Source organism: Triticum dicoccoides, chromosome 2B (assembly GCF_002162155.2).
Source record: "Triticum dicoccoides isolate Atlit2015 ecotype Zavitan chromosome 2B, WEW_v2.0, whole genome shotgun sequence".
NCBI lineage: Eukaryota > Viridiplantae > Streptophyta > Magnoliopsida > Poales > Poaceae > Triticum > Triticum dicoccoides.
In genome coordinates this window covers 399883554-399955642 of record NC_041383.1, presented here as the reverse complement: position 1 = coordinate 399955642, position 72089 = coordinate 399883554, and positions in this window count along the sequence as shown.

The window sequence follows — 72089 nt, the reverse complement described above, 5'->3', positions numbered from 1 at the left end:
ATATTATTTTGAGAGTCTTTTAGAACAACATGGTATTTTCTATGGTCATAAATTTGGTCCTAGAATGGTAGGCATCCAAGTTGGGTATAATAAAAACTATCATAGAAAGTGAATTGGATGCTATGATCAATTTGATACTTGATAATTGTTTTGAGATATTAGAGGTGGTAATATTAAAGTCATGCTAGTTGTGTGATTATGAATTTAAAGAATGCTTGTGTTGAAGTTTGTGATTCCCGTAGCATGCACGTATGGTGAACCGCTTTGTGATGAAGTTGGAGCACAATTTTATTTATTGATTGTCTTCCTTATGAGTGGCGGTCGGGGACGAGCGATGGTCTTTTCCTACCAATCTATCCCCCTAGGAGCATGCGCGTAGTACTTTGTTTTTGATGACTTGTAGATTTTTTGCAATAAGTATATGAGTTCTTATGACTAATGTTGAGTCCATGGATTATAAGCACTCTCACCTTCCACCATTGCTAGCCTCTCTTGTGCCGCGCAACTTTCGCCGGTACCATACACCCACCATATACGTTCCTCAAAACAGCCACCATACCTACCTATTATGGCATTTTCATAGCCATTCCGAGATATATTGCCATGCAACTTTTCATCGTTCCGTTTATATGACACGCATCATTATTGTCATATTGCTCTTTGCATGATCATGTAGTTGACATCGTATTTGTGGCAAGGCCACCTTCATACTTTTCATACATGTCGCTCTTGATTCATTGCATATCCCGGTACACCGCCGGAGGCATTCATAGAGAGTCATATCTTGTTGAGTTGTAAGTAAATAAAAGTGTGATGATCTTCATTAGTAGAGCATTGTCCCAGTGAGGAAAGGATGATTAAGACTATGATTTCCCCAGAAGTCGGGATGAGACTTCGGACTTTATGAAAAAAATAGAAAAAAAGAGAAAAAAAGAGAAAGGCCAAAAAGAAAAAAAAGAAAAAGGCCCCAAAAAAGGGAGAAAAAGAAAAAGGGAAAAAAAGAAAAAAAGAAAAAAAAAGAAAAATGAGAGGAAAAGAGAGAAGGGACAATGCTACTATCCTCATTACCACACTTGTGCTTCAAAGTAGCACCATGATCTTCATGATAGAGAGTCTCTTATGTTGTCACTTTCACATACTAGTGGGAATTTTTCATTATAGAACTTGGCTTGTATATTCCAATGATGGGCTTCCTCAAAATGCCCTAGGTCTTCGTGAGCAAGCGAGTTGGATGCACACCCACTTAGTTTCTTTTGTTGAGCTTTCTTACATTTATAGCTCTAGTGCATCCGTTGCATGGCAATCCCTACTCACTCACATTGATATCTATTAATGGGCATCTCCATAGCCCGTTGATACGCCTAGTTGATGTGAGACTATCTTCTCCTTTTTGTCTTCTCCACAACCACCATTCTATTCCACATATAGTGCCATGTCCATGGCTCACGCTCATGTATTGCGTGAAAGTTGAAAAAGTTTGAGATTACTAAAGTATGAAACAATTGCTTGACTTGTCATCGGGGTTGTGCATGATTAAATACTTTGTGTGATAAAGATAGAGCAACAGCCAGACTATATGATTTTGTAGGGATAACTTTCTTTAGCCATGCTATTTTGAGAAGACATGATTGCTTTGATTAGTGTGCATGAAGTATTAATATTTCTTATGTCAATATGAACTTTTATTTTGAATCATTTGGATCTGAACACTCATGCCACAATAAAGAAAATTACATTGAGAATTATGCTAGGTAGCATTCGACATCGAAAATTCTGTTTTTATCATTTACCTACTCGAGGACGAGCATGAATTAAGCTTGGGAATGCTTGATACGTCTCCAACGTATCTATAATTTTTGATTGTTCCATGCTATTATATTACCTGTTTTGGATGTTTATGGGCTTTACTTTACACTTTTATATCATTTTTGGGACTAACCTATTAAGCGGAGGCCCAGCCCATATTGCTGTTTTCTTGCCTATTTCAGTGTTTCGAAGAAAACGAATATCAAACGGAGTCCAAACGGAATGAAACCTTCGGAAAAGTTATTTTTGGAATAGAAGCAATCCTGGGAACTTGGAGTGCAAGCCAGGGAAGCGTCGAGGAGGCCACGAGATAGGGGGCGCACCCACCCCCTGGGTGCGCCCTCCACCCTCGTGGCCCCCTCGAGGCTCCCCCGACCGACTTATTTCGCCTATATATTCCGATATACCCTAAAAACATCGAAGCGAACAATAGATCGGGAGTTCCACCGCCGCAAGCCTCTGTAGCCACCAAAAACCTCTCGGGAGCCTGTTCCGGCACCCTGCCAGAGGGGGAATCCATCACCGGTGGCCATCTTCATCATCCCAGCGCTCTCCATGACGAGGAGGGAGTAGTTCACCCTTGGGGCTGAGGGCATGTACCAGTAGCTATGTGTTTAATCTCTCTCTCTCTCGTGTTCTCTCTATGGAACGATCTTGATGTATCACGAGCTTTGCTATTATAGTTGGATCTTATGATGTTTCTCCCCCTCTACTCTCTTGTGATGAATTGAGTTTTCCCTTTGAAGTTATCTTGTCGGATTGAGTCTTTAAGGATTTGAGAACACTTGATGTATGTATTGCCGTGCTTATCTGTGGTGACAATGGGATATCACGTGATCCACTTGATGTATGTTTTGGTGATCAACTTGCGGGTTCCGCCCATGAACCTATGCATAGGGGTTGGCACACGTTTTCGTCTTGACTCTCCGGTAGAAACTTTGGGGCACTCTTTGAAGTACTTTGTGTTGGTTGATTAGATGAATCTGAGATTGTGTGATGCATATCATATAATCATGCCCACAGATACTTGAGGTGACAATGGAGTATCTAGGTGACATTAGGGTTTTGGTTGATTTGTGTCTTAAGGTGTTATTCTAGTATGAACTTTGTGATAGATAGAACGGAAAGAATAGCTTCGTGTTATTTTACTACGGACTCTTGAATAGATTGAGCAGAAAGGATAACTTTGAGGTGGTGTCATACCCTACCATAATCTCTTTGTTTGTTCTCCGCTATTAGTGACTTTGGAGTGACTCTTTGTTGCATGTTGAGGGATAGCTATATGACCCAATTATGTTATTATTGTTGAGAGAACTTGCACTAGTGAAAGTATGAACCTTAGGCCTTGTTTCCTACCATTGCAATACCATTTATGCTCACTTTTATCATTAGTTACCTTGCTGTTTTTATATTTTCAGATTACAAAAACCTATATCTACCATTCATATTGCACTTGTATCACCATCTCTTTGTCGAACTAGTGCACCTATACAATTTACCATTGTATTGGGTGTGTTGGGGACACAAGAGACTCTTTGTTATTTGGTTGCAGGGTTGTTTGAGAGAGACCATCTTCATCCTACGCCTCCTATGGATTGATAAACCTTAGGTCATCCACTTGAGGGAAATTTGCTACTATCCTACAAACCTCTGCACTTGGAGGCCCAACAACGTCTACAAGAAGAAGGTTGTGTAGTAGACATGACGCCTCTACGTCGACCAGTATGTATATACATGTTCGCGACCAGAATGACAACACTACGTTTGCTTTGACCAGGTGGGTCCGAACTGTCAGGCACTTCCTTGCGTGCGAAGATGTAGCTGGTGGGTCCCAGCAGTCTGGGGGGCGAATCATTTTTTTGCCCGTAATATGGACGCACTTCCTTGCATGCGAAGATGTAGCTGGTGGGTCCCAACAGTCTGGGGGGAACGTTTTTTTCATGAAATACGGTGGCCCGTCCGGTGGGTCCCTGATGTCAGGTGGAGGAATAATTATTTTGCGCGTAATAAGGAGGCACTTCCTTGCGGCCGCCGTGGACCCAACTGTCAGCCTATCCATGTATAGTACTCTTCTAATGGAAGTCATTCCTTAACAATGTTGACCACGCCGCGCCGAGAGAACCAGGGCGGTGGACGACGGAGAGGCCTAGGAAGGGGACGACACGGAGCCGAGGAAGACGCGGCAGTGGAAGCCCACGCGTAGAGGAGTATGAGGGTTCACTGGTTTGGCTGTGGTGTGAGGCTGCCAGCGCCGCAGAATAACATGGGGTGTGGGTGAGTAGAGGGATGCCCTGGCCAGCGGTGGGAGTAGTAGGGGCAGTGAGGCCTGTGCGGCAGCACAGGCGGCCACGGGAGGTGGGAGCAGGCGGTCCCGCCGGCGCTGGATTTGGCAGCTAGAGCAAGAAGATCAGAGACTGAAGAAACACGCGGCTGTTGGATTGACATCCAACGGTTACGTCTGCTAGAATCGTTTGTTGACATATATAATAACTAAAAAAATCTTGCATACGCGTCAACTTAATAGGCCCACAAGTCAGACCATTCCCTATTTTTTTAATAATTTATATATAGCTCATTGCAACTTCTTATGCAATTTATTGCAGTCCGTTTTTTTGTTGGCCAGGGCCAGGGTTACAAATTTAAACGAAATTTCACATATTTCTGTGGGTTCCAAACTATTTTTAATACTGAAATGTCGAGCCAGATTTAAAGTACTTTGAAGATATATTTAAATTAGGTTAAAGCCCAGTGAAATAGGAATCTGAAAATGTGAAAAAATTCAGAAATTATAAAATAACTGCCAATTTGTCATTTGTTTTTATATTTACTACCCATTTCATATTACTTTCAAGATTTGCTGGCGTCTTGAAAGAGTTGCAGCCCATCAGGGCGTAGAAAAATAAGTAGGCCTAGATTGGGTATTCTCCAAAAAAAATAAATTGGGCTCATTTTCACAAAGAAAAAAAATAGTTGGGCTGGTCATATGGTGAACATAAAATATAAGCCTAGGCTAGACGGGCCAACCCAATTGAAACCCTGCTCTGTCTCAACAATAACAAAAAAAATACTGCTCGAGCAACTACGTCCCAGGTGTCAGCCGATCTCGTGTTGTTCTCTTGTCTATTGACTATATACGCTCACAATGTCGTGGGTCTCAGATGTCAGGAAACCACCAGGAGGAAGCATTTTCTTTTTCCATACGCTGACATGGTGGGCCCCTACTGTCATCCTCTCCACGTACTTCTGCCGATTCCTGTTGTTTGTTGACCATGTTGACAACATGAGAGGGCGACACCGCGGCGAGTGCGCGGAGGACGACGGCGAGGCCTCGGACGTCGGGCAGCGATGCATGCGCTGAGGTGTAGCCAGCCGTGGGAGGCGGAAGTAGGCGGCCCCGCCGGCGCTGGTTTGGTTTTGGCGGCTGGAGGAAGACAGGACTGAAGAAACACGACAGACTGTAAAAGCAGCAGGAGTACTTAACAACCTTAACTGAAATCAGTAGGGGCACTTAACAACCATAGCTGAAAGCAGTATGAGTACTTATACAGATTCAACCGTACAAAGCACGCCTCGAACAGTGCTACTTTGCCTACAGTTAACCAAGGGTGAGGCCGCCAAGCCCCATGACAAGGCCCAAGCGCCACCCCGCGCATCCACAACCTTCTAAAAGCGGCTTCATCTCGCAATGTGGTCAATAAATAGGATATTCGCTTTAGAGCCATGGAAAGGCAGGAACATAATCTTCTGTCCTATTCTCCAAGATGGATGGGCCTTCATTATTTAAGACCACCCATGAATAAGTATCTGTTCACCTCCAAGGGGAATGGAGTAGGTCGACATAAACATCATGTTGTGACCAAGCGCAAGTCTGACCCGACCATGGTCAGGCATCTGTATAGGAACAATAGAACTAGGCAGTTTATGTTTCAAGAAGATCACATCTGTAAAATTGTGTATAAGCAATAGTTTATGAACAACATATATAATAGAAAACAACTCATACCATAAGTTTCTCGACACAGTTGGACCTGTTCAACGAGTGCAGCAGTGGTACACATATCCCATGTGGCCTTCCACCATTGAAACGCCCCACAAGGACCTCAAGACGATCAATAAAGTGTAGGAACTTGTGGATGTCGTCCCAGTCAACTTTAGTGCCATCAGTAACAGTCGAGTTCTTACAGAATAACAAACAAGCAGCCTGTTTAACTCTGAAAAAACCTACACGTGCCACCAATTATAAGAAAATATTAGTTAGAAGTAGCATCTTTGTGAGAGATTCGTTGCTACTTCTAAAGTTGAATTGTGATTAGTTAGACAGAATACGTGGATTAAGAAGTAATCGAGGCAACAAGCAAGAACCAGATACAAAACTAACATGGATGAACAATTGGAACAACGTCGGGGTGGAAGATCACAGTGAAGATGAGACCAGGTTCTGCTATTTCCATCAACATTCGTGCGCAAACTTTCAGTCTGTAACACTTGGGAAAGGTTATCCAAGTTCGGCCATAAAAAAAGCAGCGATCTTCTTGGTTCATGAACCCAACTCGGAACTTATATCCATAGCTTGTCTTCACTGTGACCATTAAAATGGTGTATTCAGTTATGGCAAGGCCGAGCATCTTGAGTACATGTGTTCTGGCAGAGCAAATAATGCACTGCAGGGAAAATAATATGAGAACACAATGTATTCCCACTCCAAATCGAGAAATAATTTCCTCCTTCATGTTAGTGTTGACCATCGTACTAGTACCTTTTATCCAAATATAGCAATCCAAATTTCCAAATTAGTCGACAACATGTTCAAAAAACCCCACCCTCCCGGATAGAAAAGAGGATTTTAGGAACATACTGTGCATGTTTTAAAATCCTGTGTTAGGATGAGAAGGAATAAGTGTGGCGTCTCGCCGAGGGTGCAGAAACCTGTAGGGTCCTCGCACTTTGGGCACTGCAAATGAAACACACTAGATTCAGTAGGAAGAAAAATGCATCAACGGCGGTGACTGCCATCCTAGGATTACCCGCGACCAAGGGACTTGGATTTATCGGGGATGGATGAAGAATTCGTACCTGGTTCTCCAACAGAAAACCCTATGCAACCGCCTGAGGGGGTTTTCTCTGAACAAGCAGACGAGGGAGAAGGGGATTCAGGCCCAGTGAAATATTGTCGTTTTGTCCGTCCAGCTTACTACTAAAGCTGAAAAGGTGGGGTTTTTTGTGATTTGACGGCTCATTGGGCATCACTGCGGTGCTACGACCGGGGTGTGTCTATCGTGCAGTTGTGCACTCTAATTTGGTGCATATGGCACGTGGACCCCGTTGCCGGATTCCCCACATATCAGCTAAAGGAATTAGAAAGACATGAGTAACTAGTTACACATAAATATATTTTTGACAGAGAGACACTCCCTCTATAAAGGAATATAAAAATCTTTTGTATCACAACTTTATACATAAGAAAAATCAAGGGGAATATATATAACATATATAATTATAAAAAGCAGAGTTTTTTTAACACAGTATAGACGAGTTGGTGATGATGGTGTGCCTGCCATCCTGCAATATAGGCCGTCCGATTTATATCTGACGGATAGGAAGGAAACTATGGCAATTTTGCAAAAAGGTACCCACACACCTATCCACATTTGCAAATAATGCCTTCCCTCGTTCATCCTTTTCTCTCACAAGATAAAATACTCATACAAATGCATGTTGATGTTACGTGCAACGCACGGGCATTACGGGGGTTCAGCTGAGAATATAATACTTAGACAGGCTCACGGTTCTGGACTTTGGGCCACAGTCCAGTGGGCCTGCATGTTTGGGGGCCCATGTGTTCTACCCCAACGCTTTTCATATTGCAAGCGATCGGTACGGTGATGGTTTTAGATGCTATCGCAAGGTGAATACACAAAATTGAATAAAGCACGACAACTGTTGGAATGAAATCAAAGGACAGTTCCTAACCAGCAATCAGAGTTGCAATTCTATCAATGATATACCATGTGATAAATAATACTGTCGTACTACTTATACACACAGGACACTTGTTTCACCATGCCAGATTATTACATCAAAATCTCTCGGAGGATAGATCAGTTCGGCAATTGCGTGCTGCTACTGAAGGATTTCAAAGTTGATTTGGACCAACTCTCCTTGCCGAGAAAGTTCGATTTTGACATCATCCCCTACCGCAATGTATGATTTAGATTTGAACCTTGACCATCCTTTAGCATCAATCATCATGCAACCATCCTTTGTACTTATGGTATATTGAGCAGTTTTATTCACACCAAAGCTGCGCATGGTAAGAGAAACTTGGCCACGATCGCCCGGATTGTTGAACGACTCCCTCCTTGCTCTAGGAATTCTCTGTTTCCAAACAAGAAGACATACACAAACAGTTAGATCAACACAGTGAATCATGTGAAACATATGGAAAGAAAAAAGAACGAAGCACTTGGGCGGCCAATGCTTACCAAGAAGGTGGACATGTCGGTTTTTGTAAGGACTTTGGTATATGAAGTGCGAACTGCAGCCCAGTCTATTGCCGGTGCAACTGCTCGTTCGGTTGCCGCTGCACGGGCCGGAGCAGATGCAAGTGCAACTGTTGGTGCAGGTGCTGAAGCCGTTGCTGGTGCTCGTACCAGTGCGACTCGTAGTGCCGCCGCTGCTGCCGGAGATGGTGCTCCTTGTAGAGCTGGTGCCGGTGTCGGAGCAGGTGCCGGTGTCGATGCCTGATCCTCCGGTAGATCAACCTGATCCACTGACGCGGTCGGTGCCCAATCCTCAGCTGGATCAGACTGAGTTGCTGCCGCTATCAGTGCTAGAGCAACTGTCGGTGCTCGATCCATTGTTGAAGGTGGTACCGATGTGCGAGACAGCGATTATCGTGTCTGATCTGCTATGATGAGCTTTCTAACTTGACTAGGCTCCGTGACCGTGATCCAGTTTTTTTCTTCATTTCTTTTAAAAGCAAGAAGGACTAATTGTGGCGTTTTTGTTAAACCAAACTGCAGTTCATCATAGGGATTCAGCTTGTACTCAGACAACAGATTGATCCAAAATTTTCCAATAATATAAGTGATGGACAGTGCCTTAGTTACTGACACGACATAAGAAGTGAAACCTACAAAAATAGCCATCGTAGAGCAAACTAAACGGTTTATTCTGTGATGAATGTCACATGGCAAAACCTGCATCGTAAAATTGCAGAAAAATAAAGAAAACATGACATTAAATCAATAAGATTTAGATAGTAAATCAATAAGATTTACTTGATGTGACACGAGGGAATCCTTACCAGGAAATCACTATGTTGAAGTACTAAACAGAAGATTGATCGTCCAACTACGGGTGGCATACAGGGCCCCCGCCTACTCCCACAAGCAGGACAGTCCAAAGGTCGTGACAAATCGTATGGATTGAACATCCATGGGACTAGAAATCCCGGTGGGTGCGATAAACCCTGCAATGCATACAGATATTGGAGTGTAACCATAATTGATAAACGTCCTCACAAAAAAGATGATCTGGATACTTCAAAATATACAGACTGAATTGAGTGGACAAACATTAACATAGACTATTCTCAGGACTCACAACACACCAAAAGTGGCAGTACTAAAGAATTGCAGGGTTCACAAACACAAATCAAGTACTGAACAATAGTACTTACTACAGACAAGCAAAGTTGCACTAATTAAACTCTGCAGACTATTTCTTGCCACCGACCTACGGGATGAACCCCGCATAACTGACTAGGCCATGGACTTCGTGAGAGATGTCTACCTGCACCATCACCATCTTGTCAACCTTGGAGAACCTAACAGAGTGGTCTTTCCACTCATAAACATGATGATGAAGATAGATCGCATCAGATTTGTCGGGAAACTTTACAAGAACCACACCCTTCGTAATCGAAGGCACAACCAGGAAATTGTTGTGGTCAAGCACAACCTCGAGAACATGCCTGACAACAATGCTACAGGAAAACACTAGTTCAGGACACGTGGCAACAAGGACACAACAGCTGGATAGTTTAGCAGTAGAACTCATCCTCAGGTCTTCCAGTTCACACGGCATGACTTTGAGAACTTCATCTCCACCGCGGACCTGGTTCTAATTCAAACAGAAACCATATTTTATTACTACCCCCGTTCAGAAATATAAGATGATTTTTGATATTATACTCCGTATATGACTACATATACGCACATAAATGAGTGAACAAAGACACTAGAACATGTCTTCAAAGGCATGAGAGCAGAGGGATTACTTGCAATATCCATAACACAAGTTACTGAGGCAAATATACCCTCTTCAAAGGTAGCATTGATGTTCATAAAGTACTCCCTCCGTCCCAAAATTCTTGTCTTAGATTTGTCTAGATACAGATGTATCAAGTCACATTTTAGTATTACATACATCTGTATCTAAACAAATCTAAGACAAGAATTTTGGGACGGAGGGAGTAACTGAAAGTAATCTATAAGAAATCAGTGTCAACCTCTCGCATGTTTTGGTCAAAAGAGGAGTTTAGAACAGTCATTTGGCACACAAAAATCACATGCAAGATCACCTAGAAAGTTGTACTACTAGTACTAGTACTGCATGTTAGATGAGAAAACATGATCAAGATTGAGAAAAAGATAATCAAGAAGAGATATTACCTGGACTTGCTTAATGAGGGATCCCGGAGAGGGGGGGCTTGGACAGGGTGATGGCTTTGAGCTTGTCTGCAGTAGTCTCGGCGGGGTGCTTGCGCTTCTTCGTACCATGAGCCTGGACGGTTTTGGCCAGAGCCATAGACATCATGTCGGCCGGTGCTCCAGCGTCCATCCAAGAGAGGAAGCTGAGAGAGAAGAGTGAAATGAGGAACGAGATGAGGGAGAAGCGAAGTGAGTGGGGGTTTTCTTCAAGAGAGGAAGCTGAGAGAGAAGAGTGAAATGATGGTTGCTTCATCCGTCCAACTTACTGCTGGAAAGGAGGGGGTTTTGTGATTTGATGGCTCATTGGACATTACTGTGGTGCTTCGATCGGGATATTCTACCGTCACTCTACTACGGAGTAATTTAGTGCATGGCTGGTGCACCCCGATGCTGGATGTCCCACACGTCGGCGAAAGTGAGTAATTTAGTGCATGGCTGGAGGAGGATCCGCACGGTAGAGCATGTCCACTATTTTTCTGAAGAAAAAATGATTACAGCAAGTGTTTCCACTCTTACGACGGAGGAGTGCGAAACACGGCAGCCATTTGAACATACACAGTGCTCCTACTACTAGGCATGTGCAGTGGTTCATACGTCTGTACTATGTAATCTTGTTGCTAGTGTAGTAAGATATGACGATAACAAATGATGTTGTGCGCATGTCAACTATATGAATAGTAATGTAGTAACATAGTACCGCTTTTTCGACTGTCCGGTCGAGAATGAACGGTGAGATCAATGTTAACAGAACTAGGTCTACAACGCACGGAGAGTACGGTGCTACAGTACTACATGAAACATGAACCATATGAAGCACAAATCAATGTTAGGCAGGGTGTATGAAGGGTGCACGGGATGGGAGCAAAAGTTCCCTTCTCGACCCACTTTTGGGTGTTTGGCAGAGTGCATGAAGGGTGCATGAGTCCATGATATGTCCATTTTGCATCATGCTTTTATATCGATATTTATTGCATTAGGGGCTGTTATTTCACGTCATGTCACAATACTTATGGCTATTCTCTCTTATTTTACAATGTTTACATGAAGAGGGAGAATGCCGGCAGCTGGGATTCTGGGCTGGAAAAGGAGCAAATATTAGAGACCTATTCTGCACAGCTCCAAAAGTCCTAAAACTCCACGAAAGTCATTTTGGGAATTAATAAAAAATATGCAGCGGAAGAAATACCCGAGGGGGGCCACCCACCACCCACGAGGGTGGGGGCGCCCCCTACCCCCTGGGCGCGCCCCCTGCCTCGTGGGCCACCTGGCAGCCCTCCGGTGCCCATCTTCTGCTATATGAAGTCTTTTACCCTGGAAAAAATCATAAGCAAGCTTACAGGACGAAACTCCGCCGCCACGAGGCGGAACCTTGGCGGAACCAATCTAGGGCTCCGACAAAGCTGTTCTGCCGGGGAAACTTCCCTCCGGGAGGGGGAAATCATCACCATCATCATCACCAACAATCCTCTCATCTGGAGGGGGCTAATCTCCATCAACATCTTCACCAACACCATCTCCTCTCAAACCCTAGTTCATCTCTCGTATCCAATCTTTGTACCAAAACCTCAGATTGGTACCTGTGGGTTGCTAGTAGTGTTGATTACTCCTTGTAGTTGATGCTAGTTGGTTTATCTGGTGGAAGATCATATGTTCAGATCCTTAATGCATATTAATACCCCTCTGATTATGAACATGAATATGCTTTGTGAGTAGTTACGTTTGTTCCTGAGGACATGGGTGAAGTCTTGCTATTAGTAGTCATGTGAATTTGGTATTCGTTCGATATTTTGATGAGATGTATGTTGTCTCTCCTCTAGTGGTGTTATGTGAACGTCGACTACATGACACTTCACCATTATTTGGGCCTAGAGGAAGGCATTGGGGAGTAATAAGTAGATGATGGGTTGCTAGAGTGACAGAAGCTTAAACCCTAGTTTATGAGTTGCTTCGTAAGGGGCTGATTTGGATCCACATGTTTCATGCTATGATTAGGTCTACCTTAATACTTCTTTTGTAGTTGCGGATGCTTGCAATAGGGGTTAATCATAAGTGGGATGCTTGTCCAAGAAAGGGCAGTACCCAAGCACCGGTCCACCCACATATCAAATTATCAAAGTAACGAACGTGAATCAAATGAGCGTGATGAAAACTAGCTTGACAATAATTCCCATGTGTCCCCGGGAGCGCTTTTCTCTATATAAGAACTTGTCCAAGCTTGTCCTTTGCTACAAAAAGGATTGGGACACCTTGCTGCACTTTATTTACTTTCATTGCTTGTTACCCGTTACAAATTATCTTATCACAAAACTATCTGTTACCTACAATTTCAGTGCTTGCAGAGAATACCTTACTGAAAACCGCTTGTCATTTCCTTCTGCTCCTCGTTGGGTTCGACACTCTTACTTATTGAAAGGACTACGATAGATCCCCTACACTTGTGTGTCATCAAGACTCTTTTCTGGCGCTGTTGCCGGGGAGTGAAGCGCCTTTGGTAAGTGGAACTTGGTAAGGAAACATTTATATAGTGTGCTGAAATTTACTGTCACTTGTTACTATGGAAACTAATCCTTTGTGGGGCTTGTTCGGGGTATCTTCACCCCGACCAGTAGATCAAAGAGTTGCTCCTCAACCTACTGAACCTACTGAAAATGTTTACTTTGAAATTCCTTCGGGTATGGTAGAGAAACTGCTTGCTAATCCCTTTGCAGGAGATGGAACATTGCATCCCGATTTACACCTAATCTATGTGGATGAAGTTTGTGGATTATTTAAGCTTGCAGGTATGACCGATGATGTTATCAAGAAGAAGGTCTTCCCTTTATCTTTGAAGGGAGATGCATTGACATGGTATAGGCTATGTGATGATATGGGATCCTGGAACTATAAACGACTGAAATTGGAATTTCACCAGAAGTTTTATCCTATGCATCTTGTTCATCGTGATCGTAATTATATATATAATTTTTGGCCTCGCGAAGGAGAAAGCATCGCTCAAGCTTGGGGGAGGCTTAAGTCAATGTTATATTCATGCCCCAATCATGAGCTCTCAAGAGAAATGATTATTCAAAACTTTTATGCTCGGCTTTCTCTTAACTATCGCACCATGCTTGATACTTCTTGTGTTGGGTATTTTATGATGAAGACTATTGAATTCAAATGGGATTTATTGGAAAGAATTAAACGCAACTCTGAAGATTGGGATTTCGACGATGGTAAGGAGTCAAGTATGACACCTAAGTTTGATTGTGTTAAATCTTTTATGGATACCGATGCTTTTCGTGGATTTAGCACTAAATATGGACTTGACTTTGAGATAGTAGCTTCTTTATGTGAATCATTTGCTACCCATGTTGATCTCCCTAAGTGGAAGTGGTTTAAATATAATCCTCCCACTGAAGTAAAAGTAGTTGCACCTATTACAGTTGAAGAAAAGACTATCACTTATAATGATCCTGTTGTTCCTACTACTTATATTGAGAAACCACCTTTCCCTGTTAGGATAAAGGATCATGCTAAAGCTTCAACTGTGGTTTGTAAGAGTATAATACTAGAACATATACACCTCCTGAGCAAATTAAAGTTGAACCTAGTATTGCTATGGTTAAAGATCTCTTGGCTGATAATATTGATGGGCATGTTATTTATTTCTGTGATGCAGCTGCTAGAATAGCTAGACCCGATGCTAAGAAAAATAAACCTGTTGTAGGCATGCCTGTTATTTCTGTTAAAATAGGAGATCATTGTTATCATGGCTTATGTGATATGGGTGCTAGTTCTAGTGCAATACCTCATTCTTTATATGAAGATATTATGCATGACATTGCACCTGCTGAGATAGAAGATATTGATGTTACAATTAAGCTTGCCAATAGAGATACTGTTTCACCAATTGGGATTGTTAGAGATGTTGAAGTCTTGTGTGGGAATGTTAAATATCCTGCTGATTTTCTTGTTCTTGGTTCTCCACGAGATGACTTTTGTCCCATTATATTTGGTAGACCCTTCTTGAATACTGTTAATGCTAGAATAGATTGCGAGAAGGATGTTGTTACGATTGGCTTAGCAGATATGTCTCATGAGTTTAATTTTGCTAAATTTCGTAGACAACCTCATGATAAAGAATTGCCTAGTAAGGATGAAATTATTTGTTCTTGCTTCTATTGCCGTGCCTCCTAATGATCCTTTAGAACAATATTTGCTATACCATGAAAATGATATGTTTATGAATGAAAGAAGGGAAATAGATGAAGTATTCTTTAAACAGGGTCCTATTTTGAAACACAACATGCCTGTTGAAATATTAGGGGATCCTCCACCACCCAAGTGTGATCCCGTATTTGAGCTTAAACCATTACCTGATACTCTTAAATATGCTTATCTTGATGAAAATAATATATATCTTGTTATTATTAGTGCTAACCTTTCAGAGCAGGAAGATGAGAGATTATTGAAAACTCTGAAGAAGCACCGTGCTGCTATTGGATATACTCTTGATTATCTTAAGGGCATTAGTCCCACGCTATGCCAACACAAAATAGAATTGGAGGAAGACGCCAAACCAGTTATTGATCACCAACGACGGTTAAATCCTAAGATGAAAGAAGTGGTAAGAAAGGAAATACTAAAGCTCCTTGGGGCAGGTATAATTTATCCCGTTGCTGATAGTCAGTGGGTAAGTCCTGTCCATTGTGTCCCTAAGAAGGGAGGTATTACTGTCGTTCCTAATGATAAAGATGAATTGATCCCGCAAAGAATTATTACAAGTTATAGGATGGTAATTAATTTCCGCAAATTAAATAAAGCTACTAAGAAAGATCATTACCCTTTACCTTTATTGATCAAATGCTAGAAAGATTATCCAAACATACACATTTTTGCTTTCTAGATGGTTACTCTGGTTTCTCTCAAATACCTGTGTTAGCTGAGGATCAAGAAAAGACCACTTTTACTTTCCCTTTCGGTACTTTTGCTTATAGAAGTATGCCTTTTGGTTTATGTAATGCACCTGCTACCTTTCAAAGATGCATGATGGCTATATTCGCTGACTTTTGTGAAAAGATTTGTGAGGTATTCATGGATGATTTCTCCGTTTATGGATCTTTTTTGATGATTGCTTGAGCAACCTTGATTGAGTTTTGCAGATACGCGAAGATACTATTCTCGTCTTGAATTGAGAAAAGTGCCACTTATGGTTAATGAAGGCATTGTCTTGGGGCATAAAATTTCTGAAAGAGGTATTGAAGTTGATAGAGCTAAAGTTGATGTAATTGAAAAGATGTCGTGTCCCAAGGACATCAAAGGTATAAGAAGTTTTCTTGGTCATGCCAGTTTTTATAGGAGGTTCATTAAGGACTTTTCTAAAATTTCTAGGCCTCTGACTAATCTATTGCATAAAGATATTCCTTTCGTTTTCGATGATGATTGTGTAGAAGCATTTGAAATACTTAAGAAAGCTTTGATTTCTGCACCTATTGTTTAGCCACCTGATTGGAATTTACCCTTTGAAATTATGTGTGATGCTAGCGATTATGCTGTAGGTGTTGTTCTAGGACAAAGAGTTGATAAGAAACTAAATGTTATTCAATATGCTAGTAAAACTCTAGATAGTGCTCAGAGAAATTATGCTACTACTGAAAAAGAATTCTTAGCAGTTGTATTTGCTTATGATAAGTTCAGACCTTATATTGTTAATTCTAAAGTAACTGTTCGCACTGATCATGTTGCTATTAAATATCTTATGGAAAAGAAAGATGCTAAACCTAGACTTATTAGATGGGTTCTCTTGCGACAAGAATTTGATTTGCATATTATTGATAGAAAGGGAGCTGAGAAGCCCGTCGCAGACAACTTGTCTAGGTTAGAGAATGTTCTTGATGACCCACTACCTATTAATGATAGCTTTCCTGATGAACAATTAGCTGTCATAAATGCTTCTCGTACTGCTCCATGGTATGCTGATTATGCTAATTATATTGTTGCTAAATTCATACCACCTAGTTTCACATACCATCAAAAGAAAAAGTTCTTCTATGATTTAAGACATTACTTCTGGGATGACCCATACCTTTATAAAGAAGGAGTAGATGGTGTTATTAGACGTTGTGTACCTGAGCATGAACATGAACAGATCCTACGCAAGTGTCACCCCGAGGCATATGGAGGACACCACGCTGGAGATAGAACTGCACATAAGGTATTGCAATCCGCTTTTTATTGGCCTACTCTCTTCAAAGATTCCCATAAGTTTCTCTTGTCTTGTGATGAATGTCAAAGAATTGGTAATATTAGTAGACGTCAAGAAATGCCTATGAATTATTCTCTTGTTATTGAACCATTTGATGTTTGGGGCTTTGATTATATGGGACCGTTTCCTGCCTCTAATGGGTATACACATATTTTAGTTGTTGTTGATTACGTTACTAAGTGGGTAGAAGCTATTCCAACTAGTAGTGCTGATCATAACACCTCTATTAAGATGCTTAAAGAAGTTATTTTTCCAAGGTTTGGAGTCCCTAGATACTTAATGACCGATGGTGGTTCACATTTCATTCATTGTGATTTCCGTAAAATGCTTGCTAAGTATGATGTTAATCATAGAATTGCATCTCCATATCACCCACAGTCTAGTGGTCAAGTAGAATTGAGTAACAGAGAGCTTAAATTAATCTTGCAAAAGACTGTTAATAGATCTAGAAAGAATTGGTCCAAGAAACTTGATGATACATTATGGTCTTATAGAACTGCATATAAAAATCCTATGGGTATGTCTCCATATAAAATGGTTTATGGAAAAGCATGTCACTTACCTCTCTAACTAGAACATAAGGCATATTGGGCCATTAAAGAGCTCAATTATGATTTCAAACTTGCCGATGAGAAGAGGTTATTTGACATTAGCTCATTGGATGAATGGAGAACCCAGGCCTACGAGAATGCCAAACTGTTTAAAGAAAAAGTTAAAAGATGGCATGACAAGAGGATACAAAAGCGTGAGTTTAATGTAGGTGATTATGTGTTGCTATATGCTACGTCTTGAGCTTGCGTTGGTTTTCCTTGAAGAGGAAAGGGTGATGCAGCAATAGTAGCGTAAGTATTTCCCTCAGTTTTTGAGAACCGAGGTATCAATCCAGTAGGAGGCTCCTCAAAAGTCCCACGCACCTACACAAACAAACAAAGAACTCGCACCAACGCAATAAAGGGGTTGTCAATCCCTTCACGGCCACTTGCGAAAGTGAGATCTGATAGAGATAGTATGATAAGATAAATATATTTTTGGTATTTTATGATATAGGTTGGAAAATTAAAGATGCAAATAAAAGTAGATGAAAAGCTTAGATGATAAAAGATAGACCCAGGGGCCATAGGTTTCACTAGTGGCTTCTCTCAAGATAGCATAAGTATTACGGTGGGTGAACAAATTACTGTCGAGCAATTGATAGAAAAGCGAATAATTATGAGATTATCTAGGCATGATCATGTATATAGGCATCACGTCCGTGACAAGTAGACCGACTCCTTCCTGCATCTACTACTATTACTCCACACATCGACCGCTATCCAGCATGCAGCTAGAGTATTAAGTTCATAAAGAACAGAGTAACACATTAAGAAAGATGACATGATGTAGAGGGATAAACTCATGCAATATGATATAAACCCCATCTTTTTATCCTCGATGGCAACAATACAATACATGCCTTGCTGCCCCTATTGTCACTGGGAAAGGACACCACAAGATTGAACCCAAAGCTAAGCACTTCTCCCATTGCAAGAAAGATCAATCTAGTAGGCCAAACCAAACTGATAATTCGAAGAGACTTGCAAAGATAACTCAATCATACATAAAAGAATTCAGAGGAGATTCAAATATTTCTCATAGATAAACTTGATCATAAACCCACAATTCATCGGATCTCGACAAACACACCGCAAAAAGTGTTTCATCGAATATATCTCCAAGAAGATCGAGGAGAACATGGTATTGAGATCCAAAAAGATAAAAGAAGCCATCTAGCTAATAACTATAGACCCGAAGGTCTGTGGTAAACTACTCGCAACTCATCGGAGGGGCTATGGAGTTGATGTAGAAGCCCTCCATGGTCGATTCCCCCTCCGGTGGAGCGCCGACGAAGGCTCCAAGATGGGGTCTCGCAGATACAGAAGGTTGCAGAGGTGGAATTAGGTTTTCGTGGTCTGTTCTGGTGTTCTCGGGGTACATGGGTATATATAGGAGGAAGAAGTACGTCGGTGGCCATCCGAGGGGCCCACGAGATAGGGGGGCGCGCCCTATAGGGGTGGGCGCCCCCTCCACCCTCATGGCTGCCTCGACTGCTCCTTGACTTGCACTCCAAGTCCTCTGGATCACGTTCGGTCCCAAAATCACGCTCCCGAAGGTTTCATTCCGTTTGGACTCCGTTTGATATTCCTTTTCTTCGAAACACTGAAATAGGTAAAAAAAACAGCAATACGGGCTGGGCCTCCGGTTAGTAGGTTAGTCCCAAAAATGATATAAATGTGTAAAGTAAAGCCCATAAACATCCAAAACGGGTAATATAATAGCATGGAACAATAAAAAATTATAGATACGTCGGAGACGTATCAAGCATCCCCAAGCTTAATTCCTGCTCGTCCTCAAGTAGGTAAATGATAAAAACTGAATTTTTGATGTGGAATGCTACCTAGCATATTTCTCAATGTAATTTTCTTTATTGTGGCATGAATGTTCAGATCCAAATGATTCAAAATAAAAGTTCATATTGACATAAGAAATAGTAATACTTCAAGCATACTAATCAAGCAACCATGTCTTCTCAAAATAACATGGCTAAAGAAAGTTATCCCTACAAAATCATATAGTCTGGCTCTTTCTCTATCTTCATCACACAAAGTATTTAATCATGCAGAACCCCGATGAGAATCCAAGCAATTGTTTCATACTTTAGTAATCTCAAACTTTTTCAACTTTCACGCAATACTTGAGCGTGAGCCATGGACATAACACTATATGTGGAATAGAATGGTGGTTGTGGAGAAGACAAAAAGGAGAAGATAGTCTCACATCAACTAGGCGTATCAACGGGCTATGGAGATGCCCATTAATAGATATCAATGTGAGTGAGTAGGGATTGCCATGCAACGGATGCACTAGAGCTATAAATGTATGAAAGCTCAACAAAAGAAACTAAGTGGGCGTGCATCCAACTCGCTTGCTCGCGAAGACCTAGGGCATTGAGGAAGCCCATCATTGGAATATACAAGCCAAGTTCTATAATGAAAAATTCCCACTAGTATATGAAAGTGACAACATAGGAGACACTCTATCATGAAGATCATGGTGCTACTTTGAAGCACAAGTGTGGTAAAAGGATAGTAGCATTGTCCCTTCTCTCTTTTTCTCTCATTTTTTTCTTTGGCCTTTTTTTGGCCTTTATCTTTTTTTTCTTTTTTTCATAAAGTCCGAAGTCTCATCCCGACTTGTGGGGGAATCATAGTCTCCATCATCCTTTCCTCACTGGGACAATGCTCTAATAATGATCATCATCACACTTTTATTTACTTACAACTCAAGAATTACAACTCCATACTTAGAACAAGATATGACTCTATATGAATGCCTCCGGCAGTGTACCGGGATATGCAATGAATCAAGAGCGACATGTATGAAAATTATGAAGGTGGCCTTGCCACAAATATGATGTCAACTACATGATCATGCAAAGAGCAATATGACAATGATGATGCATGTCATAATAAACGGAACGGTGGACAGTTGCATGGCAATATATCTCGGAATGGCTATGGAAATGCCATAGTAGGTAGGTATGGTGGCTGTTTTGAGGAAGGTATATGGTAGGTGTATGGTACCGGCGAAAGTTGCGCGGCACAAGAGAGGCTAGCAATGGTGGAAGGGTGAGAGTGCGTATAATCCATGGACTCAACATTAGTCAAAAGAATTCATATAATTATTGCAAAAATCTACAAGTTATCAAAAACAAAGTATTACACGCATGCTCCTAAGGGGATAGATTGGTAGGAAAAGACCATCGCTCGTCCCTGACCGCCACTCATAAGTAAGACAATCAATAAATAAAATTGTGCTCCAACTTCATCACAAAGCGGTTCACCATATGTGCATGCTACGGGAATTACAAACTTCAACACAAGCATTCTTTAAATTCATAATCACCCAACTAGCATGACTTTAATATCACTACCTCCATATCTCAAAACAATTATCAAGTATCAAATTGATCATAGCATCCAATTCACTTTCTATGATAGTTTTTATATACCCAACTTGGATGCCTACCATTCTAGGACCAAATTTATAACCATAGAAAATATCATGCTGTTCTAAGAGACTCTCAAAATAATATAAGTGAAGCATGAGAGATCAACAATTTCTTCAAAATTAAGCCACCGCCATGCTCTAAAATATATAAGTGAAGCACTAGAGCAAAAACTATCTAGCTCAAAAGATATAAGTGAGGCACATAGAGTATTCTAATAAATTCCAATCAAGTGGGCTTCTTCCCAAAAGGTGTGTATAGCAAGGATGATTGTGGTAAACTAAAAATCAAAAACTAATATCATACAAGATGCTCCAAGCAAAACACATATCATGTGGCGAATAAAAATATAGCTCCAAGTAAAGTTACCGATAAACGAAGACGAAAGAGGGGATGCCTTCCCTAAGCATCCCCAAGCTTAGGCTTTTGGATATTCTTGAATATCTTGGGGTGCCATGGGCATCCCCAAGATTAGGCTTTTGCCACTCCTTATTCCATAGTCCATCAAATCTTTACCCAAAACTTGAAACTTCACAACACAAAACTCAACAGGAAATCTCATAAGCTTCCTTAGTGAAAGAAAGCAAAACCACCACATAAGGTACTGTAATGAACTCATTCTTTATTTATATTGGTGTTAAGACTATTGTATTCCAAGTTCTCTATGGTTCATACCACTTAATACTAGCCATAGATGCATCAAAATAAGCAAACAACACACGAAAAACAGAATCTGTTAAAAACAGAACAATCTATAACCCACGAATACTTCTAGAACTCTAAAAATCCTACCAAAATAGGAAGGCCTGGGAAATTTGTCTGTTGATTTACATAAAAAAGAATCAACGCAAAATCACGTTTCTGTGATTTAACAAAACTAATTTCGTGCGCGCAAAGTTTCTGTTTTTCAGCAGAATCAAATTAACTATCACCATAGGTTATCCTATAGGTTCTACTTGGCACAAACACTAACTAAAACATAAAACACATCTAAACATAAGGTAGATGCAAAATTTATTACTAAACAGGAACAAAAACAAAAAACACAAATAAAATTGGGTTTCCTCCCAACTAGCGCTATCGTTTAACACCCCTAGCTAGGCATAAAAGCGAGGATAGATCTAAGTAGTGCCATCTTTGGCACTAAATTCATAAGTAGCTCGCATGATAGATTCATAAGGTAATTTAATTTTCTTTCTTGGAAAGTGCTCCATGTCTTTCCTTAATGGAAATTGGAATCTAATATTCCCTTCCTTCATATCAATAATCGCGCCAATCGTTCTAAGGAAAGGTCTACCAAAAATAATAGGGCAAGAAAGATTGCAATCTATATCAAGAACGATAAAATCTACGGGCACAAAATTTCTATTTGAAACAATGAGAACATCATTGATCCTTCCCATTGGCTTTTTAATGGTGGAATCCACAAGGTGCAAATTTAAAGAACAATCATCAAGATCACGAAAACCTAGAATATCACATAAAGTTTTCGGAATCGTGGAAACACCAGCACCCAAATCACATAAAGCATAACAATCATGATCTTTAATTTTAATCTTTATAGTAGTTTCCCACTCAGCATAAAGTTTTCTAGGTATAGAAACTTCCAAATTAAGTTTTTCATCATAAGATTGCATCAAGGTATCAACAATATGTTTGGTAAAAGCTTTATTTTGACTATAAGCATGAGGAGAATTCACAACGGATTGCAACAAGGAAATACAACCTTCTAAAGAACAATCATCATAATCAAATTCCTTGAAATCCAAGATAGTGGGTTCAATGCTATTTAAAGTCTTGACCTCTCCAATCCCACTTTTATCAAATTTAGCATCAAAATCTAAAAACTCCGAATTATTGGGATGCCTTTTAACTAAAGTTGACTCATCTCCAGTCCCATCATTATTAAGATTCATATTGCAAAACAAAGATCTAATAGGGGACACATCAATAACTTTAAGATCTTCATCATTATTTTCATGGAAACTAGAAGAACACACCTTTACAAAGCAATCTTTCTTAGCACGCAATCTAGCGGTTCTTTCTTTGCACTCTTCAATGGAAATTCTCATGTCTTTGAGAGACTCGTTGATATCATGCTTAGGAGGGGTAGATATAAGTTTAAGAGAATCAACATCAAAGGAAAGTCTATCAACGTTCCAAATCATTAACTTTGAGCAATTTTTCTTCAGGCAAGGCATTAAAATTCTTTTGAGAGATCATAAATTCTTTCACACTATTCTAAAAATCAGAGGGCATCTTATTAAAATTATCATAAGAATTATTGTAGGAATTTCCATAATTATTAGAGGAATTACTAGGGAACGGTCTAGGATTAAAGTTTCCTCTATAAGCATTGTTTCCAAAACTATTCCTACCAACAAAATTCACGTCCATAGATTCATTATTATTCTCAATCAAAGTAGACAAAAGCATATCATTGGGATCAATAGGAGCACTCTTAGTAGCAAACAATTTCATAAGTTCATCCATCTTTCCACTCAAAACATTAATTTCTTCTATAGCATGCACTTTTTTACTAGTAGATATTTCGGTGTGCCATTGAGAATAATTAGCCATAATATTATCAAGGAGTTTTGTAGCATCTCCTAAAGTGATTTCCATAAACGTGCCTCCCGCGGCCGAATCTAAAAGATTTCTAGAAGCAAAATTCAATCCAACATAAAATTTTTGTATGATCATCCATAAATTCAAACCATGAGTAGGGCAATTGCGAATCATCAATTTCATTCTTTCCCAAGATTGGGAAACATGCTCATGATCAAGTTGTTTAAAATTCATAATATCGTTCCTAAGAGTGATGATCTTAGCGGGAGGAAAATACTTAGAGATAAAAGCATCTTTGCACTTGTTCCAAGAGACAATACTATTTTTAGGCAAAGACAAAAACCAAACTTTAGCACGATCTCTAAGGGAAAACGGAAATAACCTCAATTTAACAATATCATTATCCGTATCTTTCTTCTTTTGCATATTACACAAATCAACAAAGTTGTTTAGATGCGTAGCGGCATATTCACTAGGAAGGTCGGCGAATTGATCTTTCATAACAAGATTCAGCAAAGCAGTATTGATTTCACAAGACTCAACATCATTAAGAGGAGCAATCGGAGTACTAAGGAAATCATTATTATTGGTATTGGAGAAATCACAAAATTGGTATTATCTTGCGCCATGGCGACAAGTAATCCAACACACAAGCAAACAGAAAAAGGCAAGCTAAAGAGAGAGGAGATTGGGAAAGAGAGGGCGAATAAAACGGCAAGGGTGAAGTGGGGGAGAGGAAAACGAGAGGCAAATGGCAAATAATGTAAATGCGAGGGATATGAGTTTGTGATGGGTACTTGGTATGTCTTGACTTGAGCGAAGACCTCCCCGGCAACGGCGCCAGAAATCCTTCTTGCTACATCTTGAGCTTGCGTTGGTTTTCCTTGAAGAGGAAAGGGTGATGCAGCAATAGTAGCATAAGTATTTCCCTCAGATTTTGAGAACCAAGGTATCAATCCAGTAGGAGGCTCCTCAAAAGTCCCACGCACCTACACAAACAAACAAAGAACTCGCAACCAACGCAATAAAGGGGTTGTCAATCCCTTCACGGCCACTTGCGAAAGTGAGATCTGATAGAGATAGTATGATAAGATAAATATATTTTTGGTATTTTATGATATAGGTTGGAAAAGTAAAGATGCAAATAAAAGTAGATGAAAAGCTTATATGATAAAATATAGACCCAGGGGCCATAGGTTTCACTAGTGGCTTCTCTCAAGACAGCATAAGTATTACGGTTGTTGAACAACTTACTGTCGAGCAATTGATAGAAAAGCGAATAATTATGAGATTATCTAGGCATGATCATGTATATAGGCATCACATCCGTGACAAGTAGACCGACTCCTGCCTGCATCTACTACTATTACTCCACACATCGACCGCTATCCAGCATGCATCTAGAGTATTAAGTTCATAAAGAACAGAGTAATGCATTAAGAAAGATGACATGATGTAGAGGGATAAACTCATGCAATATGACATAAACCCCATCTTTTTATCCTTGATGGCAACAATACAATATGTGCCTTGCTGCCCCTATTGTCACTGGGAAAGGACACCGCAAGATTGAACCCAAAGCTAAGCTCTTCTCCCATTGCAAGAAAGATCAATCTAGTAGGCCAAACCAAACTGATAATTCGAAGAGACTTGCAAAGATAACTCAATCATACATAAAAGAATTTAGAGGAGATTCAAATATTTCTCATAGATAAACTTGATCATAAACCCATAATTCATCGGATCTCGACAAACACACCGCAAAAAGAGTTACATCGAATAGATCTCCAAGAAGATCGAGGAGAACATGGTATTGAGATCCAAAAAGAGAGAAGAAGCCATCTAGCTAATAACTATGGACCCGAAGGTCTGTGGTAAACTACTCACAACTCATTGGAGGGGCTATGGTGTTGATGTAGAAGCCCTCCATGGTCGATTCCCCCTCCGGCGAGCGCCGGCGAAGGCTCCAAGATGGGATCTCGCAGATACAAAAGGTTGCGGCGGTGGAATTAGGTTTTCATGGTTTGTTATGATGTTCTCGGGGTACGTGGGTATATATAGGAGGAATAAGTAGGTCAGTGGTCGTCAGAGGGGCCCACGAGATAGGGGGGCGCGCCCTGTAGGGTGGGCGCGCCTTCCACCCTCGTGGCCGCCTCGGCTGCTTCTTGACTTGCACTCCAAGTCCTCTGGATCATGTTCGTTCCAAAAATCATGCTCCCAAAGGTTTCATTCCGTTTGGACTCCGTTTGATATTCCTTTTCTTCGAAACACTGAAATAGGCAAAAAAAATAGCAATACGGGTTGGGCCTCCGGTTAGTAGGTTAGTCCCAAAAATGATATAATGTGTAAAGTAAAGCCCATAAACATCCAAAACGGGTAATATAATAGCATGGAACAATAAAAAATTATAGATACGTTGGAGACGTATCACTATAGAACTCTCGTTTAAGATTTTTTGCAAGAAAACTTCTCTCTAAATGGTAAGGCCCTTACGTTATCGAGGAGGTCTATCGTTCCGGTGCCATAAAAATCAACAACTTCAAAGGCACAAATCCAAAGGTGGTGAACGGTCAAAGAATCAAACATTATATCTCAGGTAATCCTATAAATGTTGAAACTAATGTTATTGAAACCGTAACCCCGGAGGAATACATAAGGGACACTTTCCAGAACGTTTCAGACTCCGAAAAGGAATAGGTATGTGGTACGGTAAGTAAACCGACTCCAAAACAGTTCTAATAGCATTTTTTTCTCCATTTTGGAATATTTAAGAAAATAGGAAAATAAGAAGTAGTCCGGGAAGGACACGAGGCATCCACGAGGGTGGAGGGCGCGCCCCCTGCCTCGTGGGCACCTCGTGTGCTCTCCGGACTCTGTTTTCTTGCATGATACTTCTTTTGATCGGTAAAAATTCATTATATAATCTCCCGAAGGTTTTGACCACCGTATCACGCAAATATCCTCTGTCTTTGTTTCGAGCTATTTCTGTTGCAGATTTAGAGAAAGATGTCTTCTCAAGAGTCGGTTGGGGAGAGTCAGTTGTCTCACCCGACGCCAGGTCCAGAAGCAAACAACGATGCTTATCACTTTGGGCCATCAACGGAGGATGAGATGGAGGCCGACTTAAAAATGATAGATGCCATGGAGAAGGATCAAGAAGTTACCTCTCGTTTCCAAGCCGGATTCATGATGGCGGAACTACAGAGCTCAACCATTCCAACTGAGTCATCCCTTCCAATGTTAAATTTCTTTCTTACGAAAATATGAAAAAGAGTGTCACTTGTTCTCCAGCAGCTATGCAACATCCATGGGTGAAAGGAGCTTTAGCCGTCACTGGTAAGCTCCGCAAGGAAAATATGGACCTCAAGTAGCAGGCCAATAAGCTCGAGGAGAAGAATCGCATCCTGAAGGGCATTATCGCCAAGAAGATCACGCCACCACTACCGAAGAAGGAGACATAATCACATGGGTATGGGCACTCCCCTTGGCAACTGCCAAGCTTGGGGGAGTTGCCCCGGTATCGTATCACCATCACACTCCTATCTTTACCATTTTCTTAGTTCGATCCTTTTGGTAATATCTTGATCTAGTAGAATAAAGTTTTGGTATGAAATAGTTTTGAGTTTTGCTTTGTGATGCCTCTCTATGTAATCGAGTCCGTGAGCTATATATAATAAATATTAGTGTTGAGTCAAGGGCTTTGCTATCTTGCTATGATCTTAAGTGCATAAAAGAGTAAAAAGAAATTAAGAGATCATATTGATCTTATGGAAAGTAATGACTTCACATATAGAGAGTATGATGATTAAAATTTGTTGAGAGTTAGCAAACATAGTTTTGGTCATCGTTGCAATTAATAGGAAGTAATAAGGAAAGAGAGGTTCTCACATATAAATATACTATCTTGGACATCTTTTATGATTGTGAGCACTCATTAAAGTATGACATGCTAAAGAGTTGATGTTGGACAAGGAAGACAACGTAATGGGTTATGTTTTCTCACATCTCAGTTAAAGTATATTGTCATGGACCATTCAAACATGTTGAGCTTACCTTTCCCCCTCATGATAGCCAAATTCCTTGCACCAAGTAGAGATACTACTTGTGCTTCCAAATATCCTTAAACCCAGTTTTGCCATGAGAGTCCACCATACCTACCTATGGATTGAGTAAGATCCTTCAAGTAAGTTGTCATGTTGCATGCAATAAAAATGGCTCTCTAAATATGTATGACTTATTAGTGTGGAGAAAATAAGCTTTATATGATCTTGTGATATGGAAGTAATAAAAGCGACGGACTGCATAATAAAGGTTCATATCACAAGTGGCAATATAAAGTTACGTTCGTTTGCATTAAGATTTCGTGCATCCAACCATAAAAGCACATGACAACCTCGGCTTCCCTCTGCGAAGGGCCTATCTTTTACATTATGCAAGAGTCAAGGTGATCTTCACCTTTCCTTTTTACATTTTATCCTTTGGCAAGCACCTCGTGTTGGAAAGATCCTGATATATATATATATATCCAATTGGATGTAAGTTAGCATGAACTATTATTGTTGACATTACCCTTGAGGTAAAAGGTTGGGAGGCAACACTATGAGCCCCTATCTTTCTCTATGTCCGATTAAAACTCCATAACCATAAGTATTGCATGAGTGTTAGCAATTGTGAAAGACTAAATGATAGTTGAGTATCTGGACTTTCTGAAAAGCTCTTATATTGACTCTTTCCGATGTTATGATAAATTGGAATTGCTTCAATGACTGAGATTATAGTTTGTTAGTTCTCAATGAAGTTTCTGAGTCATACTTGACATTGTGAATAGATTGTTACTTGAGCATAAGGAATCATATGACAAAATCTATATATGTTGTTGTTATAAGAATGATCGTGATGCCCTCATGTCCGTATTTTACTTTTATCGACACCTCTATCTCTAAACATGTGGTCATATTTTTTGATTTCGGCTTCCGCTTGAGGACAAGCGAGGTCTAAGCTTGTGTTGATACGTCCATTTTGCATCATGCTTTTATATCGATATTTATTGCATTATGGGCTGCTATTACACATTATGTCACAATACTTATGGCTATTCTCTCTTATTTTACAAGGTTTATCACGAAGAGGGAGAATGCCGGCAGCTGGGATTCTGGCTGGAAAAGGAGCAAATACTGGAAACCTATTCTACACAGCTCCAAAAGTCCTGAAACTCCACGAAAGTCATTTTTGGAATTAATAAGAATTATTGAGCAAAGAAAGTACCCGAGGGGCCCCACACCCTGGCCACGAGGGTGGGGGCGCCCCTCCTACTGGGCGCGCCCCCTGTTGGCCCTCCGGGTGCCCACCGAAGAAATACCCGAGGGGGGCCACTGATGTCTACTACACAACCTTCTTCTTGTAGACGTTGTTGGGCCTGCAAGTGCACAGGTTTGTAGGACAGTAGCAAATTTCCCTCAAGTGGATGACCTAAGGTTTATCAATCCGTAGGAGGCGTAGGATGAAGATGGTCTCTCTCAAACAACCCTGCAACCAAATAACAAAGAGTCTCTTGTGTCCCCAACACACCCAATATAATGGTAAATTGTATAGGTGCACTAGTTCGGCGAAGAGATGAAGATACAAGTGCAAAATAGATAGTAGATATGGGTTTTTGTAATCTGAAATAATAAAAACAGCAAGGTAACTAATGATAAAAGTGAGCGTAAACGGTATTGCAATGATAGGAAACAAGGCCTAGGGTTCATACTTTCACTAGCGCAAGTTCTCTCAACAATAATAACATAGATAGATCATATAACAAGCCCTCAACATGCAACAAAGAGTCACTCCAAAGCCACTAATAGCGGAGAACAAACGTAGAGATTATGGTAGGGTACGAAACCACCTCAAAGTTATTCGTTCGGATTGATCTATAAAAGAGTTCGTACTAGAATAAAACCTTAAGACACAAATCAACCAAAACCCTAATGTCACCTAGATACTCCATTGTCACCTCAAGTATCCGGGGGCATGATTATACGATATGCATCACACAATCTTAGATTCATCCAACCAACATAAAAGTACTTCAAAGAGTGCCCCAAAGCTACTACCGAAGAGTCAAGAACGTGTGCCAACCCCTATGCATAGGTTCCCAATGTCACGAAACCCGCAAGTTGATCACCAAAACATACATCAAGTGGCACAGGATATCCCATTGTCACCACAGATAATCACGGCAAGACATACATCAAGTGTTCTCATAAAGACTCAATCCAATAAGATAACTTCAAAGGGGAAACTCAATTCATCACAAGAGAGAAGAGGGGGAGAAACATCATAAGATCCAACTACAATAGCAAAGCTCGGGATACATCAAGATCGTGCCATAGAGGGAACACGAGAGAGAGAGAGAGATCAAACACATAGCTACTGGTACATACCCTCAGCCCCGAGGGTGAACTACTCCCTCCTCGTCATGGATAGCGCCGGGGTGATGAAGATGGCCACCGGTGATGGGATCCCCCTCCGACAGGGTGCCGGAACAGGGTCCCGATTGGTTTTTGGTGGCTACAGAGGCTTGCGGCGGTGAAACTCCCGGTCTATCTTCTGTTCTGGAAGTTTTAGGGTATGTAGGTATATATGGGTGCAAGGGGTACGTCGGTGGACCTCCGAGGTGCTCACGAGGCAGGGGGCGCGCCCAGGGGGGGGGCCCACCCTCGTGGGCAGCCCGGGACTCCCCTCACGTGCACTCCAACTCCAGCAGGTTGCTTTCCTTCCAAAAATAACTTCTCCAGTTGATTTCGTTCCGTTTTGACCCCGTCTGATATTCCTTTTCCTCGAAACACTCAAATAGGCATAAAACAACAAATCTGGGCTGGGCCTTCGGTTAATAGGTTAGTCCCAAAAATAATATAAAAGTGGATAATAAAGCCCAATATTGCCTAAAACAGTAGATAAAGTAGCATGGAGCAATCAAAAATTATAGATACATTGGAGACGTATCAAGCATCCTCAAGCTTAATTCCTGCTCATCCTCGAGTAGGTAAATGATAAAAAAGATTTTTTGATGCGGAGTGATACTTTGGCATAATTTCAATGTAAATCTTCTTAATTGTAGTATGAATATTCAGATCCGAAAGATTCAAGACAAAAGTTCATATTGACACAAAAATAATAATACTTCAAGCATACTAATCAAAGCAATCATGTCTTCTCAAAATAGCATGGAAAAAGAAAGTTCATCCCTACAAAATCATATAGTTAGGCTATGCTTCATTTTCATCACACAAATATGTTCCCAACTTCTATACCCCCGATGACAAGCCAAGCAATTGTTTCATACTTAAATAATCTCAAACTTTTTCAACCTTCACGCAATACATGAGCGTGAGCCATGGATATAGCACTATGGGTGGAATGGAATATGATGATGGGGGTTGTGTGGGGAAGACAAAAAAGGAGAAAGTCTCACATTGACGAGGATAATCAACGGGCTATGGAGATGCCCATCAATTGATGTCAACATGAGGAGTAGGGATTGCCATGCAACGGATGCACTAGAGCTATGAATGCTCAACAAAAGAAAACTAGTGGGTGTGCATCCAACTCGCTTGCTCATGAAGACCTAGGGCATTTGAGGAAGCCCATCGTAGGAATATATAAGCCAAGTTCTATAATGAAAGATTCCCACTAGTATAAAAAAGACAACTTGTGAGACTCACTACATGAAGAACAAGGTGCTACTTTGAAGCACAATATATGAGACTCACTACATGAAGAACAAGGTGCTACTTTGAAGCACAAGTGTGGAAAAAGAGATAGTAGCATTGCCCTTTTTTTGGTCCTTTTTTTGGCCTTTTTTTGATTGGGCAATGCTCTAATAATGATGATCATCACACTTCTATTGATTACAACATAAGGATTACAACTCGAAACTTAGAACAAGATATGACTCTATATGAATGCCTCCGGCGGTGTAGCGGGATGGTGCAATGAATCAAGAGTGACATGTATGAAAAATAATTCATGGTGGCCTTGCCACAAATACGATGTCAACTACTTGATCATGCAATGGCAATATGACAAAAGTAATGTATGTCATGATGATGATGGTGGAAGTTGCATGGCAATATATCTCGGAATGGCTATGGAAATGCCATAATAGGTAGGTATGGTGGCTGTTTTGAGGAAGATATAAGGAGGTTTATGTGTTGTAGAGAGTATCATATCACGGGGTTTGGATGCACCAGCGAAGTTTGCACCAACTCTCAGGGTGAGAAAGGGCAATGCACGGTACCGAAGAGGCTAGCAATGGCGGAAAGGTAAAAGTGCGTATAATCCATGGACTCAACATTAGTCAAAAGAACTCATATACTTATTGCAAAAATTTAGAAGTCATCAAAAATCAAGTACTACGCGCATGCTCCTAGGGGGATAGATTGGTAGGAAAAGACCATCGCTCGTCCCCGACCGCCACTCATAAGGATGCACAAGCCAGGTACACTTCATGTTTCAAATTTGTTACACAACTTTAACCATACGTGCATGCTACGGGACTTGCAAACTTCAACACAAGCATTTCTCAAATTCATAATCACCCAACTAGCATGACTTTAATATCACTACCTCCATATCTCAAAACAATTATCAAGCATCAAACTTATCTTAGTATTCAACACACTCATAAGAAAGTTTCACATATCTTGAATACTAAGTATATTAACATTAAGCAAATTAGCATGCTATTAATGAATCTCAAAATAATCTAAGTGAAGCATGAGAGTTCTTCTATTTCTTCAAAATAAAACCACCATTGTGCTCTAAAAGATATAAGTGAAGCACTAGAGCAAAAATTATCACGCTCAAAAGATATAAGTGAAGCACATAGAGTATTCTAGAAAATTCCAATTTGTGTAAGGCTCTCTCTTATTAAAGAATTTCAGATCTTGATACTTTATTCAAACAGCAAGCAAAGCTAAAGAAAACTACATTGCAAGGATAGAACAACTCATGTGAAGAAGCAAAAACTTAGGCTCAACCGATACTAACCGATAGTTGTTGAAGAAGAAAGGTGGGATTCCTAGGGGCATCCCCAAGCTTAGATGCTTGAGACTTCTTGAAATATTATCTTGGGGTGCCTTGGGCATCCCCAAGGTTGAACTTTTATGTCTCCTTAATTCCTCTCATATCATGGTTTCTCTTTTTATCAAAAGCTTCATTCACAACAAACTCAACAAGAACTCGTGAGATAGGTTAGTATAAACTAATGCAAAACCTTATCATTTTCTACTGTAACAAATCACTAACATTATTATTCAACATTGCATACTAAATTCCTCTGCATATTTAATACTCCTATCATCAAATAGAATCATTAAACAAGCAAACATATGCAAACAATGCAACCATAACAGCAATCTGTCAAAACAATACAGTCTGTAAAGAATGCAAGAGTATCAATACTTCCCTGACTCCACAAATTATGAACTAAAATTCCCACTGTAATAAATTTATCAGAGCTCAATATTAAAAAAGATTCAACGTTATACCATGCTCTGACTTTTCTAGGGAATTTTTTCCCATAGCGGTAAACTTTCTGTTTTCAAGCAGCAACATGCATACTAGCAAAATAAGCATGGCAAAGGCTATCCTTAAATTTTTTATTGAAACTAAAGAAGCAAAACATTACTCTAACTAACAGCAAGAAAAAACTAACAAAAGAAAATGACGCTCCAAGCAAAACACATATCATGTGGTGAATAAAAATGTAGCTCCAAGTAAAGTTACCGATGGACGAGGACGAAAGAGGGGATGCCTTCCGGGGCATCCCCAAACTTAGGCTCTTGGTTGTCCTTGAATATTACCTTGGGGTGCCTTGGGCATGCCCAATATTAGGCTCTTTCCACTCCTTATTCCATAGTCCATCGAATCTTTACCCAAAACTTGAAAACTTCAACCACACAAAACTCAAAACAAAACTCGTAAGCTCCGTTAGTATAAGAAAATAAAACCACCACTTAGGTACTGTAATAAACTCATTCTAAATTCATATTGGTGTAATATCTACTGTACTCCAACTTATCTATGGTTCATACCCTCCGATACTACTCATAGATTCATCAAAATAAGCAAACAACACATGGAAAACAGAATCTGTCAAAAACAGAACAGTCTGTAGTAATCTGTATAAAAAGTATACTTCTGGAACCCCAAAAATTATTAAATAAATTTCTGGACCTGAGAAATTTGTCTATTAATCATCTGAAAAACGAATCAACCTAAAAGCACTCTCCAGTAAAAAATGGCAGCTAATCTCGTGAGTGCTAAAGTTTCTGTTTTTCACAGCAAGATCACATAAACTTCACCCAAGTCTTCCCAAAGGTTCTACTTGGCACTTTATTGAAACAAAAGCTATAAAACATGATTGATACAGTATCATAATCATGTGACACACAAAAACAGTAAGGGTAAATATTGGGTTGTCTCACAACAAGCGCTTTTCTTTAATGCCTTTTTAGCTAGGCATGATGATGACAATGATGCTCACATAAAAGATAAGAATTGAAACATAACGGGAGCATCATGAAGAATATGACTAGCACATTTAAGTCTAACCCACTTCCTATGCATAGGGATTTTGTGAGAAAATAACTTATGGGAACAATAATCAACTAGCATAGGAAGGTAACACAAGCATAGCTTCAAGAATTTAAGCACATAGGGAGGAAACTTGACATTATTGCAATTCCTACAAGCATATGTTCCTCCCTCATAATAATTTTCAGTAGCATCATGAATGAATTCAACAATATAACTAGCACCTAAAGAATTCTTTTCATGATCTACGAGCATAGAATTCTTAATACTCTCCACATAAGCAAAATTCTTCTCATTCGGAATACTAGGAGTATCATAAGAGACTTGAACACTAAAAATTGTTTCCACATTAAAAGAGTAATGTTCTGAAAAAGGGTAATCATAATCATGACAAGATTTGTAAATATAATCATCACTACTTTTTATAGCATAAGTTTCATCACAATAATAATCATAAGTAGCAACTTCGTTCTCATCATAATCGATTGAAACCTCTCCCAAGATAGTGGAATCACTAAATAAAGTTGACACTCTTCCAAATCCACTTTCATATTCATCACAATAAAATTAAACATCCTCCAATATAGTGGGATCACTACTTCCTAAAGTTGACACTCTTCCGAACCCACTTTCATCAATATAATCATCATAGGTAGGAGGCATGCTATCATCATAACAACTTTGCATATCAAAACTTGGGATGCTAAAAATATCATCTTCATTAAACATAGCATCCCCAAGCTTGGGACAAACATTAATTCCAGAAAATATATTCTCAAATATGTCATTCTCATCAAACACAGCCTCACCAAGCTTTGGCCTTTTCATATCATAAGCATAATCACTCTCATCATTAAAAATATGGATATCACCAATAGTAAAACAATTATCATCATCACAATGAGTAGTAGGAGAAACATCATTTGGGAGGGATACCTTTTTACCTCTCTTCCTTTTTCTTTTCTTCTTCTTCACCACATCATGTGTGGGTTCAATCCTATTTTTGGAGCTCCTTATTAATGAGATTGGTTGGATAGAAGACTCCTCCTCGTTACCTGATTCATCATAGAAATAATAGGAGGATATTGGGAAGTCTCTTCCCTTTCATTAATATTTTCTTCATCCTCTATTTGTTTTCTTTTCTTTATGTAATTGGCAATATAAGGATTTTCAATACAATTCACCGCACAATACATATAAATCTTCTCTAGATCAAAATGAAGAATTCTATCAAGGGCAAATTCTGGAATAATCTAAGTTATATGTTTAATTTCTTCATAACCCAAGAGCAAACTAAGTTCATTATGATGTGCAAGGGAAATCAAGTCATCACAATTTTTGGACACAATACGATCATGAAACAATTTGCATTAGGTACTAAAATGATCACGTTCATTGCAAAGTTCACAAGTATGGCTAAGAAAGTTTAAATTTTCAGCACACGCATCTAGCTCTTCTTGCAACAATTTGGTTTCTAAGTACTTATGCTTCTTGCAATATATATCTTCTCTATTTGGTGTGTTCATGCAAACATGCACTCCATAAAAGTTGACATGCTCATAAGATATATTCTCATCATGACTAGAGCAATCATCATTAGTACTATGGATATTCAAGGAATTCATACTAACAGCATTGCAATCATGCTCATCATTCAAAGATTTAGTGCCAAACATTTTAGAGATTTCTTCTTCTAGCACTTGAGCACAATTATCCTTTCCATCATACTCACGAAAGATATTAAAGAGATGAAGCGTATGAGACAAACTCAACTCCATTTTTTGTAATTTTCTTTTATAAACTAGACTAGTGCTAAAACAAGAAACAAAAAGATTCGATTGCAAGATCTAAAGATATACCTTCAAGCACTCACCTCCCCGGCAACGGCGCCAGAAAAGAGCTTGATGTCTACTACACAACCTTCTTCTTGTAGACGTTGTTGGGCCTGCAAGTGCACAGGTTTGTAGGACAGTAGAAAATTTCCCTCAAGTGGATGACCTAAGGTTTATCAATCCGTAGGAGGCGTAGGATGAAGATGGTCTCTCTCAAACAACCCTGCAACCAAATAACAAAGAGTCTCTTGTGTCCCCAACACACCCAATACAATGGTAAATTGTATAGGTGCACTAGTTCGGCGAAGAGATGAAGATACAAGTGCAAAATAGATAGTAGATATGGGTTTTTGTAATCTGAAATAATAAAATCAGCAAGGTAACTAATGATAAAAGTGAGCGTAAACGGTATTGCAATGATAGAAAACAAGGCCTAGGGTTCATACTTTCACTAGCGCAAGTTCTCTCAACAATAATAACATAGATAGATCATATAACAAGCCCTCAACATGCAACAAAGAGTCACTCCAAAGCCACTAATAGCGGATAACAAACGTAGAGATTATGGTAGGGTACGAAACCACCTCAAAGTTATTCGTTCGGATCGATCTATAAAAGAGTTCGTACTAGAATAACACCTTAAGACACAAATCAACCAAAACCCTAATGTCACCTAGATACTCCATTGTCACCTCAAGTATCCGTGAGCATGATTATACGATATGCATCACACAATCTCAGATTCATCCAACCAACATAAAAGTACTTCAAAGAGTGCCCCAAAGCTACTACCGAAGAGTCAAGAACGTGTGCCAACCCCTATGCATAGGTTCCCAATGTCACGAAACCCGCAAGTTGATCACCAAAACATACATCAAGTGGCACATGATATCCCATTGTCACCACAGATAATCACGGCAAGACATACATCAAGTGTTCTCATAAAGACTCAATCCAATAAGATAACTTCAAAGGGGAAACTCAATTCATCACAAGAGAGAAGAGGGGGAGAAACATCATAAGATCCAACTACAATAGCAAAGCTCGGGATACATCAAGATCGTGCCATAGAGGGAACACGAGAGAGAGAGAGAGAGATCAAACACATAGCTACTGGTACATACCCTCAGCCCCGAGGGTGAACTACTCCCTCCTCATCATGGATAGCACCAGGATGATGAAGATGGCCACCGGTGATGGGATCCCCCTCCGGCAGGGTGCCGGAACAGGGTCCCGATTGGTTTTTGGTGGCTACAGAGGCTTGCGGTGGCGGAACTCCCGATCTATCTTCTGTTCTGGAAGTTTTAGGGTACATAGGTATATATGGGTGCAAGGGGTACGTCGGTGGACCTCTGGGGTGCTCACGAGGCAGGGGGGCGCCCCCAACCTCGTGGGCAGCCCGGTACTCCCCTGACGTGCACTCCAAGTCCATCAGGTTGCTTTCCTTCCAAAAATAACTTCTCCAGTTGATTTCGTTCCGTTTTGACCCCGTCTGATATTCCTTTTCCTCGAAACACTGAAATAGGCATAAAACAACAAATCTGGGATGGGCCTCCGATTAATAGGTTAGTCCCAAAAATAATATAAAAGTGGATAATAAAGCCCAATATTGCCTAAAACAGTAGATAAAGTAGCATGGAGCAAGCAAAAATTATAGATACGTTGGAGACGTATCAACCACCAACCACCCACGAGGGTGGGGGCGCGCCCTACCCCCTGTGCGCGCCCGCAGCCTCGTGGGCCACCTGGTAGCCCTTCGGTGCCCATCTTCTGCTATATGAAGTTTTTTACCCTGGAAAAAATCATAAGCAAGCTTACGGGACGAAACTCCGCCGCCACGAGGCGGAACCAATCTAGGGCTTCCGCGGAGCTGTTATGCCGGGAAAACTTCCCTCCGGGAGGGGGAAATCATCACCATCGTCATCACCAACGATCCTCTCATCGGGAGTGGGTCAATCTCCATCAACATCTTCACCAACACCATCTCCTCTCAAACCCTAGTTCATCTCTTGTATCCAATCTTTGCACCAAAACCTCAGATTGGTACCTGTGGGTTGCTAGTAGTGTTGATTACTCCTTGTAGTTGATGCTAGTTGGTTTATTTGGTGGAAGATCATATGTTCAGATCCTTAATGCATATTAATACCCCTCTGGTTATGAACATTAATATGCTTTGTGAGTAGTTATGTTTGTTCCTGAGGACATGAGTGAAGTCTTGCTATTAGTAGTCATGTGAATTTGGTATTCGTTCGATATTTTGATGAGATGTATGTTGTCTCTCCTCTAGTGGTGTTATGTGAATGTCGACTACATGACACTTCACCATTATTTGGGCCTAGAGGAAGGCATTGGGGAGTAATAATTAGATGATGGGTTGCTAGAGTGACAGAAGCTTAAACCCTAGTTTATGAGTTGCTTCATAAGGGGCTGATTTGGATCCATATGTTTCATGCTATGGTTAGGTTTACCTTAATACTTCTTTTGTAGTTGCGGATGCTTGCAATGGGGGTTAATCATAAGTGGGATGCTTGTCCAAGAAAGGGCATTACCCAAGCACCGGTCCACCCACATATCAAATTATCAAAGTAACGAACGCGAACCATATGAGCGTGATGAAAACTAGCTTGACGATAATTCCCATGTGTCCTCGGGAGCGCTTTTCTCTATATAAGAACTTGTCCAGGCTTGTCCTTTGCTACAAAAAGGATTGGGCCACCTTGCTGCACTTTATTTACTTTCATTGCTTGTTACCCGTTACAAATTATCTTATTACAAAACTATCTGTTACCTACAATTTCAGTGCTTGCAGAGAATACCTTACTGAAAACCGCTTTTCATTTACTTCTACTCCTCATTGGGTTCGATACTCTTACTTATTGAAAGGACTATGATAGATCCCCTACACTTGTGGGTCATCAGTCCACACTAGTAGGTTAACACAAATACACGAAGAGGGAACAACTATATTGAGATGAGAATGCAACCAAACACACCCACACACTTTGTGCTACAGTGACTGATCTGCATCGTCTGAGTTTGATCCAACGGTCATGTTGCACCGAGACATGGACATGCCCATGCAGAGGGCGCCTAAACACCACCGAAGTCCCTCTGCTTCTCGAGGCGCACGCTGTTGGTGATGGAGGGTGCAACCGCCCGCAGAGCCTGCTCCTGGTCTACGGGAGCCAGCTCGTCAAAGATGGTGTCAAATGGCACGAATGGATTTCGGTGACGGAGCCCTGAGAGGATTCGCCCGGCAACGGAGACGGCAGCCGGCAACCCCTCCTTGTCCAGCTCCACCCCCACCATCGCATGGAGACAGCCCAGCTCCTCGGAGATATAGGTGAAGAAGGAGACTAGGCCAGGAAGCCGCATCTCGTTGAAGTCGACAGGGTGGTCGAATGGGTTTAGCACGACGGCCGGCTTAGTCGCGCTGGCACGATGGAAGGAATCGTGCAGCCGCAACATGTGCATGGCAACTTGGTCCACCAAGTGCTTGAGGCGATCCTGGACCTCGTCATGATCGGCCCGCTCGCGCTCCAGCCGACTCCCCTGACGGCCTATCATATCTCCCGCTTTCTGCAGCAACGTCGCCAACGCCTCGAGCATCTTTGTGGTGGACGCCTGCCACTTTTGAAGTTCCGTGAACTCCGGCACATAACGGAGGAGCATGGCACTCCTCTCCTCCTTGAGCTCACAAAGCTCCACGTCCTTGGCCCTGAGCTCCGCATCCTTGGCCTGGAGCTCCTGTGCCAGGCGCCTCACCTCGGACTCCGTGATCTGCTGCTCCACCATGGCACCAGGTAGAAGCAATGGGGGAGAGGAAGCAAAGGGGGTGAAACGGCTGAAAGGCAATGCAACCTACGTGAAGGCGGAGGGAGCCAGCCGAGGAGCGGGGAATCTTTTGGTTTTCACCATGGGAAAACACTAGTTGACGACTTCTCACATCAGGGAGCAGTGGGTTTTACAGGCGGAGTCATCGTGACTAATTGCTGCCGCGCCTGCTCCCGTCAATCAAAAAATTTAAAATCCTACCGTGCCTGCTCCCATCAATCAAAAAATTAAAAATCCTGCCGCACCCAAACACCAGAGCAATGCCATGGTGGATATTTAAATTTACCTGATGACAAGGAGATAAAAAAAAGGGGTGAAAAACAAATGTGGCGGCCGCCTAGCTAATCGGTTGCACTAACCCAACTAGCTAGCCACCGTTCTTCACTGATGTACTCGGTGGGAAAGGTGGTCTTTCATGATTTGACGACTCATTTACTTGCTTCGGTGCTACGACCGAGGAGGACCCAAAAAACGCGCGGTAGGGCATCCCATGTATCGGCAAGGAAGAATATATGCGTGCACCACCTGGGAGGACCCTGAAACCGTGCGGTAGGGTGTGCCACGTCTCGGCACGGAGGAAAAATGTGCGTGTAAAAATATATTGTATCAGACATAGTACCTATGGTTCGACCTCGGGACCCAGCCAGTCGGTCAAAAACACCCCACTAGCCACACATCTTCATCATGCTAACGTGGCACGGAGGATAGGTGTGGTTAGCTCCGTCTCGACCAGCCACAACGTCTCTTGTTCTAGGCGATTCTTCTATTTTCCAAGCTTTTTTTAGTTACAATAAAACCACGGCAAGCTAGCGCTGCTCTTCGTGTGTGCCCATGCAAAGGTTAGACGATGGAGAGGAGAGAGAGATCGCAGACCTGGGACCCACTAGTAAGTGAGTCAACGGTCATGCACGTGTTGACGAGGCACTCCCTCTACTCTACTCAACGTAATACTGTATAAAATCAAGTTATGGGACAAAGCCAACAACCGTTGTTGTTTCAGGCTATCGACTTATGCTTTGTAGTCCAGGTTGCCAGTTCGAATCTCGTCTTTTAGATTTGTTAGTTTTAGGTCCAAATTTGATTAATGACAAGTGGGACCCCTGTGTGTTGTTCCGATATTTCAGTGTAGGATGGTTTTTTTTGAACAAACACTTTGCGCGGTTAGACAACTAACGGCACGAGTTACACATATTTTGCAAGTTTATGAACAAAAATGACAGTGGCATAGAATTTCACATCCACCCCGCAGCTTAGATGCTATGGTGATACGAGTTTTTACATCGTTGGAAGTGAGATCCTGGCTTGGGAGTAGTCTTTGTAATTATGCGCAATTTCCAAACTCTCCAAAGGTTTTTTTGCAAATAAAACATTCAGGCCTCGTGTGTGCCGCTGCATCTTGGATCCAATGGCTCCCGTTGCTCATATTAGGTGCTCCCCGTAGCTTAATTAGCCCCTAGGGTGATACGAGCATCTAGGTCGTATGGTCAATGATCAGATGGCACATGCATAGTACTTGTACTTTCTGCGCAATTCCCAAACTCTCTTAGCCGTATATTTCAAAAACATTCAAACCTCCTATTGTGGGCCGTTAGATCTCCGTGAACTCGTATCACCATAGAATCTACAGTGTGGGAGCACCTCATATTATCTCGTGCGAGTAAACATAAGGTGCTCTCGCAGCTTGGATGCTACAGTGATACGAGCTTCGAGGTCGTTTGATCTGAGATCCAATGGCATCTGAGCAGTCTTTGTGCTTGTAAGCAGTGGCTGAACTCTTTGGGGGCTTTTCTGCAAAAAACCATTCAAACCACCGAGGAGTTGTTGGGTCACGAATCCAACGGCTTCGAAGAGCTTGTATCACCAAAGCATCTAAGGTGTGGTACCACATGATATTCTTACATACAGGAGAATATGATGTCCTCCTTCATCTTAGATGCTACGGTGATACGAGCTTCGAGGTCATTGGATATGGGATCCAAGGACATCTGAGTAGTTTTTGTACAAATTGTGTGCAATTCTCAAACTCATCAAGGTTTCCTGTAAAAATATTAAGACATCATCTGAGCTGCTATATCTCAGGTCTACAAGCTCCAAGCAACTCGTATCGGCATATAGCATCTAAGGTATGGGGGCACATGATATTCTCCCGGGGAGGAGGGGGGTGCACAACTGATGACCCACAAGTATAGGGGATCTATCGTAGTCCTTTCGATAAGTAAGAGTGTCAAACCCAACGAGGAGCAGAAGGAAATGACAAGTGGTTTTCAGTAAGGTTTTCTCTGCAAGCACTGAAATTGTAGGTAACAGATAGTTTTGTGATAAGATAAATCGTAACGAGTAACAAGCAATGAAAGTAAATAAAGTGCAGCAAGGTGGCCCAATCCTTTTTGTAGCAAAGTACAAGCCTGGACAATTTCTTATAATGAGAAAAGAGCTCCCGAGGACACATGGGAATTATCGTCAAGCTAGTTTTCATAATATGATTTGTGTTCGGTAGTTTGATAATTTGATATGTGGGTGGACCGGTGCTTGGGTACTGCCCTTACTTGGACAAGCATCCCACTTATGATTAACCCCTATTGCAAGCATCCGCAACTACAAAAGAAGTATTAAGGTAAACCTAACCACAACATTAGACATATGGTTCCAAATCAGCCCCTTACGAAGCAACGCATAAACTAGGGTTTCAGCTTCTGTCACTCTAGCAACCCATCATCTACTTATTACTTCCCAATGCCTTCCTCTAGGCCCAAATAATGGTGAAGTGTCATGTAGTCGACGTTCACATAACACCACTAGAGGAAAGACAACATACATCTCATCAAAATATCGAACGAATACCAAATTCACATGACTACTAATAGCAAGACTTCACCCATGTCCTCAGGAACAAACGTAACTACTCACAAGCATATTCATGTTCATAATCAGAGGAGTAATAATATGCATTAAGGATCTGAACATATGATCTTCCACCAAGTAAACCAATTAGCATCAACTACAAGGAGTAATCAACACTACTAGCAACCCACAGGTACCAATTTGTGGTTTTGGATACAAGATTGGATACAAAAATGAACTAGGATTTTAGAGGAGATGGTGCTGGTGAAGATGTTGATGGAGATTGACCCCCTCTCAATGGCAGGATTGTTGGTGATGACGATGGTGATAATTTCCCCCTCCTAGAGGGAAGTTTCCCCGGCAGAACAGCTCTGCCGGAGCTCTAGATTGGTTCCGCCAAGGTTCCGCCTCGTGGTGCCGGAGTTTCGTCCCGTAAGCTTGCCTCTGATTTTTTCCAGGGTAAAAGCCTTCATATAGTAGAATATGGGCACCGGAGGGCCACCAGGGGCCCCAGGAGACAGGGGGCGCGCCCAGTAGGGGTGGGCGCGTCGTCCACCCTCCTAGCCTGGGTGTGGGCCCCCTCTGGTAGTTTCTTCGCTCAATAATTCTTATTAATTCCAAAACTGACTTCCGTGGAGTTTCAAGATTTTTGGAGCTGTGCCGAATAGGTTTCCAATATTTACTCCTTTTCCAGCCAGAATTCCAGCTGCCAGCATTCCCCCTCTTCATGGCAAACCTTGTAAAATAAGGGAGAATAGCCATAACTATTGAGATATAATGTGTAATAACAGCCCATAATGCAATAAATATTGATATAAAAGCATGATGCAAAATGAACGTATCAACTCCCCCAAGCTTAGACCTCGCTTGTCCTCAAGCGGAAGCCGAAATTGAAAAATATGTCCACATGTTTAGAGATAGAGGTGTCGATAAAAGTAAAATACAGACATGAGGGCATCATGATCATTCTTATAACAGCAACATAAATAGATTTTATCATATGATTTCTTATGCTCAAGTAACAATCAATTCACAATGTCAAGTATGGTTCAGAAACTTCATTGGGAACTAACAAACTATAATCTCAGTCATTGAAGCAATTGCAATTTATCACAACATCAGAAAGAGTCAAGAATAGAGCTTTTCAGCAAGCCCACATACTCAACTATCATGTAGTCTTCTACAATTGCTAACACTCACGCGGTACTTGTGGTTATGGAGTTTCAGCCGAACCGTGAGAAAGATAGGGGCTTATTGTGTTGCCTCCCAACATATTCACCTTTAGGTGATGTCAACAATAATAGTTCATGCTAACTTACATCCAATTGGATATATATACCAAGATCTTTCAAACATGAGGAGCTTGCCAAAGGATAAAATGAAAAAGGGAAAGGTGAAGATCACCTTGACTCAAGCATAAAGTAAAAACACAAAGTAAAAGATAGGCCCTTCGCAGAGGGAAGCAGAGGTTGTCATATGCTTTTAGGGTTGGATGCACAAAAGCTTAATGCAAAAGAACGTCACTTTATATTGCCACTTGTATATGGACCTTTATTATGCAGTCCGTCACTTCTATTGCTTCCATAACAAGATCGTATAAAGCTTATTTTCTCCGCACTAATAAGTCATACATATTTAAAGAGCAGTTTTTATTGCATGCAACATGACAACTTACTTGAAGGATCTTACTCAATCCCTAGGTAGGTATGGTGGACTCTCATGGCAAAAACTAGGTTTAAGGATATTGGAAGCACAAGTAGTATCTCTACTTGGTGCAAGGAATTTGGTTAGCATGAGGGGGAAAGGCAAGCTCAACATGTCGGGAAGATCAATGAAAATATACTTTAACTGAGATGTGAGAAAACATAAACCATTACGTTGTCTTCCTTGTCCAACATCAACTCTTTTAGCATGTCATACTTAATGTGTGCTCACAATCATAAAAGATGTACAAGATAGTATATTTATATGTGAAAACCTCTCTTTCCTTATTTCCTATTAATTGCAACGATGACCAAAACTATGTTTTCAATTCTCAACAAGTTTTATGCCACATACTTTCTATGTGTGAAGTCATTACTATCCATAAGATCAATATGAACTCTTTTATTCTTTTTGTTCTTTCTACTTTCTCAAGATCATGGCAAGATAGCAAAGCCCTTGACTCAACACTAATCTTTATTATAGATAGCTCACGGACTCGATTACATAAAGAGATCACAAAGCAAAACTCAAAACTAATTGATACTAAAACTTCAATCTACTATATCAAGATACTACTAAAAGGATCGAACTAAGTAAAACGGTAAAGATAGGAGTGCGATGGTGATACGATACTGGGGCACCTCCCCCAAGCTTGGCAGTTGCCAAGAGGAGTGCCCATACCCATGTAATTATGTCCTCGGAGGTGATGGTGTAGACTTCTTCCTCAATTTACGCTTAAGGATAGTATTTTGCTCCTTCAGATCATCGATCTCCTGCTCAAGGCTTAATATTCTTTTGCATAGTTCCTGTTTGTTTTCCTGCAAGAGACGAAAAGGGATAAACTCGATATTTGGCTTCTTTGCTCTTTCAGGGAGGCTTGACTTTTTAAACTCCACATGCATATCCCCAGGTTGAGGTAATGGGGCTTTGTTTTCGTCTGAATTCGTCTCCTCCTTTCCCTTAGGCTCATAGTCTTCCTCTTCTTCAGTGGTCCAACCACCATGCTCCAAGTCTCCGTAGACCTTAGGGTCTGCAAGGAAATCAGCTACATAGCTTTCTCCCTCCGAATCCTGGGACGGCATATTGCTCTATCCTGCAGTAGCAACAACTCAAAACGAAAACAGAGGATATTTGCGTAATACGGTGGTCAAAACCTTAGGGAGATTATATAATGAATTTTTACTGACCAAAATACGTAACGTGCAAGAAAACAGAGTCCGGGAGGCACACGAGGTGGCCACGAGACAGGGGGGCGCGCCCTCCACCCTCTTGGAGGCCTCATGTCCTTCCCTGATTACTTCTTTCTTCCTAAAATTCTTAAATATTCCAAAATAGATAAAAATTGCCATTAGAATTGTTTTGGAGTCGGTTTACTTACCGTACCACATACCTATTCCTTTTCTGAGTCTGGAACATTCTGGAAAGTGTCACTTATGTATTCCTCCGGGGTTACGGCCTCAATAATATTAGTTTCAAATTTGATAGTATTACCTGAGATATAATGTTTAATTGTTTGACTATTTGCTACCTCTTGAGCACTGCGTTGGATTTCCCCGAAGAGGAGAGGATGATGCAGTAAAGTAGCATAAGAATTTCCCTCAGTTTTTGAGAACCAAGGTATCAATCCAGTAGGAGACCATGCAGAAGTCCCTCGTACCTACACAAAACGATAGCAACTTGAAACCAACGCTTAGGGGTTGTCAATCCCTTCACGGTCACTTACGAGAGTGAAATCTGATAGAGATAATATTGTTGGTATTTTTGATAGATAGATGCAAAGTAAAAAGTAAATGCAAAGTAAAAACAAAGCAAGTAAATAAAGTGATATAGATTGATATGATGAGAATAGACCTGGGGGCCATAGGTTTCACTAGTGGCTTCTCTCGAGAGCATAAGTATTCTACGGTGGGTGAACAAATTACTGTTGAGAAATTGACAGAATTGAGCATAGTTATGAGTATATCTAGGCGATGATCATGTATATAGGCATCACGTCCAAAACAAGTAGATCGAAGCGATTCTGCATCTACTACTATTACTCCACTCATCGACCGCTATCCAGCATGCATCTAGAGTATTAAGTAAAAACAGAGTAACACCGTAAGCAAGATGACATGATGTAGAGGGATAAATTCATGCAATATGATAAAAACCCCATCTTGTTATCCTCGATGGCAACAATACAATACGTGCCTTGCAACTCTTTCTGTCACTGAGTAAGGACACCGCAAGATTGTACACAAAGCTAAGCACTTCTCTCATTGCAAGAACTACCAATCTAGTTGGCCAAACCAAAAAGATAATTCGAAGAGACTTGAAAAGATAACTCAATCATACATAAAAGAATTCAGAGAAGAATCAAATATTTTCCATAGATAATACTGGACCATAAACCCACAATTCATTGGTCTCAACAAACACACCGCAAAAAGAAGATTACATCGAATAGATCTCCACGAGAGAGGGGGAGAACATTGTATTGAGATCCAAAAAGAGAGAAGAAGCCATCTAGCTACTAGCTATGGACCCGAAGGTGTGAAGTAAACTACTCACACTTCATTGGAGGGGCTATGGTGATGATGTAGAAGCCCATCATGGTGGATGCCCCCTCCGGCGGAGCTCTGGAACAGGCCCCAAGATGGGATCTCGTGGATACAGAAAGTTGCGGCGGTGGAATTAGGTTTTTGGCTCCTCTTCTGATCGTTCGGGGATACATAGGTATATATAGGAGGAAGGAGTACGTCGGTGGAGCTCCAAGGGGCCCACGAGGTAGGGGGGCGCGCCCAGGGGGGCGCCCTCCACCCTCGTGACCGCCTCTGGTACAGCTTGGAGTAGGGTCCACGCCTCCTGGATCACGTTCGGTTGGAAAATCACGATCCCGAAGGTTTCATTCCGTTTGGACTCCGTTTGATATTCTGTTTCTTTGAAATACTGAAAAAGGCAAAAAACAACAATTCTGGGCTGGGCCTCCGGTTAATAGGTTAGTCCCAAAAGTAATATAAAAGTGGAAAATAAAGCCCAATATAGTCCAAAACAGTAGATAAAGTAGCATGGAGCAATCAAAAATTTTAGGTACGTTGGAGACGTATCAGGCATCCCCAAGCTTAATTCCTGCTTGTCCTCGAGTAGGTAAATGATAAAAAAGAATTTTTGATGCAGAGTGATACTTTGGCATAATTTCAATGTAAATCTTCTTAATTGTGATATGAATATTCAGATCCAAAAGATTCAAGACAAAAGTTCATATTTACACAAAAATAATAATACTTCAAGCATACTAATCAAAGCAATCATGTCTTCTCAAAATAACATGGCAAAAGAAAGTTCATCCCTACGAAATCATATAGTTAGCCTATGCTTTATTTTCGTCACACAAAGATGTTCCCAACTTCTATACCCCCGATGACAAGCCAAGCAATTGTTTCATACTTAAATAATCTCAAACTTTTTCAACCTTCACGCAATACATGAGCGTGATCCATGGATATAGCACTATGGGTGGAATAGAATATGATGATGGGGATAGTGTGGAGAAGACAAAAAGGATAAAGTCTCACATTGACTAGGATAATCAACGTGCTATGGAGATGCCCATCAATTGGTGTCAACATGAGGAGTGGGGATTGCCATGCAACGGATGCACTAGAGCTATGAATGCTCAACAAAAGAAAACTAGTGGGTGTGCATCCAACTTGCTTGCTCACGAAGACCTAGGGCATTTGAGGAAGCCCATCGTAGGAATATACAAGCCAAGTTCTATAATGAAAAATTCCCACTAGTATAAAAAGACAACTTATGAGACTCACTACATGAAAAACAAGGTGCTACTTTGAAGCACAATATATGAAACTCACTACATGAAGAACAAGGTGCTACTTTGAAGCACAAGTGTGGAAAAAGAGATTGTAGCAATTCCCTTTTTATTTTTTATTTTTTTGGGCCTTCTTTTTTTTCTTTTTGGCCTCTTTTTTTATTTGGGCAATGCTCTAATAATGATGATCATCACACTTCTATTGATTACAACACAAGGATTACAACTCGAATACTTAGATCAAGATATGACTCTATATGAATGCCTCCGGCGGTGTACCGGGATGGTGCAATGAATCAAGAGTGACATGTATGAAAAATAATGCATGGTGGCTTTGCCACAAATACGATGTCAACTACAAGATCATGCAATGGCAATATGACAAAAGTAATGCATGTCATGATGATGATGGTGGAAGTTGCATGGCAATATATCTCGGAATGGCTATGGAAATGCCATAATAGGTAGGTATGGTGGCTGTTTTGAGGAAGATATAAGGAGGTTTATGTGTGATAGAGCATATTGTATCACGGGGTTTGGATGCACCGACGAAGTTTGCGCCAACTCTCAAGGTGAGAAAGGGCAATGCACGGTACCGAAGAGGCTAGCAATGGCGGAAAGGTGAGAGTGCATATAATCCATGGACTCAACATTAATCAAAAGAACTCATATACTAAATTAAGAAGTCATCAAAAATTCAAGTACTACGCGCATGCTCCTAGGGGGATAGATTGGTAGGAAAAGACCATCGCTCGTCCCCGACCGCCACTCATAAGGATGCACAAGCCAGGTACACTTCATGTTTCAAATTTGTTACAGAACTTTAACCATACGTGCATGCTACGGGATTTGCAAACTTCAACACAAGTATTTCTCAAATTCATAATCACCCAACTAGCACGACTATGATATTATCACCTCCATATCTCAAAACAATTATCAAGCATCAAACTTATCTTAGTATTCATTTCACTCAAAAGAAAGTTTCACATATCTTGAACACCAAGTATATTAACATTAAGCAAATTACCATGCTATAAAAGACTCTCAAAATAATCTAAGTGAAGCATGAGAGATCAAATAGTTTCTTTAAAACAAATCCACCACCGTGCTCTAAAATATCTAAGTGAAGTACTAGAGCAAAAATTATCACGCTCAAAAGATATAAGTGAAGCACTATGAGCAAAACTATCAAGCTCAAAAGATATAAGCGAAGCACATAGAGTATTCTAACAAATTCTAATTCATGTATGGCTCTCTCAAAAGGTTTGTACAGCAAGGATAATTGTGGTAAACTAACAAGCAAAAGACACAAATAATACAAGACGCTCCAAGCAAAACACATATCATGTTGGTGAATAAAAATATAGCTCCAAGTAAATTTCCGATTGAAGTGGACGAAAGAGGGGATGCCTTCTGGGGCATCCCCAAGCTTTGACTTTTTGGTGTCCTTGGATTATCTTGGGGGTTACATGGGCATCCCAAAGCTTAGGCTCTTGCCAATCCTTCTTCCATAATCCATCAAAAGAATTCACCCAAAACTTGAAAACTTCACAACACAAAACTCAACAGAAATCTCGTGAGCTCCGTTAGAGAAAGAAAACAAAAGACTACTTCAACGTACTGTAATGAACTCATCCTTTATTTATATTGGTGTTAAACCTAATGTATTCCAACTTCTCTATGGTTTATAAACTAATTACTAGCCATAGATTCATCCAAATAAGCAAACAACACACGAAAAACAGAATCTGTCAAAAACAGAACAGTCTGTAGCAATCTGTAACTAACGCAAACTTCTGGAACTCTAAAAATTCTACCAAAATAGGATGTCCTGTAAAATTTGTTTATTGATCAGCAGCAGAAAGAATCAACACAAAAACACGTTCCTGTGATTTATCATAATTATATTCGTGCGTGCAAAGTTTCTATTTTTCAGCAGAATCAAATCAACTATCATCGTAGGTTATCCTATAGGTCCTACTTGGCACAAACACTAATTAAAACATAAAACCCCATACAAACAGAAGGTAGATGGATTATTTATTCCTAAACAGAAGCAAAAACAAAAAACACGAAATAAAATTGGGTTGCCTGGCAATAAACGCTTTTCTTTAAAGCCTTTTTAGCTAGGCATAGATATTTCAATGATGCTCACAAGAAAGACAAGAATTGAAGCACAAAGAGAGCATCATAAAACACGTGATAAACACATCTAAGTCTAACATACTTCCTATGCAAAGGTATCTTATAGGCAAACAAATTATCAAGGCAAGCAAAAACTAGCATATGCAAGGAGGCGGAAAGAAACAATAGCAATCTCAACATAACGAGAGGTAATTTATTATCATGAAAATTTCTACGACCATATTTTCCTCTCTCATAATAATTACATGTGGGATCATAAGCAAATTCAACAAAATAGCTATCACATAAAATATTTTCAACATGATCCACATGCATGCAAAGTTAACACTCTTCCAAAATAGTGGGATTAACATTAACTAAAGTCATGACCTCTCCAAACCCACTTTTATCAAAAATTTCATAAGATTGAACATACTCCAAATATGTGGGATCTAAAGTTGACACTCTTCCAAACCCACTTTCAATATTATTGCAAACACTATTATCAATCTCATATTCATTATGGGGCTTAAATAAATTTTCAAGGTTATAAGAAAAATCACCCCAATCATGATCACTGAAACAAGTAGTAGACATAGACAAACTAGCATCCCCAAGCTTAGGGTTTTGCATATTATTAGCACAATTGACATCAATAGAATTTACAATAAAATCATTGCAATCATGCTTTTTTTTCAAAGATCTATCATGAATTGCTTCATAAAGTACTTCATCAAAATTTTCAGATTCATGAATTTCAAGCAAAACCTCATAAAGATAATCTAGTGCACTCAACTCACTAGCAATAGGTTCAACATAATTGGATATCTTAAAGAGATTAGCAAGCAGATGAGGATCCATAAACTTTTAGCAAGCGAAGATGCAAGCAAAAAGAAGGCACAAGGAAACACAAACAAAGATACATACGGAAAGAAGGTGAACGAAAAAGAGAGGGCGAATAAAACGGCAAGGGTGAAGTGGGGGAGAGGAAAACGAGAGGCAAATGGCAAATAATGTAATGCAAGAGATAGGGATTGCGATGGGTACTTGGTATTGTTGACTTGCTTGCGTGAGCCTCCCCGGAAATGGCGCCAGAAATTCTTCTTGCTACCTCTTGAGCACTGCGTTGGATTTCCCCGAAGAGGAGAGGATGATGCAGTAAAGTAGCGTAAGTATTTCCCTCAATTTTTGAGAACCAAGGTATCAATCCAGTAGGAGACCACGCACAAGTCCCTCGTACCTACACAAAACGATAGCAACTCGCAACCAACGCTTAGGGGTTGTCAATCCCTTCACGGTCACTTACGAGAGTGAGATCTGATAGAGATAATATTGTTGGTATTTTTGATAGATAGATGCAAAGTAAAGAGTAAAGGCAAAGTAAAAACAAAGCAAGTAAATAAAGTGATATAGATTGATATGATGAGAATAGACCCGGGGGCCATAGGTTTCACTAGTGGCTTCTCTCAAGAGCATAAGTATTCTACGGTGGGTGAACAAATTACTATTGAGCAATTGACAGAATTGAGCATAGTTATGAGTATATCTAGGCGATGATCATGTATATAGGCATCACGTCCAAAACAAGTAGATCGAAACGATTCTGCATCTACTACTATTACTCCACTCATCGACCGCTATCCAGCATGCATCTGGAGTATTAAGTAAAAATAGAGTAACGCCGTAAGCAAGATGACATGATGTAGAGGGATAAATTCATGCAATATGATAAAAAAACCATCTTGTTATCCTCGATGGCAACAATACAATACGTGCCTTGCAACTCTTTCTGTCACTGAGTAAGGACACTGCAAGATTGAACCCAAAGCTAAGCACTTCTCTCATTGCAAGAACTACCAATCTAGTTTGCCAAACCAAAAAGATAATTCTAAGAGACTTACAAAGATAACTCAATCATACATAAAAGAATTCAGAGAAGAATCAAATATTTTCCATAGATAATACTGGATCATAAACCCACAATTCATCGATCTCAACAAACACACCACAAAAAGAAGATTACATCGAATAGATCTCCACGAGAGAGGGGGAGAACACTGTATTGAGATCCAAAAAGAGAGAAGAAGCCATCTAGCTACTAGCTATGGACTCGAAGGTCTGAAGTAAACTACTCACACTTCATTGGAGGGGCTATGGTGATGATGTAGAAGCCCTCCATGGTGGATGCCCCCTCAGACGAAGCTCCGGAACAGGCCCCAAGATGGGATTTCGTGGATACAAAAAGTTGCGGCGGTGGAATTAGGTTTTTGGCTCCTCTTCTGATCGTTCGGGGATACGTAGGTATATATAGGAGGAAGGAGTAAGTTGGTGGAGCTCCGAGGGGCCCACGAGGTAGGGGGGAGCGCCCAGGGGAGGCCTCCACCCTCGTGACCGCCTCTGGTACTGCTTGGAGTAGGGTCCAAGCCTCCTGGATCATGTTCGGTTGGAAAATCACAATCCCGAAGGTTTCATTCCGTTTGGACTCCGTTTGATATTCTGTTTCTTCAAAATACTGAAAAAGGCAAAAAACAGCAATTCTGGGCTGGGCCTCTGGTTAATAGGTTAGTCCCAAAAGTAATATAAAAGTGGAAAATAAAGCCCAATATGGTCCAAAACAGTTAATAAAGTAGCATGGAGCAATCAAAAATTATAGATACGTTGGAGACGTATCACCATTCACCACCCTCGGACTTGTGCCTTCGAAGTTGTTGATTTTTATGGCACCGGAACGATAGACCTCCTCGATAACGTAAGGACCTTCCCATTTAGAGAGAAGTTTTCCTGCAAAAAATCTTAAACGAAAGTTGAATAATAACACATAATCACCTACATTAAGCTCACGCTTTTGTATCCTTTTATCATGCCAGCGTTTGACTTTTTCTTTGAATAGCTTGGTGTTCTCATAGGCCTGGGTTCTCCATTCATCAAGTGACCTAATGTCAAACAACCTCTTCTCACCGGCAAGTTTGAAGTCATAGTTGAGCTCTTTAATAGCCCAATATGCTTTATGTTCAAGTTCAAGAGGTAAGTGACAAGCTTTTCCGTAAACCATCTTATACGGAGACATACCCATAGAATTTTTGTATGCAGTTCTATAGGCCCATAATGCATCATCAAGTTTTTTGGACCAATTCTTTCTAGATATATTCACAGTCTTTTGCAAAATTAATTTTAGCTCTCTATTGCCCAACTCTACTTGACCACTAGACTGCGGGTGATAAGGAGATGCGATTCTATGATTAACATCATACTTAGCAAGCATCTTACGGAAAGCACCATGAATAAAATGTGAGCCACCATCAGTCATAAGATATCTAGGGACTCCAAACCTCGGAAATATAACCTCTTTAAGCATCTTAATAGAGGTGTTATGATCAACACTACTAGTTGGAATAGCTTCTACCCACTTAGTAACGTAATCAACAACAACTAAGATATGTGTGTAACCATTAGAGGCAGGAAAAGGTCCCATATAATCAAAGCCCCAAACATCAAATGGTTCAATAACAAGAGAATAACTCATAGGCATTTCTTGACATCTACTAATATTACCAATTCTTTGACATTCATCACAAGATAAGACAAACTTACGAGCATCTTTGAAGAGAGTAGGCCAATAAAACATGGATTGCAATACCTTATGTGCAGCTATATCTCCGGCGTGGTGTCCTCCATATGATTCAGAGTGACACTTGCGTAGGATATGTTCTTGTTCATGCTCAGGTACACAACGTCTAATAACACCATCTACTCGTTCTTTATAAAGGTGTGGGTCATCCCAGAAGTAATGTCTTAAATTGTAAAAGAACTTTTTCTTTTGCTGGTATGTGAAACTAGGTGGTATAAATTTAGCTACAATGTAATTAGCATAATTAGCATACCAAGGAGTAGTACGAGAAGCATTAATGACCGCTAATTGTTCGTTAGGAAAACTATCATCAATAGGTAGTGGGTCATCAAGAACATTCTCTAACCTAGACAAGTTGTCTGCAACGGGGTTCTCAGCTCCCTTTCTATCAATGATATGCAATTCAAATTCTTGGAGCAAGATAACCCATCTAATAAGTCTAGGCTTAGCATCTTTCTTTTCCATAAGATATTTAATAGCAGCATGATCAGTGTGAATAGTAACTTTGGAATCAGCAATATAAGGTCTAAACTTATCACATGCAAACACAACGGCTAAGAACTCTTTTTCAGTAGTAGCATAATTTCTCTGGGTAGTATCAAGAGTCTTACTAGCATACTGGATAACATTCAATTTCTTATCAACTCTTTGCCCTAGAACATCACCTACAACATAATCACTAGCATCACATATAATTTCAAAGGGTAAATTCCAATCAGCTGGCTGAACAATAGGTGCCGTGATCAAAGCTTTCTTAAGTATTTTAAATGCTTCTACACAATCATCATCAAAGACAAAAGGAATATCTTTTTGCAATAAATTAGTCAGAGGCCTAGAGATTTTAGAACAGTCCTTAATGAACCTCCTATAAAAACCGGCGTGACCAAAGAAACTTCTAATACCTTTTATGTCCTTGGGACATGGCATCTTTTCAATAGCATCAACTTTAGCTTTATCAACTTCAATAACTTTCTCAGAAATCTTATGCCCCAAGACAATGCCTTCATTAACCATAAAGTGGCATTTTTCCCAACTCAAGACGAGACTAGTGTCTTCGCATCTCTGCAAAACTCGATCAAGGTTGCTGAAGCAATCATCAAAAGAGGATCCATAAACGGAAAAATCATCCATGAATACCTCACAAATCTTTTCACAAAAGTCAGAGAATATGGCCATCATGCATCTTTGAAAGGTAGCAGGTGCATTACATAAACCAAAAGGCATACGTCTATAAGCAAAAGTACCGAAAGGGCAAGTAAAAGTAGTTTTTGATTGATCCTTCGCTGACACGGGTATTTGAGAGAAACTAGAATAACCATCTAGAAAGCAAAAATGTGTGTGTTTGGATAGTCTTTCTAGCATTTGATCGATAAAAGGTAAAGGGTAATGATCTTTCTTAGTAGCTTTATTTAATTTACGGAAATCAATTACCATCCTATAACCTATAATAATTCTTTGTGGGATCAATTCATCTTTATCATTAGGAACGACAGTAATACCTCCCTTTTTAGGAACACAATGGACAGGGCTTACCCAATCACTATCAGCAATGGGATAAATTATACCTGCCTCAAGGAGCTTTAGTATCTCCTTGCTTACCACTTCTTTCATCTTAGGATTCAATCGTCGTTGAGGATCTCTAACTGGTTTGGCATCGTCCTCCAAATTAATTTTGTGTTAGCATATCGTGGGACTAATGCCCTTGAGATCATCCAGAGTATATCCAATAGCAGCACGGTGCTTCTTCAGAGTTTTCAATAATGTTTCTTCTTCTTGCTCTGAAAGGTTAGCACTAATAATAATATGATATATTTTCTTTTCATCAAGATAAGCATACTTAAGATTATCAGGTAATGGTTTGAGTTCGAACACGGGATCACCCTTGGGTGGAGGGGGATCCCCTAGAATTTGAACAGGTAGGTTGTGTTTCAAAATAGGTTCCTACTGAAGGAACACTTCATCTATTTCCCTTCTTTCCTTCATAAACATATCATTTTCATGGTCTAGCAAATATTGTTCTAATGGATCAGTAGGAGGCACGACAATAGAAGCAAGACCAATAATCTCATCCTTACTAGGTGATTCTCTATCACGAGGTTGTCTATGAAACTTAACAAAATTAAACTCATGAGACACATCCTCTAAGCCAATTGTAACAGTATCCTTTTCACAATCAATCCTAGCATTAACACTATTCAAGAAGGGTCTACCAAAAATAATTGGACAAAAGTCATCCTGTGGGGAACTAAGAACAAGAAAATCAGCAGGATATTTAACCTCCCCACACAAGACTTCAACATCTCTAACAATCCCAATTGGTGAAATAGTATCTCTATTGGCAATCTTGATAGTAACATCAATACTTTCCAATTCAACGGGTGCAATGTCATGCATAATTTCTTTATATAAGTCATAGGGTATTGCACTAGCACTATCACCCATATCACATAAGCCATGATAACAATGATCTCCTATCTTAATAGAAATAACAGGCATGCCTACAACAGGTCTATGTACCTTAGCATCTGGTTTGACAATATTAGCAGTCTCACCACAGAAATAAATAACATGCCCATCTAAATCATCATCCAAGAGATCCTTAACCATAGCAATACTAGGTTCAACTTTGATTTGCTCATGAGGTGTATAAGTCCTATTATTACTTTTACAAACAATAGTCGAAGTTTTAGCATGATCCTTTATCCTAATAGGAAAAGGAGGTTTCTCAACATAAGTAGTAGGAACAATAGGATCACTATAAGTGACAGTCTTTTCTTCAACTGTAATAGGTTTAACTACTTTTACTTCAATGGGAGGATTATATTTAAACCACTTCTCCTTAGGGAGATCAACATGAGTAGCAAAAGATTCACAGAAAGAAGCTACTATCTCAGAGTCAAGTCCATATTTAGCGCTAAATCCACGAAAAGCATCTGTATCCATAAAAGATTTAACACAATCAAACTTAGGTGTCATACCTGACTCCTTACCATCGTCAGAACCCCAATCTTCAGAGTTGCGTTTAATTCTTTCCAATAAATCCCATTTGAATTGAATAGTCTTCAGCATATAAGAACCAGCACAGGAAGTATCGAGCATGTTGCAATCATTGGGAGAAAGCCAAGCATAAAAGTTTTGACTAATCATTTTTGTGGAGAGCTCATGATTGGGGCATGAATATAACATTGACTTAAGCCCCCCCAAGATTGAGCGATGCTTTCTCCTTCGCGAGGCTAGAAATTATATATGTAATTACGATCATGATTAACAAGATGCATAGGATAGAAATTCTGGTGAAATTCCAACTTCAATCGTTTATAATTCCAAGATCTCGTATCATCACATAGCCTATACCATGTCAATGCATCTCCCTCCAAAGATAAAGGGAAGACCTAAATTTTGACAACATCATCGAGAATACCTGCAAGCTTAAATAATCCACAAACTTCATCCACAAAGATAAGGTGTAAATCGGGATGCAATATTCCATCTCCTGCAAATGGATTAGCTAGCAGTTTCTCTATCATACCCGAAGGAATCTCAAAGTAAATATTTTCAGTAGGTTCAGTAGGTTGAGGAGCAACTATTTTCTCTTCTCGTCGGGGTGAAGATACCCCGAACAAGCCCCTCAAAGGATTAGTTTCCATAGTAACAAGTGACAGAAAATTTCAGCACACTATATAAATGTTTCCTTACCAAGTTCCACTCACCAAAAGCACTACGCTCCCCGGCAACGATGCCAGAAAAGAGTCTTGATGACCCACAAGTATAGGGGATCTATCGTAGTCCTTTCGATAAGTAAGTGTATCAAACCCAACGAGGAGCAGAAGGAAATGACAAGCGGTTTTCAGTAAGGTTTTCTCTGCAAGCACTGAAATTGTAGGTAACAGATAGTTTTGTGATAAGATAAATTGTAACGAGTAACAAGCAATGAAAGTAAATAAAGTGCAGCAAGGTGGCCCAATCCTTTTTGTAGCAAAGGACAAGCCTGGAAAATTTTTTATAATGAGGAAAGAGCTCCCGAGGACACATGGGAATTATCGTCAAGCTAGTTTTCATCACGCGCATATGATTCGCGTTCGGTACTTTGATAATTTGATATGTGGGTGGACCGGTGCTTGGGTACTGCTCTTACTTGGACAAGCATCCCACTTATGATTAACCCCTATTGCAAGCATCCGCAACTACAAAAGAAGTATTAAGGTAAACCTAACCACATCATTAGACATATGGATCCAAATCAGCCCCTTACGAAGCAACGCATAAACTAGGGTTTAAGCTTCTGTCACTCTAGCAACCCATCATCTACTTATTGCTTCCCAATGCCTTCCTCTAGGCCCAAATAATGGTGAAGTGTCATGTAGTCGATGTTCAGATAACACCACTAGAGTAAAGACAACATACATCTCATGAAAATATCGAACGAATAAGAAATTCACATGACTACTAATAGCAAGACTTCACCCATGTCCTCAGGGACAAAAGTAACTACACACAAAGCATATTCATATTCATAATCAGAGGAGTAATAATATGAATTAAGGATCTGAACATATGATCTTCTACCAAGTAAACCAATTAGCATCAACTACAAGGAGTAATCAACACTACTAGCAACCCACAGGTACCAATTTGTGGTTTTGGATACAAGATTGGATACAAGAGATGAACTAGGCTTTTAGAGGAGATGGTGCTGGTGAAGATGTTGATGGAGATTGACCCCCTCTCGATGAGAGGATCATTGGTGATGACGATGGTGATGATTTACCCCTCCGGGAGGGAAGTTTCCCCGGCAGAACAGCTCTGCCGGAGCTCTAGATTGGTTCCGCCAAGGTTCCGCCTCGTGGCGGCGGAGTTTCGTCCCGTAAGCTTGCCTCTGATTTTTTTGCCAGGGTAAAAGCCTTCATATAGCAGAAGATGGGCACCAGAGGGCCACCAGGGGGCCCAGGAGACAGGGGGCGCGCCCAGTAGGGGTGGACGCGTCCCCCACCCTTCTGGCCTGGGTGTGGGCCCCTCTGGTAGTTTCTTCGCTCAATAATTCTTATTAATTCCAAAACTGACTTCCGTGGAGTTTCAGGATTTTTGGAGCTGTGCCGAATAGGTTTCCAATATTTGCTCGTTTTCCAGCCAGAATTCCAGCTGCCGGCATTCCCCCTCTTCATGGTAAACCTTGTAAAATAAGGGAGAATAGCCATAAGTATTGAGATATAATGTGTAATAACAACCCATAATGCAATAAATATTGATATAAAAGCATGATGCAAAATGGACGTATCAACGACCAATCGGTGCTTGGGAGGGTGGGGACAAATATAATCTAAACAACCCTAAACAGAGCTTCACAATTTTATCTAAGGTCAAGCGGTTAACCCCCGACAATCTACATAGCTCCGCCTAAACACAACATTTGTATGTACTATAGTACTAGACTTAATATTCATGTTTCAGTTTCTTGTTCATTTTAAATATCTAATTGAGGACCATGCATGTCTTACATTTTACTCCCTCCATTCCTAAATATTAGTCTTTTTAGAGATTTCAAATGGACTGACACATATGAACGTATATAGACATATTTTAGTGTGTAGATTCACTCATTTTGCTCCGTATGTAGTCACTTGTTGAAATCTCTAAAAGACTAATATTTAGGAATAGAAGGCGTATTTTTGAATTCGTGTCATACATGCATGGTTTGGAAAAAATAGATTCACTATACTTATTGGATTGTTGTTGTGTTCGTGTGTGTGTGTGTGCATGTGTGTAGTCATATGCTTGATACATACAAAGTTTTCTCACCACCATATTGTTCATCTTTTAAATTTGAATTTGCAATGAAAAACTTACTAGGGATACCATGAAATGTGAAATCCACGTTGAGATCACTATATCACAAACTCACTCTCATTCGAGAACTTGTCATAAATCAATTACCACGTTGAGATTAGTATCTGCAAGGAAAATATGGGCATTGTAATACACATAGATTCGTTCGGCAATTTAAAAGATCCCTTTTGTATTCTCGAATGGTAGGACCCAACGGCGTACCAGCCAGACCTTGGCTCGTGTTGATCCTAAAAAAACTGGGCTCGTGTCCTTCTGGTGGCATGTGTGGTACGCACATTAGGCAACCCCAACCAGTTGAGCATCCGCGTTTCGAGTTGAAATATCTGGTGGCCAGAATTCCACCTCTAGGAAATTCCCCTCATGTCCCCGATCCATAATGACTACCGATGAATAATGGAGGGATGCTTTAGTAACTAGACAACGTTACCTACCGTGCCGAGCACGGTTTGATTCCCTCGGTCGCCGCTCCCCAAGGTCACCCATCAACTGCATTGCCTAGTACTACTACTACTACACCAGGATGAGCACAAAATTGAGCCCGTTTGTTCGTGCCTAGTACTTGAGTTAATATATCAGGCCATGCACTGGTACGGAGGGATTATCCTTTTACTCTGCATATATAACTTGTCTGAAGTCTAACTAAGCAAAATGTTTGACCAAATCATTTCTTAAAAAATACAACAGGACATATGTATGGCTTGAAAATTTATTGCATGATGCAGGTTATGATATTGTTTCGAATCCTGGATTTTAAATTTCAAAAAATCCAAAAGTGACCAGAAATTCATGAAACTGAGAATGGTCACGTGATATGGCACAAATATTCCTTCGTAACTTTTTCTTCAATTTGAGACAAGCTGCTTATGACAAGTTGCACAAATGAAGAGCCAATGTATTTTGGAACAAAGACCTGTCACGTTAAGGCGAACACTTTCACTATTGAAATCGTGGGCGTTTACGTGCCACCACGAGTCCCGCTTCTCATCGGCATGTGCCGTCCGAGCAAGCGTGTGAGTCAACAGGAGGCGTGCGAGCAAACTGCTGCGCCGGCTGACAGGGAGGCATGCGAGCAGACCGCTGTGCAGGCTCACCGGGAGGCGAGCCCTTTGACAGGGCTCCGCCACCCACCTTCGTCCCAACTGCTTCCACTTTTAATGTCGCCAGTGCCACAGCTTGAAATCAGCCCCGCACTACCGGGTATTGCTACAGTCTTCTCTCTTCCTCTCCGATTCTCTTGTCGTCTACCTCCAACCAGCCTGACCTAAACATACGCCATGCCGCATCACAATGGTCTACCCTCAGTCTTCCAGTTTCCTGAGGAAGGCACCCAACCAGAGTCTCAAGAACATAAGGCGCTTTGGGACGAGCTTGAACCGGCCTTGCGGGAAGACGCCGCACCTATCCCCGCTCTCGTTCCGGCTCCCGTTGCCCCGACTGTGCCATCGCCCATCCCCATGGCATTGATGGGCTGGGAGCCGCACATTGTCGCCGAGCTTGATGCCACAGGGTTCCACGAGGTCCCCGCTGACTTTCACGCACCCATGCACCTGCCAGCGCATGCGCCGGTGCATGCACTGATGCGCACTCCCGTGCTGGTGGCCGTGCACCTGCCAGCGCATGCGCCTGCACGTGCACTGACGTGCGTGCCCGTGCTGGTGCTCGTGCACATGAATGTCTCCGCTGCGTCGTTGCCAGCGCCTGTCCATGCGCTGGTGCTAGTGCCCCCCTCAGCGGCATGGATGGCCACCATCGACCGCTTCCTTGCACCAATGCCAGTCGCCTCCTCCCTCCAGTTGTGGCCTTCCTTGAAGCTAGGGCCAACGTCCAGGAGTATGCCAATAACGACGCAAGACGCCGCCGTCGGTCAGTGGCCCTACGACACACGGAGCACGGCAGAGGAGCCGCTTCCCACCGCAAGCCGCCGCCGCCGCGTAATCAAAATTTGCCATGAAAAATGTTCGGATTGCCATGCTTAAAATTCGAATGTTTATCATTTCCATTTATTTTAGATCGATCGTCGTATGAATGTAAAGTCGGAGTCAGACTGAATGAAATCTATGGTTTGATCGATTGAATGTTCTGCTAGAGCCGTATCAACTTAAATATAAAACATCATCAGGCCACATGTATTTCTTCTCATCCAACGACCTAGACTGCTTCAATATCGAGTGCTCAACACATTTAGCGTGTAGTTAATTCCATGCCAAAAATAGTGCTAATCACATAATAACACGCAAATAACATCCTACTTAATATCCGCATGCACTTAATATACTTCCAAATTAATGTGCATTGCACGTACACATTGACTAGTGCTACTAGTACGTGAAACTGGTGCCATAACTTGTGAACGTGTCCAGATATGGCAACGGCAACATCGCCCGCGAGTTCTTCGCATTTGCCCGTGCGTCTAAACCAGAAGGGGAGGAGAGAGAGAGAGAGAGAGCACATGGAACCCACCAGTAAATGAAGGCGAATAGTACGTGCTAACGAGTCGGTCCCACTAATGTACTAAAAATAATATGACATGTTGTCCATTAAATAGGATATGGTAATATAAAAACATTATATGAACAAAGGGAGGTACAACAAACATTGCTGTTCTATGTATGTTGCATATTGACGTGCGGCTTGAAGGCCCTGGTCGCATGTTCGATCCTCATCCTTTATTTTTTAATTTTTATATGGGTCCAAATTTGTTTCATGACAGGTGGGCCCCTCGGTGTGTAGTTTGTAGCACATTAATTTGTGGGTCAAAATTTGTTCCATTCCAAGTGGACTATCGGTGTGTAGTTTTGTAGATTATTTATAATAATTAAAGAGAACAACAGAGTTTTTTGCAATAATACCATGGTGCGACGTTGAAGGCGAGAAAGTACGTGCGAGAGAGCGATGACCGAGCCAGAGGGAAATCAACTGGGGGAGGTGCGGGGGTTGCAACGGTGTTTGGAGTAGTTGTGGGACGAATGCTATGAAAATATAATCTAAACCCACCAGAATAAATGCCTACACAAATTAATCCAAGGTTGGAGTCCCCCTCGCAATGTAAATACATCTGGCTTTGCGAGGGATGGAGAGGTAGCTTCAATGTGTGGAAGATACGACGTGAGAAAGCGAGGTCAATCGAGAGACATATAGATAGAGAGACAAAGTGAGTGTGGTCCGACATTCATTGAACAAATATGATCTGGAGAGATATTGTCCGATTGAGCTTCTGGAAAGGGTGAGGGCTGTAAGATAGAGCTTGAGGGATGATCCAGTCACAGACATATAGATATATTTTGTGTGTGGGAGGAAGCAAGGTCAATCGATTACATATATAAAGGGAGAGAGATTGAGCGAGTGTGGGTCGTCGTGCGATCAAAAGAGTGAGACAGGTTGGAGAGAGTGACCTAGATAGACAATGTGCGTGAGAGAGTATATAATATGAATATGTCGAATTGGGCTCAAACATGGAGATATATTGTTTGTGTCCGAGAAAGAGCGAGGTCAAGCGAGACATACAAAGAGAGAGAGAGAGAGGGAGAAAGAGAGAGGGAGAAAGAGAGAGAGAGATTGAGCGAGCGTGGCCCGCCATGAAGTTGAAAGAGTGGGGGCGGCTTGGATGGACTGACCAAGATAGACAATCTACGTGAGAGAGTATAGAGTGTGTTGATCGAGGCCCAAACAGGGAGATATATCATTTGTCTATGAAAGAAAACGAGGTTAATCGAGACTCAGATAAAGAGAGCGATATTGAGTGAGTGTGGCCCGCTATACGGAAGAAAGAGTGAGACAGTCTCGAGGGAGTGACCTAGATAGACAACGTGCGTGCGTTCACACGAGAGGTTGGCGGGCTAGATAGGTAATGCATGTATCTAGCGCGAGAGGGTGGGAGGGGAGAGAGAGAGAGAGAGAGAGAGCTCGGCATGGGGTGCAGTGGCGGGTGTGTGAGGTAAATACATTTGGTAACAGAGTGGAAAAAGGGGGTTGTGTAGTTAAGAGAGTTAGAGATCGAAACACAGAGAGAAAGAATGAACGTGTGTCGGAACCGATAGCTTCCTAAGGTGGTTGATACGTCCATTTTGCGTCATGCTTTTATATCAATATTTATTGCATTATGGGCTGTTCTTACACATCATATATCAACACTTATGGCTATTCTCTCTTGTTTTACAAGGTTTACCATGAAGAGGGGGAATGCCCGCAGCTGGAATTCTGGCCGGAAAAGGAGCAAATATTGGAAACCTATTCTACATAGCTCCAAAAATATTGAAACTCCACAGAAGTTATTTTTGGATTTAATAAGAATTATTGAGCGAAGAAACTACCAGAGGGGGCCCACACCGAGGCCAGGAGGGTGGGGGGGCGTGCCCACCCCTACTGGGCGCGCCCCCTGTCTCCTGGCCCCCCTAGTGGCCCTCCGGTGCCCATCTTCTGCTATATGAAGGCTTTTACCCTGGAAAAAAAATCAGAGGCAAGCTTACGGGACAAAACTCCGCCGCCACGAGGCGGAACCTGGGCGGAACCAATCTAGAGATCCGGCAGAGCTGTTCTGCCGGGGAAACTTCCCTCCGGGAGGGGGAAATCATCACCATCGTCATCACCAAATATCCTCTCATCGGGAGGGGGTCAATCTCCATCAACATCTTCACCAGCACCATCTCCTCTCAAAACTCTAGTTCATCTCTTGTATCCAATCTTGTATCAAAACCACAAATTGGTACCTGTGGGTTGCTAGTAGTATTGATTACTCCTTGTAGTTGATGCTAATTGGTTTACTTGGTGGAAGATCATATGTTCAAATCCTTAATGCATATTATTACTCCTCTGATTATGAACATGAATATGCTTTGTGAGTAGTTATGTTTGTTCCCGAGGACATGGGTGAAGTCTTGCTATTAGTAGTCATGTGAATTTGGTATTCGTTCGATATTTTGATGAGATGTATGTTGTCTTTCCTCTAGTAGTGTTATGTGAACGTCGACTAAATGACACTTCACCATTATTTGGGCCTAGAGGAAGGCATTGGGAAGTAATAAGTAGATGATGGGTTGCTAGAGTGACAGAAGCTTAAACCCTAGTTTATGCGTTACTTCGTAAGGGGCTGATTTGGATCCATACGTTTAATGCTGTGGTTAGGTTTACCTAAATACTTCTTTTGTAGTTGAGGATGCTTGCAATAGGGGTTAATCCTAAGTGGGATGCTTGTCCAAGTAAGGGCATTACCCAAGCACCGGTCCACCCACATATTAAATTATCAAAGTACCGAACGCAAATCATATGAGCATGATGAAAACTAGCTTGACGATCTTGGGAGCTCTTTTCTCATTATAAGAAATTGTCCAGGCTTGTCCTTTGCTACAAAAAGGATTGGGCCACCTTGCTGCACTTTATTTACTTTCATTGCTTGTTACTCATTACAATTTATCTTATCACAAAACTATCTGCTACCTACAATTTCAGTGCTTGCAAAGAAAACCTTACTGAAAACCGCTTGTCATTTCCTTCCGCTCCTCGTTGGGTTCGACACTCTTACTTATCGAGAGGACTATGATAGATCCCCTATACTTGTGGGTCATCCAGACTCTTTTCTGGCGCCGTTGCCAGGGAGTGAAGCGCCTTTGGTGAGTGGAACTTGGTAAGGAAACATTTATATAGTGTGCTGAAATTTTCTGTCACTTGTTACTATGGAAACTAATCCTTTGAGGGGCTTGTTCGGGGTATCTTCACCCCGACCAGAAGAGCAAAGAGTTGCTCCTCAACCTACTGAATCTACTGAAAATATTTACTTTGAGATTCCTTCGGGTATGATAGAGAAACTGCTAGCTAATCCCTTTGCAGGAGATGGAACATTGCATCCCGATTTACACCTTATCTTTGTGGATGAAGTTTGTGGATTATTTAAGCTTGCAGGTATTCCCGATGATGTTATCAAAAGGAAGGTCTTCCCTTTATCTTTGAAGGGAGATGCATTGACATGGTATAGGCTATGTGATGATACGGGATCTTGGAATTATAAACGATTGAAGTTGGAATTTCACCAGAAGTTCTATCCTATGCATCTTGTTCATCGTGATTGTAATTACATATATAATTTCTGGCCTCGCGAAGGAGAAAGCATCGCTCAAGCTTGGGGGAGGCTTAAGTCAATGTTATATTCATGCCCCAATCATGAGCTCTCCAGAGAAATGATTATTCAAAATTTTTATGCTCGTCTTTCTCCCAATGATTGCAACATTCTCGATACTTCCTGTGCTGGTTCTTATATGCTGAAGCCTACTGAATTCAAATGGGACTTATAGGAAAGAATTAAACGCAACTCTGAAGATTGGGGTTCCTACGATGGTAAGGAGTCAGGTATGACACCTAAGTTTGATTGTGTTAAATCTTTTATGGATACCGATGCTTTTCGTGGATTTAGCGCTAAGTATGGACTTGACTCTGAGATAGTATCTTCTTTCTGTGAATCTTTTGCTATTCATGTTGATTCCCCTAAGGAGAAGTTGTTTAAATATGATCCTCCCATTGAAGTAAAAGTAGTTGCACCTATTATAGTTGAAGAAAAGATTGTCACTTATAGTGATCTTGTTGTTCCTACTACTTATGTTGAGAAACCTCCTTTTTCTGTTAGGATAAAGGATCATGCTAAAATTTTGACTGTTGTTCGTAAGAGTAATACTAGGACTTATACACCTCCTGAGCAAATTAAAGTTGAACCTAGTATTGCTATGGTTAAAGATCTCTTGGATGATGATTTAGATGGGCATGTTATTTATTTCTGTGGTGAGACTGCTAATATTGTTAGACCAGATGCTAAGATACATAGACCTGTTGTAGGCATGCCTGTTATTTCTGTTAAGATAGGAGATCATTGTTATCATGGCTTATGTGATATGGGTGCTAGTGCTAGTGCAATATCCTATGACTTATATAAAGAAATTATGCATGATATTGCACCCGTTGAATTGGAAGGTATTGATGTTACTATCAGGCTTGCCAATATAGATACCATTTCACCAATTGGGATTGTTAGAGATGTTGAAGTCTTGTGTGTGAAGGTTAAATATCGTGCTGATTTTCTTGTTCTTAGTTCCCCACAAGATGATTTTTGTCCCATTATTTTTGGTAGACCCTTCTTGAATACTGTTAATGCTAAGATTGATTGTGAAAAGGATACTTTTAGAATTGTCTTAGAGGGTATGTCTCATGAGTTTAATTTTGCTAAGTTTCGTAGACAACCTCGTGATAGAGAATCACCTAGTAAGGATGATATTATTGGTCTTGCTTCTATTGTCGTGCCTCCTACTGATCCGTTAGAACAATATTTGCTAGACCATGAAAATGATATGTTTATGAATGAAACAAGGGAAATAGATAAAGTGTTCCTTCAACAGGAACCTATTATGAAACACAACCTACCCGTTGAAATTCTAGGGGATCCCCCTCCACCCAAGGGTGATCCCGTGTTTGAACTCAAACCATTACCTGGTAATCTTAAGTATGCTTATCTTGATGAAAAGAAAATATATCCTGTTATTATTAGCGCTAACCTATCAGAGCAAGAAGAAGAAAGATTATTAAAAACTCTGAAGAAGCACCGTGCTGCTATTGGATATACTCTAGATGATCTCAAGGGCATTAGTCCCACATTATGCCAACACAAAATTAATTTGGAGGACGATGCCAAACCAGTTAGAGATCCTCAACGACGATTGAATCCTAAGATGAAAGAAGTGGTAAGAAAGGAGATACTAAAGCTCCTTGAGGCAGGTATAATTTATCCCATTGCTGATAGTGATTGGCTAAGCCCTGCCCATTGTGTTCCTAAAAAGGGAGGTATTACTGTCATTCCTAATGACAAAGATGAATTGATCCCGCAAAGAATTATTATAGGTTATAGGATGGTAATTGATTTCCGTAAATTAAATAAAGCTACTAAGAAAGATCATTACCCTTTACCTTTTATTGATCAAATGCTAGAAAGACTATCCAAACACACACATTTCTGCTTTCTAGATGGTTATTCTGGTTTCTCTCAAATACTTGTGTCAGCGAAGGATCAATCTAAAACTACTGTTACTTGCCCTTTCGGTACTTTTGCTTATAGACGTATGCCGTTTGGTTTATGTAATGCACCTGCTACCTTTCAAAGATGTATGATGGCTATATTGTCTGACTTTTGTGAAAAGATTTGTGAGGTATTCATGGATGATTTCTTCGTTTATGGATCCTCTTTTGATGATTTCTTGAGCAACCTTGATCGAGTTTTGCAGAGATATGAAGACACTAGTCTCGTCTTGAATTGGGAAAAGTGCCACTTTATGGTTAATGAAGGCATTGTCTTGGGGCATAAGATTTCCGAGAGAGGTATTGAAGTTGATAAAGCCAAAGTTGATGCTATTGAAAAGATGCCATGTCCCAAGGACATAAAAGGTATAAGAAGTTTCCTTGGTCATGCCTGTTTTTATAGGAGGTTCATTAAGGACTTTTCTAAAATCTCTAGGCCTCTCACTAATTTGTTGCAAAAAGATATTCCTTTTGTGTTTGATGATGATTGTGTAGAAGCATTTGAAATACTTAAGAAAGCTTTGATCACTGCACCTATTGTTCAACCACCTGATTGGAATTTACCCTTTGAAATTATGTGTGATGCTAGTGATTATGCTGTAGGTGCTGTTCTAGGGCAAAGAGTTGATAAGAAATTGAATGTTATCTAGTATGTTAGTAAGTCTCTTGATACTGCCCAGAGAAATTATGCTACTACTGAAAAAGAGTTTTTAGCAGTTGTGTTTGCTTGTGATAAGTTTAGACCTTATATTGGTGATTCCAAAGTTACTATTCACACCGATCATGCTGCTATTAAATATCTTATGGAAAAGAAAGATGCTAAGCCTAGACATATTAGATGGGTTATCTTGCTCCAAGAATTTGACTTGCATATCATTGATAGAAAGGGAGCTGAGAACCCCGTTGCAGACAACTTATCTAGGTTAGAGAATGTTCTTGATGACCCACTACCTATTGATGATAGTTTCCCTGACGAACAATTAGCAGTCATCAATGCTTCTCGTACTACTCCTTGGTATGCTAATTATGCTAATTACATTGTAGCTAAATTTATACCACCTAGTTTCACATACCAGCAAAAGAAAAAGTTCTTTTACGATTTAAGACATTACTTCTAGGATGACCCACACCTTTATAAAGAAGGAGTAGATGGTGTTATTAGACGTTGTGTACCTGAGCATGAACAGGAACAGATCCTACGCAAGTGTCACTCTGAATCATATGGAGGACACCACGCTGGAGATAGAACTGCACATAAGGTATTGCAATCTGGTTTTTATTGGCCTACTCTCTTCAAAGATGCTCGTAAGTTTGTCTTATCTTGTGATGAATGTCAAAGAATTGGTAATATTAGTAGACGTCAAGGAATGCCTATGAATTATTCTTTTGTTATTGAACTATTTGATGTTTGGGGCTTTGATTATATGGGACCTTTTCCTGCCTCTAATGGTTATACACATATTTTAGTTGCCGTTGATTACGTTACTAAGTGGGTAGAAGCTATTCCAACTAGTAGTGCTGATCATAACACTACTATTAAAATTCTTAAAGAAGTTATTTTTCCGAGGTTTGGAGTCCCTAGATATCTTATGACTGATGGTGGTTCACATTTTATTCATGGTGCTTTCCGTAGGATGCTTGCTAAGTATGATGTCAATCATAGAATCGGATCTCCTTATCACCCGCAGTCCAGTGGTCAAGTAGAGTTGAGCAATAGAGAGCTCAAATTAATTTTGCAAAAGACTGTGAATAGATCTAGAAAGAATTGGTCCAAAAAACTTGATGATGCATTATGGGCCTATAGAACTGCATACAGAAATTCTATGGGTATGTCTCCGTATAAGATGGTTTATGGAAAAGCTTGCCACTTACCTCTTGAACTTCAACATAAAGCATATTGGGCTATTAAAGAGCTCAACTATGATTTCAAACTTGCCGGTGAGAAGAGGTTATTTCATATCAGCTCACCTAATGAATGGAGAACCCAAACCTATGAGAATGCCAAGCTATTCAAAGAAAAAGTCAAACGATGGCATGATAAAAGGATACAAAAGCGTGAGTTTAATGTAGGTGATTATGTGTTATTATTCAACTCTCGTTTAAGATTTTTTGCAGGAAAACTTCTCTCTAAATGGGAAGGTCCTTACGTTATCGAGGAGGTCTATCGTTCCGGTGCCATAAAAATCAACAACTTCGAAGGCACAAGTTCGAGGGTGGTGAATGGTCAAAGAATTAAACATTATATGTCAGGTAATCCTATCAATGTTGAAACTAATATTGTTGAGACCGTAACCCTGGAGGAATACATAAGGGACACTTTCCGGAATGTTCTAGACTCTGAAAAGGAATAGGTATGTGGTACGGTAAGTAAACCGACTCCAAGATAATTCTAATGGCAATTTTTATCTGTTTTGGAATATTTAAGAATTTTACGAAGAAAGAAGTAGTCCGGGAAGGACATGAGGCCTCCACGAGGGTGGAGGGCGCGCCCACCCTTCCTGGGCGCGCCCCCTGTCTCGTGGCCACCTCTTGTTCCTCCCGGACTCCGATTTCTTGCACGTTACGTATTTTGGTCGATAAAAATTCATTATATAATCTCCCGAAGCTTTGACCACCGTATCACGCAAATATCCTCTGTTTTCGTTTCGAGCTGTTTTTTTGACAGATCTAGAGCATCATGATGTCTCCAAGCACTCCCAAGGACAAGTTTTTCGAGAGGGTTATCAACCCCTATCTCGCGGAGGTGCTGCAACACCCTCAAACCATTGAGATGCGTGAGGGGGTGCTGCACATCCGCGACGTGGAGGGACCAAGGCGTACCGGAAGCGTGGAGACAAAGCTCGAAGCCATGGAGCAACAAGTCTTCAAGTGCCAAGGGATGGTGGAGTGTGGACTCAATGCCAACCAGATGATGATCACGGAGTTCACCAACAACCACAAGCTAGATGCCAAGGTCATTGGGGAGACCATCTTCAAGCTTCATGAGAAATCGAGCACCTCCAAGCCCAGATCTATGACCTGCAAAACCAAAACTATGAGTATGAATATAGATTCAAGAGAATGAGTTTGGCTGCAGATTTAAGGATCCCGGAGACTCGATCATCCTTCTATGTTGGTGATCCTATGCCTTGGAAGATGGACGACAAGCCTACATCATCAACAACTCCTACTTCACCACCTCCGAGGACATAATCACATGGGTATGGGCACTCCCCTTGGCAACTGCCAAGCTTGGGGGAGGTGCCCCGATATCGAATCACCATCACACTCCTATCTTTACCGTTTTATTTAGTTCGATCCTTTTAGTAGTATCTTGATCTAGTAGATTGAAGTTTTAGTATCAAGTAGTTTTGAGTTTTGCTTTGTGATCTCTTTATGTAATCGAGTCCGTGAGCTATCTATAACAAAGATTAGTGTTGAGTCAAGGGCTTTGCTATCTTGCCATGATCTTGAGAAAGTAGAAAGAATAAAAAGAATAAAAGAGCTCATATTGATCTTATCCATAGTAATGACTTCACACATAGAAAGTATGAGGCATAAAAGTTGCTGAGAGTTGACAACGTAGTTTTGGTCATCGTTGCAATTAATAGGAAGTAATAAGGAAAGAGAGGTTCACTTACAAATATATTATCTTGTACATCTTTTATGATAGTGAAGCACTCATTAAGTATGACATGCTAAAAGAGTTGATGTTGGAAAAGGAAGACAATGTAATGGTTTATGTTTTTCTCACATCTCATTTAAAGTATATTGTCATTGACCTTCTGAACATGTTGAGCTTGCCTTTCCCCCTCATGCTAGCCAAATTCCTTGCACCAAGTAGAGATACTACTTGTGCTTCCAAATATCCTTAAACCCAGTTTTGCCATGATAGTCCACCATACCTACCTATGGATTGAGTAAGATCCTTCAAGTAAGTTGTCATGTTGCAGGGAACAAAAATTGCTCTCTAAATATGTATGACTTATTAGTGCAGAGAAAATAAGCTTTATACGATCTTGTTGTGGAAGCAATAAAAGTGACGGACTGCATAATAAAGGTCCATATACAAGTGGCAATATAAAGTGACGTTCTTTTGCATCAAGATTTTATACATCCAACCCTAAAAGAACATGACAACCTCTGCTTCCCTCTGCGAAGGGCCTATCTTTTACTTTATGTCTTTACTTTATGCTCGAGTCAAGGTGTTCTCCACCTTTCCCTTTTTCATTTTATCTTTTGGCAAGCTCCTTGTGTTTGAAAGATCTTGATATATATATCCAATTGGATGTAAGTTAGCATGAACTATTATTGTTGACATCACCTAAAGGTGAATACGTTGGGAGGCAACACATTAAGCCCCTATCTTTCTCCGTGTCCGGCTAGAACTCCATAACCACAAGTACTGCGTGAGTGTTAGCAATTGTAGAAGACTACATGATAGTTGAGTATGTGGGCTTGCTGAAAAGCTCTATTCTTGAC